This window comes from Notolabrus celidotus, chromosome 14, assembly GCF_009762535.1.
Source record: "Notolabrus celidotus isolate fNotCel1 chromosome 14, fNotCel1.pri, whole genome shotgun sequence".
NCBI lineage: Eukaryota > Metazoa > Chordata > Actinopteri > Labriformes > Labridae > Notolabrus > Notolabrus celidotus.
In genome coordinates, this window is record NC_048285.1 from 14651371 (window position 1) to 14721579 (window position 70209).

General features: G+C 40.3%; 1 protein-coding gene and 34 non-coding genes across 35 annotated transcripts; all 35 read right to left on the reverse strand.

Annotated features, from left to right (window-relative positions):
- Nucleotides 1–12529: 12529 nt before the first annotated feature.
- trnaf-gaa lies at nucleotides 12530–12602 on the reverse strand. Its single transcript has one exon. It is a non-coding gene; the product is annotated as a tRNA-Phe (tRNA).
- A 387-nt stretch (nucleotides 12603–12989) lies between these two features.
- Nucleotides 12990–13062, reverse strand: trnaf-gaa. The gene has a single exon. It is a non-coding gene; the product is annotated as a tRNA-Phe (tRNA).
- A 387-nt stretch (nucleotides 13063–13449) lies between these two features.
- On the reverse strand, nucleotides 13450–13522 carry trnaf-gaa. Its single transcript has one exon. It is a non-coding gene; the product is annotated as a tRNA-Phe (tRNA).
- Nucleotides 13523–13907: 385 nt separating this feature from the next.
- trnaf-gaa lies at nucleotides 13908–13980 on the reverse strand. The gene has a single exon. It is a non-coding gene; the product is annotated as a tRNA-Phe (tRNA).
- A 388-nt stretch (nucleotides 13981–14368) lies between these two features.
- Nucleotides 14369–14441, reverse strand: trnaf-gaa. The gene has a single exon. It is a non-coding gene; the product is annotated as a tRNA-Phe (tRNA).
- Nucleotides 14442–14828: 387 nt separating this feature from the next.
- Nucleotides 14829–14901, reverse strand: trnaf-gaa. Its single transcript has one exon. It is a non-coding gene; the product is annotated as a tRNA-Phe (tRNA).
- Nucleotides 14902–15288: 387 nt separating this feature from the next.
- On the reverse strand, nucleotides 15289–15361 carry trnaf-gaa. Its single transcript has one exon. It is a non-coding gene; the product is annotated as a tRNA-Phe (tRNA).
- A 385-nt stretch (nucleotides 15362–15746) lies between these two features.
- trnaf-gaa lies at nucleotides 15747–15819 on the reverse strand. Its single transcript has one exon. It is a non-coding gene; the product is annotated as a tRNA-Phe (tRNA).
- A 388-nt stretch (nucleotides 15820–16207) lies between these two features.
- trnaf-gaa lies at nucleotides 16208–16280 on the reverse strand. Its single transcript has one exon. It is a non-coding gene; the product is annotated as a tRNA-Phe (tRNA).
- Nucleotides 16281–16667: 387 nt separating this feature from the next.
- Nucleotides 16668–16740, reverse strand: trnaf-gaa. Its single transcript has one exon. It is a non-coding gene; the product is annotated as a tRNA-Phe (tRNA).
- A 388-nt stretch (nucleotides 16741–17128) lies between these two features.
- trnaf-gaa lies at nucleotides 17129–17201 on the reverse strand. The gene has a single exon. It is a non-coding gene; the product is annotated as a tRNA-Phe (tRNA).
- A 395-nt stretch (nucleotides 17202–17596) lies between these two features.
- Nucleotides 17597–17669, reverse strand: trnaf-gaa. The gene has a single exon. It is a non-coding gene; the product is annotated as a tRNA-Phe (tRNA).
- A 374-nt stretch (nucleotides 17670–18043) lies between these two features.
- Nucleotides 18044–18116, reverse strand: trnaf-gaa. Its single transcript has one exon. It is a non-coding gene; the product is annotated as a tRNA-Phe (tRNA).
- A 389-nt stretch (nucleotides 18117–18505) lies between these two features.
- trnaf-gaa lies at nucleotides 18506–18578 on the reverse strand. Its single transcript has one exon. It is a non-coding gene; the product is annotated as a tRNA-Phe (tRNA).
- Nucleotides 18579–18954: 376 nt separating this feature from the next.
- On the reverse strand, nucleotides 18955–19027 carry trnaf-gaa. Its single transcript has one exon. It is a non-coding gene; the product is annotated as a tRNA-Phe (tRNA).
- Nucleotides 19028–19415: 388 nt separating this feature from the next.
- trnaf-gaa lies at nucleotides 19416–19488 on the reverse strand. The gene has a single exon. It is a non-coding gene; the product is annotated as a tRNA-Phe (tRNA).
- Nucleotides 19489–19883: 395 nt separating this feature from the next.
- On the reverse strand, nucleotides 19884–19956 carry trnaf-gaa. Its single transcript has one exon. It is a non-coding gene; the product is annotated as a tRNA-Phe (tRNA).
- A 388-nt stretch (nucleotides 19957–20344) lies between these two features.
- trnaf-gaa lies at nucleotides 20345–20417 on the reverse strand. Its single transcript has one exon. It is a non-coding gene; the product is annotated as a tRNA-Phe (tRNA).
- A 388-nt stretch (nucleotides 20418–20805) lies between these two features.
- Nucleotides 20806–20878, reverse strand: trnaf-gaa. Its single transcript has one exon. It is a non-coding gene; the product is annotated as a tRNA-Phe (tRNA).
- Nucleotides 20879–21261: 383 nt separating this feature from the next.
- Nucleotides 21262–21334, reverse strand: trnaf-gaa. Its single transcript has one exon. It is a non-coding gene; the product is annotated as a tRNA-Phe (tRNA).
- Nucleotides 21335–21722: 388 nt separating this feature from the next.
- Nucleotides 21723–21795, reverse strand: trnaf-gaa. The gene has a single exon. It is a non-coding gene; the product is annotated as a tRNA-Phe (tRNA).
- Nucleotides 21796–22183: 388 nt separating this feature from the next.
- Nucleotides 22184–22256, reverse strand: trnaf-gaa. Its single transcript has one exon. It is a non-coding gene; the product is annotated as a tRNA-Phe (tRNA).
- Nucleotides 22257–22924: 668 nt separating this feature from the next.
- On the reverse strand, nucleotides 22925–30856 carry LOC117824931. The gene is made up of 12 exons (XM_034700439.1): nucleotides 30531–30856; nucleotides 29639–29782; nucleotides 29379–29459; nucleotides 29105–29260; nucleotides 28891–28968; nucleotides 28513–28809; nucleotides 27936–28414; nucleotides 27744–27843; nucleotides 27115–27342; nucleotides 25901–26702; nucleotides 25258–25467; nucleotides 22925–25139 (listed from the first exon to the last, which is right to left on the reverse strand). Exons 2-12 carry the CDS (start codon nucleotides 29780–29782, stop codon nucleotides 23014–23016), a joined length of 4701 nt encoding a protein of 1566 aa, XP_034556330.1. The 5' UTR covers nucleotides 30531–30856; the 3' UTR covers nucleotides 22925–23013.
- Nucleotides 30857–31259: 403 nt separating this feature from the next.
- trnaf-gaa lies at nucleotides 31260–31332 on the reverse strand. Its single transcript has one exon. It is a non-coding gene; the product is annotated as a tRNA-Phe (tRNA).
- A 378-nt stretch (nucleotides 31333–31710) lies between these two features.
- trnaf-gaa lies at nucleotides 31711–31783 on the reverse strand. The gene has a single exon. It is a non-coding gene; the product is annotated as a tRNA-Phe (tRNA).
- A 388-nt stretch (nucleotides 31784–32171) lies between these two features.
- Nucleotides 32172–32244, reverse strand: trnaf-gaa. Its single transcript has one exon. It is a non-coding gene; the product is annotated as a tRNA-Phe (tRNA).
- A 388-nt stretch (nucleotides 32245–32632) lies between these two features.
- Nucleotides 32633–32705, reverse strand: trnaf-gaa. Its single transcript has one exon. It is a non-coding gene; the product is annotated as a tRNA-Phe (tRNA).
- A 384-nt stretch (nucleotides 32706–33089) lies between these two features.
- On the reverse strand, nucleotides 33090–33162 carry trnaf-gaa. Its single transcript has one exon. It is a non-coding gene; the product is annotated as a tRNA-Phe (tRNA).
- Nucleotides 33163–33549: 387 nt separating this feature from the next.
- trnaf-gaa lies at nucleotides 33550–33622 on the reverse strand. The gene has a single exon. It is a non-coding gene; the product is annotated as a tRNA-Phe (tRNA).
- Nucleotides 33623–34017: 395 nt separating this feature from the next.
- trnaf-gaa lies at nucleotides 34018–34090 on the reverse strand. The gene has a single exon. It is a non-coding gene; the product is annotated as a tRNA-Phe (tRNA).
- Nucleotides 34091–34473: 383 nt separating this feature from the next.
- trnaf-gaa lies at nucleotides 34474–34546 on the reverse strand. Its single transcript has one exon. It is a non-coding gene; the product is annotated as a tRNA-Phe (tRNA).
- Nucleotides 34547–34920: 374 nt separating this feature from the next.
- On the reverse strand, nucleotides 34921–34993 carry trnaf-gaa. Its single transcript has one exon. It is a non-coding gene; the product is annotated as a tRNA-Phe (tRNA).
- A 393-nt stretch (nucleotides 34994–35386) lies between these two features.
- trnaf-gaa lies at nucleotides 35387–35459 on the reverse strand. The gene has a single exon. It is a non-coding gene; the product is annotated as a tRNA-Phe (tRNA).
- A 374-nt stretch (nucleotides 35460–35833) lies between these two features.
- On the reverse strand, nucleotides 35834–35906 carry trnaf-gaa. Its single transcript has one exon. It is a non-coding gene; the product is annotated as a tRNA-Phe (tRNA).
- A 395-nt stretch (nucleotides 35907–36301) lies between these two features.
- Nucleotides 36302–36374, reverse strand: trnaf-gaa. Its single transcript has one exon. It is a non-coding gene; the product is annotated as a tRNA-Phe (tRNA).
- Nucleotides 36375–70209: the final 33835 nt, after the last annotated feature.

Genomic DNA, 70209 nt, shown 5'->3' on the forward strand with positions numbered 1-70209 from the left:
GCCAAGACAAAATTAAACAGCAGACAGCTAATGAAAAATGAAGAATTCACAGGGACCTTGGCGGGTGCAGGGCACACAAACACACATCTGAACACACACATAAATATATGCACACACTCCCACAGCTCTTGACTAGTTTGGAAGGCTTTTTAGATGAATTCTCAGAGAGGGGTCTTTTAGCAATGATGTTATTTTGCTGCAGTAAATGATTTAGTTAAACAGCAAAGCCAGCATGCAAACAGGCAGCCACTAAGCTCCCATTTGGTAAGTTCTTACAGGGGAACAATCTGAGCACATCCAGTAGTATCCAAGTATTGGTGTCACGTGCATGTACAGGTGTATAAAACATGGCATCAATTGCATGAGCCACCCTCGCATATTCACCACAAGAAGAGTAACCACTCTTGCTATTATAAATCAAAACTACCAAGTAAGGGATGCCAAACACATATTACTCTCAGTGCTTAATACTTTTTAGTCAACTGGGTGTGCATGAATTTCACAATAGTCCAAAGCTACAATAGCCCAGAGCAACAATCTTATTATGTTTACCACTTGTTTCATAGACTGTTTATACCTTACATTAATATGTGTTTTTTAGCAATTAGATTTAAGTACGAGTGTCCACACTTTGCATCAACTCCACTGATCACTTGTGATCCGATCTTACTTGGCATGAGAAGCAGAATTTGCCAAACACCAAAACAGGCTGAGAGATTAACTTCCTAATCGGTTGTCACTTGTTGACATTATGCACAAATACAGCATTCATTTTCAGAGCTGTGTTGATACACTTGTGTGCCAATTCAACTAAGTGACCCCTTTAATTATTAACAAATGTCAAGTGTGTCTTTACTTGGATAGCCAATTACTAGTTTACTTATAAAGGGAGTCATGTCATGAGTGTCCTAGTCACATCGTAACATGAACTCAAGATTGCTTAAAACCACCTATAAGTATTGCTGGGATTAAACTATTTTATGTCTTTCATTTTCAAAGGGTCCTTTTAATGATATTTTGACATCACGAAACTAAAGCCACAGAACAATAATAATAATGATAAAACTATTTTTAATCCACCCTTTACCTAGCTCCAAAAAAGCCTCTTCTCCCACCGTCATCACTGTGCAATCTTTCCCAAGTAGTTTTAGAAAGGTTGCCATTTGAGATAAAACTTATTGGTACAGCCTAGTGTAGAGTAGGATTTTCCTTCATGTCGAAAGATGTATGAGATATTTGATCCATAATTTGATGGAGATGTTTCCTTCCATTTTAACTGAAGTTGTTCAGCACAGAGATTAGCAAGAGCCATCATATTATTTTCCTAGTATCGGATTGGTGTTTCTGGTGGAGCTTCTCCAAACAGCACAGAGGTAGCTATAGGGTATAGGTAGTCTGAGAATGTTTTAAAAACTGATAGCCAGTCATGATGGGAAGTTCAGCTCTTTTCAGAGAGACGGCTCTTTTGACTCAGCTCCCAAAGAATAGCCGGCTCTTTCGACTCCCAAACAGCTCTTAATTTAGGATCTTTTGTAGCTGTATATTTTACCTTAACTTTGCAAAAAATAATGGTTTGTATGTTGAAAACCCTTTTACGTACAGTGTTTTTATGAGAAGCCTTATAATTGCCCAATTTTGTGCATTTATTCTGTTACAAAACCATTCTTCCTTTTGTTTAGTATCTTTATAAAACTTTTTTATTGCACAAATTAACAAAAAAACATATCTACAGAACAGAACCAGAACCAAACTCAAGCAAACAGAACCCGAACCAAACTCAAGCAACCAGAACCAGAACCAAACTCAAGCAAACAGAACTAGAACCAAACTGGAGCAAACATCATTAATGTCCTCAGTGCAGGTTGGCATTGAGAAAAATCAGATGCCTCAGCTTGGATCGGCTGATCCGATTTCTCCTCTCAGTGAGTATTTGCCCTGTCTTAAAGAAGATTCTCTCAGAAGGAACAGATGTAGCCACGATACACAGCCTCCCCTCCAACACCTTCACCAGACGTGGAAAGACTGAGGCCTTGGCCTGCCACCAGCTCAAAAAAGTGGGAGCCGACTCTCTCTCGATGCGAGCTGGCTCTTCTAATTCACTACAAAGCATCGGCTCTCAGAGCTGCAGCTTTTGATCCTGACACATCACTAATAGCCAGTAATGTAGTGGACATAACCAGAACATTCATGAAAGGGTGGTTTGTTCTTGCATACACCGGTCGCACACAGGCTCAATACTAGTAGAGACCTTAGCTGGTTTGACTTATAACCAACGGAGAGGATGGACAACCTCAGATTGACTAATATTGTGTTGTAAACGATACACCCTTGTATCCTTTCCAACAAATCTTGTCAGTGAGTTGTTCTGAAGTAACTTATGATTGTCACGTCCTGTTGCTTCATAGTTACTTTAAAACATAAAATACGTTTTTTTGGACACTTTTCTAACTGTTTATTAGTTTTAGGAATTAACTAGAGTTAAATTCAGGGTGAACTAAGGCCAAAGCAACAAACAAACATTTCCAGCTAAGGTAAAGCAACTAACCTGAGAAATCAAATAGCCAGTGGCCAGTTGGGAGAAGAGGGAGTTGGGATTCCTGTGCTGCTGCTGTGACATCAAGTCTCAGCTGATAAAGGGAGAAGACTTCCAACCAAGTTGATCACCTGCCAAGCTGAAGTCATACCAATCACCACCCCGAAATCCAGCGCACCTGTTAGGAGTGAGATAGAGGCAACAACATGCAGGCACATTTCCAACATCAACTTTAATAAATAACTATTTTAAAAAACCCACATTATGAACACAGTGGTAAAATAACACATCACCCAATAATAACAAAACACTTAGGAGAAGAGTGTGCCGCGGCGTCCCCTACCTCACACTCTCGGTGTATGCAGGGGTGGGGCTCACACTGACGGACAGCTATCTTTCTCATGCTCATATTGGTTTGGAGCAGTCTAGTGCTTTAAGAAAAAGTGAAAAATGAGTTGCAACTTCTTGTTGTAAGCCATGATGATCCATCAATCAGCAGTCCAAACTTGGGGGTTGGTTTGAACATATCATGGAACCAGACGTGATCAGTTGCATTGGTTGCTAACCTTGTCCGTCTACTGTTAGTGGCTGAACAGAAAGTGTGCAGTTAATCATAGGGTTAGGAGCCTTTCTCACAGAAAGCAGATGCCAAGAACAACACTGTAGGAGCGCTGAGACTTAAGCCAAGAAGTCAACTCCCTTTAAAGCTGAGTAGAAATGCATATTCAATATTCATATTATCCTGTTCATATTTTGTTTGAAATGTCTTCAAACTGTAATATAAACTTGTAAGTATACAGTGCTACAAGGCTGCCATCCAAATAAAGTTAATTTAAATGCCTTCAGAAAAGCTTGAAGTAGTTGCCAGAGTCATGCTGTTCTTCCAAGGTTTGAAGACTCATCATATACCTCTCTCCCTTTCTGTGCAGTCTTTTGTCTTCCTTATTCTTTTTTACCCTGTCCACCCGGAATATAATCTTTCTCTCTCTCCCTTCTTTCTATCTCACTTGTTTTCATTTGGTCTCAAATTGTCGGGTTTGCTAAATGAGATTTAATACTGGAGCTGTCGAGCAGGCAACTGATACCGATCAATCTCCAGAAACCCAGGGAGCATGACGAGAAAGAGGCTGGTAACCGCAGAGAGCCATCTGAAATGTTTATCCAGCGCATTGAAAGTGGATCACGCTGCAAACAGAAACCCAAATCCATGTGATACACTTGAGGAAAGTAATCTCTACAGGCTTGCCAAGGATTAGGTGGTTCATGAAAAATCTGATTTTTGATAATATTACAACCATTGGTAGACCCTTAAAACTGGGATGCTATATTGCAATGGCCTTTCAAGGAATTGGTTAGATAAATCCAATAAAGACTCAAGTAGAGTATGAATGTAAGAGGACACACAATATCAATATCATTGTCATGTCATCTCAGTGATGAATGGTATAATTTTCCCACAGTGCTCACTTTCATAAAGTGATAAATAAACAAAGTCTACATTACTGAATGAGATCACCAGGCATAGATCACTTGGCTTATTGTGTGTATGTAATGTTTAAATGTCATTATAATGCTCAGCAGTGTGATTAATGTCATCACTTGAGAGCCAAATTCACCTCACTACTTAAGCCCTGCGTAGTGCTGATTATGATAAACCGAGGATGAAAATGAAGAGATGAAAAAGAGACCAATTTTGTGTACTCACTGATTCGCCAGTATGCTAATGTTGACATAAAAGTTAAGCTGTTCCCCAGGAGATACAAATAATGTAATTTTCTCTTTAAAGTAAATTCTGAAAGGATTTACCTGTTTTCACTTTAGGTTTAATATGATCTTAAAGGAATAGTTTGGGCTTTTGAAGTATATTTAAATAAGACACAACCCAACAGTGAGTGTGCCACGTACAGTTGATAACAATAAAGAAGCCAATTGCAGTTCCTACATTTCACTTTAAGTGTGCACTGTTTTTAAATAATATATTTTCACCTCTTGACCTCGATATATCAGAGAGCCCTTCCCATTGCCATGTTTTGTTTACCCCTGCAACAGTTGTATATACCTACACATGCAGGGGAATGTATTATGCTCTATGTCAGCTAAAATCAAACCCAAGGACTTTTCAAGCAAAGTGAGCCCTGGTCATCTTATGAATTAAACTGTGTTGAATAATAATAGCCTCAGACAGCTGTGGCTGATGGCTCCACTGAATGTTAACACTGAATGTCTGTACTGATGTACCAAAACACCCTGGAATGCTTGCCAATACTAAACATACAACCACAGAAGCTCTCCTAAGTGCCTCTGACAGTCAGTCTCATCAGTGAGTTATTCATCTGTGTTCTCTCATAGATGTATTGACTTGTCTCCACAATGTACAGCACTTTGTCCTTGTCATAATATTATTGTGAGGATCCCATCACCTGCCCTTTCTTTAACGCTGTTTCCCTTTCTCTCTGTGTTTAGTGTCTTGTTTATCTTCTGTGTTCACCTGGAGCCGGGCTTAACCTAAACTTACCTTGTTACCAATTAAGTCTTCCTCACATGCTACTCATCTGCAATGACGCCACCTACACACTCTGCAGTATAAAAGCATGGCTCAGTCCTTTACTCATTGCCAGATCGTCCATTTATGCTGCATGATGTACTTCAGTTTTTTTAGTATTTTTTATGTTTTTTGAAATCTAATGCAACCAACTAACCCTGTCTATATGTATGCCCAGATCTCTGTCATTCACCTTCTCAGGCTTCAGGACTTCAACATACATTACCAATTCTCAGTTCAATCAGCACTGAAAACTCTGGACACTCAAACCCATATGAAAACTTGGAAAATGAGACCCTGCAGCAAGATTCATTCAGAATCATTTTTAAATTAACAAATAAATACTGTTTTCACCCTCTATCCTTCAATCTTTTTGCATCGGTACTGTGGGTCCCAATCTGTGTTCTTTGGAACAATGATGTTTTATCTTACTTGTCATCTCTTCTCATAAGTGCTGGCCCAAATAGCAGGTCAGTTAGCCTGGAATATTCTGTACGATTATTGTGGAGCTGTTGTGGTAGATAGTGAACTCTCTCTGTGAATAAATCATTTACAACACACAACTGAAGCTCACAGTGTATGTACCTACATGTAGGGGTTAGATAGAGCACTGACTGTGGTCAATTAAGTTTACTTTGAAACTCTCACACACAGAATTTGAAGTCAGAGAATATGACTTGGATCATAGATATAAAGGTCAATCCCCAACTTGCTGATATGACATTAAAAGCTGATAATGTTGAAGCTTCATTAAAGTTGAATTTATGGTACAGCTGTTGTTGTATTGGTTAGGGCTGATATCCCACCCAACTTCAAAATCAGTCATGCCACTCAAAAATTAGGACAGAAACGGCCTCTATTCACAGATGCCTCTGTATGCCTGGCCTCACAGTGTGCTGTGTGCCTATAACTACAGAGGTGTAATGTGATTTTATTAGTAATGATATTAAAAAAAAGAGGCCAATCTGGAGCCCATGTAAAGTAGTGAAAAAAAATGTTGTTGCTGTTTTTGAATGCAAAACTTTGGTAAGTGGCTAAATGACGCGTTTCTTGTGACCCCATCCACAACTGTGTGCACAGCTTGGCTTCCATGCTATTACTCATGTTCCAGACAAAGGCCATGCTTATTATTTACTGTACATAACTGATACTGACATATACCCAATGCAGTCCCACTTCAAAAACAAGTGGACAAAACCCCTTTAAAAATGTCTTTGTAAAGTACAAAACAAAACTGAATGTCTGTGTATTGAGGTCGTGGTAGAAAGTCTTACAATAAATACCTATAGCCTATTCACCTTGCTTATTCAGTGTATAACTTTTAGCAATAGAGCTCCTAGTGAGATAGCACCCAGCACTTATTAGTCATGTTACATTGGTTTCTACAAGTTTTGTTCTGAAAGCTCAGATAGACTAAGAATACTTGAAAGATCAACTACACAAACACACCTACTGTACACACCCATGTTTCTGATGTACCTTTTGCTGGTAATGTTTTCAAGTATTTTTTCCCCAACACATGAAATACATTGTGAAATAATCAAACATTAATGGAAGGAGATGCCTTTGCAGTGTGACTACATATACCAACACCTTGTTCCCTGGTTGCAGGGATAGGTGAGCAGGTGATGGTGACAACGTTACAAGTTGTGTATAACATGACTGGGATGACATGGCGCTGTAAAGGGAATGCAGTTCATGGCAACACGATGGGACATTTTCAAAGCAGCGGTGAAATATAAACTATGTCAGGAAATTATACTAGTGAAATGAAAAAAGGTAGCGAAACAAAGTTAGAGGACCAATAATTGAACCTTGTGGAGCACAATGGGAAAGAAGAGCAGCGGCAGAGTTACTAATCTTTGGCAAGCATGTTTATTTGTGAAGTGAATGGAGTCCGAATGAAAATAAATCATTCGAATCAGACACTGTCCTGACACCAAGATGGTTTTGTCTGCTTTTGTGGGTCTTATAAAAGCCTTATTTTTCATTACAGTCAATTTTATAACCAATTTAATATTCCACAGTAGTTTTAATACAGATAATTTAAATAGATTCAGCACTCTCTGTACCTCAATACCTTTACTGTTTCTTGCTTTACACTATTTTTATTCTACAGATTTATTGCTTTATCTTCTCTTATTTTCTCTCTCATTCCTTTGACAAAGGAGAGACAGCAGTAATATGTAGAGTTACAACAGAGACAAACACTGTCGGTTGCAGCAAGTAATCTTTACTTTCCACAACTAACAATAGTGCTGGGCCATTATTGGTTCATGTGCTATTGATCTCTAAACAGAGAGAAACTGTAATAAAAAAAGAAAATAGGGGAATGGATGCTGCAGACAATTTTGAACTGGTAGTCTATTGATTTAAATTAAAGCTTGTGGAGAATTGATGTACAGAGAAAGGTCAAACAAGGGGCCAAAGAAAAGGTAGACGACAAGAGGTTTAAGAAAAAAGGAAATAATTTAACAATATAACGGAGTAATTTAAGTTTAGGGCAGAAATATCTAAAATCCTTAAAGTGGTGACAACATGCTTTACTTATCTTAAGTACATCAACCACTCAGAAAATAGCAGGGCCTCTTTGGCAGCTTGATTTGCTGCACCGGTCTCTAACCACTTTTTACTGAGGTGTTCCCTATTTAATGTTGAGCTGGTAGTACGTTTGAGACTGTAAATTTGAAGGGTCATTCAAGGCATTTTGAAATCCCATTGAGTGGAATCAAAACAAGAAAATAAAGACCTGTGATTTTGCACTCCCCTGATTTTTTAAGAAGTCAATAATTCTGGTCATAAATGAAACAAACCAAAAATCTTGGAATAAAAATTGACACACAAGACTCAGTTCCACTTTTGCAATACACATAATTATTTTGTGTACCTTAATAGACACTGATACATGATTCTGAATAACAAACATGAGGGTGACATGCCACCCAGTCTAATTATAAAGAGTCACTCGTGCAAACTGGATATTGATTGTCCATTAGTTAAGTAAACTAATGTTTATCTGAAGGTGACAGTCTAATCTTTAATGTATACATCATGCATAGATTATCTGTTCTTTACACTGACAAAGTCTGGCATGAACCCCAGAGGAGCAGCTTCTCCGTTCTCACTCCTCTCTTCCAGTATGTTGGCATGCAAAGAGACTTTTCGGTAGCATTGCCGTCCAATGACAGTTGCATGTAATCAGTGAGATTAATTAGAAAGTGGGACATTTTAATATCTCATTAATGGTAACACTTCAATCTTTTTCCCTCTCTCAGCCAGCGTGTCTGCATGAGAGAGGGAGAGAGTGAGGGATAGAGAAGGAGAGAGCAGACCCACCAAGGGCATTTGTTCTTATTAAAATGATTTCAGAGCAGCAATTAACCACACTGGCGACACTATCACCATTCCCAACCGATCAAACAGCCACTATTCCTGGCCAATAAAATAATCTTTATTCATGGTTACACAAGAGGGAGTTATTAAGCAGGCTGGGAAATAATTACTGAGGATTCTGGGTAATTATGGCCGGAATATGGTCTAAGCATCCACATTCATTAAAGTCACTATAAGTCACATTTCGATTGCATAAATTAAAGGGATGTTCACATGTACTATTAAAGTTATACTTGCTCACAATTTTGAATATATTAGTTTGAGAATATTTTCTTCTGTGAATTGTAGTGTCAACATACCTTCGGTGTTTAAAAAAGTATATGTAGAGTACACCAGCAGTTATTCTGGGGAGATGAGATGAATAAATATATTGTTTGAAAAGGGTAATATTAGTCTTGCCTTTAATCTTATTTTCCAACCAAATACACTGTAATCGGTGAACCGATTTTATTTTGATTGTGTTTTTTGAGAGCAGAAATATAATATCCATGTGAGATGCTTGTTCAACAGCCAGTAAATGTATGGTTCTTCATGATCTCTCACCTGCCTTGCTGCTATATCTTAGCAGGTATTTACAAGTAAATGTACTAGCAATAATGGATAGCGGTCAGCTTTGCCCCATCATTGAGAAACTTCTGGGAGAAACAGCATGCAAGCAAGGCTACTGTTATCTGCACACGAGTCACATCTACCTCGTAATTTAGCTAGTTTTGAGAGACTGTAATCCAAGCACTCATCTTGGTTTAGGTGTAAAGTCTATTGAGCCTTTTTTGAGCACTCCACTTTGCCATCAGAAAGCCCATTGGTTTTGGCAGTATATGCAGACTCAACACGTGTGTTCTTCCACCTACAGTGCTATCAGCTAACCATGCACATCACTGATATATTGTGAATTTTGATATTGTTGGGTCTTATATTAACATCATTTTAAGCACAAAATGCCCAAGATTATCATACGGACTATAATGTCAGTAGACTTTTTTATTTCAGCTCAGTCGTCCCCTTCAGCAGCAAATTCAGTGTAGTTTGATAAGGTAAACATATTGTATGGATTAATCAACTGCACCACCAGGTAACTTGAGATCTCTTCTACTTCCTAGTTAGAATATACATTTCTCACCTTCTTCCTGCGGTGCACTGAGTTGTCTTTTCCTCTGTAAACTTGTAAACATAAATGTGTCAAGGTGTGAAAGCAGTAAACCGCATGTTGTCATTGCTGTCAGAATTAGTCATTATATAGTTTGGTTGAAATGTTGTCTTTAAAGCCCACAGACTCAATCAGCTGATCGGTGCACTGAATGCACAAAAACACATCAGAATCAGAATCAGAATCAGAATCAGCTTTATTCGCCAAGTATGCTTGAACACACAAGGAATTTGACTTTGGTAAACTGTGCTCTCTTTGTACAAGGCATAAGAATAGGAATAAGAATAAGAACTACAATAAAAAAATAAAATGAAAATATAATAACAATAACCTTAGCTATAAATACAAAGAAACAACAAATAGCTTGACTAATATGTACAGGCTAAAATAATATGATAAAGTGCAGTGGTGAGTTGCAGAGGTAGTTTTACATTATAAAATAGAAGTTAAATAATACAAAAAAATGAAATATGGAATTCTGCTTGAGAATTGTTGCATTGTATATCTACATGTATATTTACAGAGAGTATTTATCTGACAGGTATGACACTGTTATGGTTTAGTGTTCATCAGAGTGACAGCCTGGGGGAAGAAACTGTTCTTATGACGGGTTGTTTTGGCGCACAGTGATCTGTAGCGCCTGCCGGAGGGGAGGAGTTTGAAGAATTTGTGTCCAGGGTGTGAGGGGTCAGCGGTAATGCTCCCTGCCCGTTTCCTGGCCCGGGACCGGTACAAGTCCTGGATGGGGGGCAGGTCGACACCGATGATTTTCTCTGCAGTCCTTATAGTCCGCTGCAGTCTGTGTTTGTCTAGTTTGGTTGCAGAGCCAAACCAGACAGTGATGGAGGTACACAGAACCTTGCATCACAGAACCTTGCATCAACAAATATGGCAAAAACAAGAACTTTCTGATGGCAAGTGAAGTGCTTAAAAATTCCCCAGTAGAACGTACAATTGAAATGAGATTTGGGCTTAATTGGAGTCTCTCAAAACTAGGTAAACTACGTGGCAGACCAAGCCGCGTCTGCAGAAAACAGTAGCCTTGCTTGAGTGTTGCTTTTTAAGGGAAGAAAATGCCTTTGCAGTGTGGCATATTCAATTCAAAAAGTTAGCATGCATGCAAAGTCTAATTGTGGGTATATTCCTGCTTTAAAAAAGCAAATAGCAAAAGTTTGTGTAATACATGGTTTCTGTTGTTCCAAAATATAATATGTCTTGTGCTTTCATTTCCTTGATTATATGAACATTTTGAAAATAAATAAAATGCTCCAACATCTGGGCATCAAACTGAGTCGCTGAAACTGCTATAACAGTGACTATGGAGGTGTTGACTGATCAAGATATATTTTGCTGAGTAGGGTTCAGAAGTTAAGCATCATATTTTGATTAGATCATTTCCCCCTAACAGGTTAATCTTTTTCCATCTGCTCCTCCCTGTTCATTCATCTCTACCTCCTGTGATTTATGTCTTCTGCGCTATCTCTTGCAACCTACTCCTTTTCTCCAGCTCCAACTTTCTATCCATGCTCTTTCTCCCAAGCGTATTATCTACCAGTGCATTGAGGTATAAACTTAACACCCTGATAAGTGCAGTGGCTGAAATTGATGTGACATGTTTGAAATTTTCTCCAGTCCTTCAATACTGTTTCTTCCCTCCTCATCTCCGCCCTCTCTCTTTTCAATATCCCTCTCCCACACTTCTTCTCCTTCTTTTCAGGGAGGTGAGCAGTTCCAAAGCTTGCAAAGTGATTCCATTCTGCAGGTTAGATATTAAATTTGTTTGCAAATATCTGTCCATCTTGCTGCCCACCACTCCTTCCTCAACCTATTCCTCCTCTCATCCATCTCCTTATCCCTCCTCATTGTTTGCCCTCTGGCACAGTCATGACTGTCATCAACATTGACTGAAAGGTAACATAATAATAATAATTTCCCCTATACCATATATACAACACATTATCTGTCAAAATGAGAAAAATGGCATTGGTATGATCAGACTAAGGTTATACCAGATGTTATCAAATTGGCATGTGCCTTTGACATTACACAAGTTTATAAAAAACCTTGCCTTAAAATCTGCACTCTTACAATCTCCAAACTGAGCTACTACTTCAACAAAAAGTAATTTGCATATTTGCATACAGATCAGTTGAAAGGCAATTCAAGCATAATGGCATAGTCTTTTTATTTTTCAGTGCCAGAAAGAGGCGGTGTTTAATAATTTTGGATAAAAAATGTCATAACGTTACTTAAAAGTTATGATTTGGGGAAATTTTGCCTTTAATGACTGGACAGCCGAAAAAGAGACGGGAAATGTGGAGAGTAGAGAGTGGGGGAAGATATGCAGCAAATAGTCCACCGGCCAGGAGTCAAACTGGCAACCTCTGCGACAAGCACTTTTGCCTCTACCCATAACATTACTTTAAAATAAGACTGAAACATGGACCTTTATGGTGCCTTGTTAGAGTCCTAAAGGTCCCTAGTTCGATCCCGCCATTCGGGGAGATCTTCAGTCTGAGGCTCTCACAACTAAGCTACTTCGGCTCAAAACCTGAGGGCAACAGAGTCCTCAATAGATGGTGTCTTGGAAATATGGGCCTCATTTCACATGGTTATGTTTTGAAGAGGTCATACTGACACCAGAAGGACCACCTTTGACAATGGCATAGAGATTGTAATGGGACCTATTTCAGCGACATTTGGCTTAACTTTTCCTCCTATCAAAACAGACTATTAAACCCTTATATCTATAACTAGTACACATTTTTAACTGAGCTGATTGTGAGCCACATGCACTAAGGCATACATTGTATACAACATTATGTATGGTCTTGATTTGAACAGCACACAGGGGCAGTTTAGATGGATTTTCTACCAAACAGAAGTGCCTTGCTTGCTTAATACTTGTGCACACTGCCGAAACCCGGGATCAAACCAGGGACCTTCAGATCTTCAGTCTGACGCTCTCCCAACTGAGCTATTTCGGCACAAAGCTGGCGTATAATAGAGTCCTTTGGACCACTCATGAGATGTTAAACGTGTCATGGAAATAAGGGCCATCTTCACATGGTTATGTTCTGAAGAGGTCATATTCACACCAGAAGGACCCCCTTTAACAATGGCATAGAGATTGTAGTGGGACCTATTTCAAAGAAATATGGCTTAACTTTTCCTCCTGTCAAAACACACTATTAAACCCTTGTATTCTGAACTTTAACACTTTCTTACCTGTGCTGATTGTGAGCCCCATGCACTAAGGCATGTATTGTAGACAACATTATGCAAGGTCTTGATTTGAACAGCACAGAGGGTCAGTGCAGATGGACTCTATACCAAAGAGAAGTGCCTTGTTTTCCTGACAAACGTGTGCACACTGCCGAAACCCGGGATCGAACCAGGGACCTTCAGATCTTCAGTCTGACGCTCTCCCAACTGAGCTATTTCGGCACAAAGCTGGAGAATAATAGAGTCCTTTGGACCACTGTTAAACATGTCAGTGAAATAAGAGCCTCATTTCACGTGGTTATGTTCTGAAGAGGTCGTACTGACACCAGAAGGACCACCTTTGACAATGGCATAGAGATTGTAGTGGGACCTATTTAAACGACATATGGCTTAACTTTTCCTCCTGTCAAAACACACTATTAAACCCTTGTATTCTGAAGTTTAACACTTTTTACCTGAGCTGATTGTGAGCCCTGTGAACTAAGGCATACATTGTAGACAACATTATGCAAGGTCTTGATTTGAACAGAACAGAGGGTCAGTTCAGATGGACTCTATACCAAACTACCAAAGAGAAGTGCCTTGTTTTCCTGATAAACTTGAGCACACTGCCGAAACCCGGGATTGAACCAGGGACCTTCAGATCTTCAGTCTGACGCTCTCCCAACTGAGCTATTTCGGCACAAAGCTGGAGCATAATAGAGTCCTTTGGACCACTCATGAGATGTTAAACGTGTCATGGAAATAAGGGCCATCTTCACATGGTTATGTTCTGAAGAGGTCATATTCACACCAGAAGGACCCCCTTTAACAATGGCATAGAGATTGTAGTGGGACCTATTTAAAAGACATATGGCTTAACTTTTCCTCCTGTCAAAACACACTATTAAACCCTTGTATTCTGAACTTTAACACTTTCTTACCTGTGCTGATTGTGAGCCCCATGCACTAAGGCATGTATTGTAGACAACATTATGCAAGGTCTTGATTTATACAGCACACAGGGGCAGTTTAGATGGATTTTCTACCAAACAGAAGTGCCTTGCTTGCCTAATACTTGTGCACACTGCCGAAACCCGGGATCGAACCAGGGACCTTCAGATCTTCAGTCTGACGCTCTCCCAACTGAGCTATTTCGGCACAAAGCTGGAGAATAATAGAGTCCTTTGGACCACTGTTAAACATGTCAGTGAAATAAGAGCCTCATTTCACGTGGTTATGTTCTGAAGAGGTCATATTCACACCAGAAGGACCACCTTTGACGATGGCATAGAGATTGTAGTGGGACCTATTTAAACGACATATGGCTTAACTTTTCCTCCTGTCAAAACACACTATGAAACCCTTGTATTCTGAACTTTAACACTTTCTTACCTGTGCTGATTGTGAGCCCCATGCACTAAGGCATACTTTGTAGACAACATTATGCAAGGTCTTGATTTGAACAGAACAGAGGGTCAGTTCAGATGGACTCTATACCAAACTACCAAAGAGAAGTGGCTTGTTTTCCTGACAAACTTGTGCACACTGCCGAAACCCGGGATCGAACCAGGGACCTTCAGATCTTCAGTCTGACGCTCTCCCAACTGAGCTATTTCGGCACAAAGCTGGAGAATAATAGAGTCCTTTGGAGCACTCATGAGATGTTAAACGTGTCATGGAAATAAGGGCCATCTTCACATGGTTATGTTCTGAAGAGGTCATATTCACACCAGAAGGACCCCCTTTAACAATGGCATAGAGATTGTAGTGGGACCTATTTCAAAGAAATATGGCTTAACTTTTCCTCCTGTCAAAACACACTATTAAACCCTTGTATTCTGAACTTTAACACTTTCTTACCTGTGCTGATTGTGAGCCCCATGCACTAAGGCATGTATTGTAGACAACATTATGCAAGGTCTTGATTTGAACAGCACAGAGGGTCAGTGCAGATGGACTCTATACCAAAGAGAAGTGGCTTGTTTTCCTGACAAACGTGTGCACACTGCCGAAACCCGGGATCGAACCAGGGACCTTCAGATCTTCAGTCTGACGCTCTCCCAACTGAGCTATTTCGGCACAAAGCTGGAGAATAATAGAGTCCTTTGGACCACTGTTAAACATGTCAGTGAAATAAGAGCCTCATTTCACGTGGTTATGTTCTGAAGAGGTCGTACTGACACCAGAAGGACCACCTTTGACAATGGCATAGAGATTGTAGTGGGACCTATTTAAACGACATATGGCTTAACTTTTCCTCCTGTCAAAACACACTATTAAACCCTTGTATTCTGAAGTTTAACACTTTTTACCTGAGCTGATTGTGAGCCCTGTGAACTAAGGCATACATTGTAGACAACATTATGCAAGGTCTTGATTTGAACAGAACAGAGGGTCAGTTCAGATGGACTCTATACCAAACTACCAAAGAGAAGTGCCTTGTTTTCCTGATAAACTTGAGCACACTGCCGAAACCCGGGATTGAACCAGGGACCTTCAGATCTTCAGTCTGACGCTCTCCCAACTGAGCTATTTCGGCACAAAGCTGGAGCATAATAGAGTCCTTTGGACCACTCATGAGATGTTAAACGTGTCATGGAAATAAGGGCCATCTTCACATGGTTATGTTCTGAAGAGGTCATATTCACACCAGAAGGACCCCCTTTAACAATGGCATAGAGATTGTAGTGGGACCTATTTAAAAGACATATGGCTTAACTTTTCCTCCTGTCAAAACACACTATTAAACCCTTGTATTCTGAACTTTAACACTTTCTTACCTGTGCTGATTGTGAGCCCCATGCACTAAGGCATGTATTGTAGACAACATTATGCAAGGTCTTGATTTATACAGCACACAGGGGCAGTTTAGATGGATTTTCTACCAAACAGAAGTGCCTTGCTTGCCTAATACTTGTGCACACTGCCGAAACCCGGGATCGAACCAGGGACCTTCAGATCTTCAGTCTGACGCTCTCCCAACTGAGCTATTTCAGCACAAAGCTGGAGAATAATAGAGTCCTTTGGACCACTGTTAAACATGTCAGTGAAATAAGAGCCTCATTTCACGTGGTTATGTTCTGAAGAGGTCATATTCACACCAGAAGGACCACCTTTGACGATGGCATAGAGATTGTAGTGGGACCTATTTAAACGACATATGGCTTAACTTTTCCTCCTGTCAAAACACACTATGAAACCCTTGTATTCTGAACTTTAACACTTTCTTACCTGTGCTGATTGTGAGCCCCATGCACTAAGGCATACTTTGTAGACAACATTATGCAAGGTCTTGATTTGAACAGAACAGAGGGTCAGTTCAGATGGACTCTATACCAAACTACCAAAGAGAAGTGGCTTGTTTTCCTGACAAACTTGTGCACACTGCCGAAACCCAGGATCGAACCAGGGACCTTCAGATCTTCAGTCTGACGCTCTCCCAACTGAGCTATTTCGGCACAAAGCTGGAGAATAATAGAGTCCTTTGGAGCACTCATGAGATGTTAAACGTGTCATGGAAATAAGGGCCATCTTCACATGGTTATGTTCTGAAGAGGTCATATTCACACCAGAAGGACCCCGTTTAACAATGGCATAGAGATTGTAGTGGGACCTATTTAAAAGACATATGGCTTAACTTTTCCTCCTGTCAAAACACACTATTAAACCCTTGTATTCTGAACTTTAACACTTTCTTACCTGTGCTGATTGTGAGCCCCATGCACTAAGGCATGTATTGTAGACAACATTATGCAAGGTCTTGATTTGAACAGCACAGAGGGTCAGTGCAGATGGACTCTATACCAAAGAGAAGTGGCTTGTTTTCCTGACAAACGTGTGCACACTGCCGAAACCCGGGAACGAACCAGGGACCTTCAGATCTTCAGTCTGACGCTCTCCCAACTGAGCTATTTCGGCACAAAGCTGGAGAATAATAGAGTCCTTTGGACCACTGTTAAACATGTCAGTGAAATAAGAGCCTCATTTCACGTGGTTATGTTCTGAAGAGGTCATACTGACACCAGAAGGACCACCTTTGACAATGGCATAGAGATTGTAGTGGGACCTATTTAAACGACATATGGCTTAACTTTTCCTCCTGTCAAAACACACTATTAAACCCTTGTATTCTGAACTTTAACACTTTCTTACCTGAGCTGATTGTGAGCCCTGTGAACTAAGGCATACATTGTAGACAACATTATGCAAGGTCTTGATTTGAACAGAACAGAGGGTCAGTTCAGATGGACTCCATACCAAACTACCAAAGAGAAGTGGCTTGTTTTCCTGACAAACTTGAGCACACTGCCGAAACCCGGGATTGAACCAGGGACCTTCAGATCTTCAGTCTGACGCTCTCCCAACTGAGCTATTTCGGCACAAAGCTGGAGCATAATAGAGTCCTTTGGAGCACTCATGAGATGTTAAACGTGTCATGGAAATAAGGGCCATCTTCACATGTTTATGTTCTGAAGAGGTCATATTCACACCAGAAGGACCCCCTTTAACAATGGCATAGAGATTGTAGTGGGACCTATTTAAAAGACATATGGCTTAACTTTTCCTCCTGTCAAAACACACTATTAAACCCTTGTATTCTGAACTTTAACACTTTCTTACCTGAGCTGATTGTGAGCCCCATGCACTAAGGCATGTATTGTAGACAACATTATGCAAGGTCTTGATTTGAACAGCACAGAGGGTCAGTTCAGATGGACTCTATACCAAACTACCAAAGAGAAGTGACTTGTTTTCCTGACAAACTTGTGCACACTGCCGAAACCCGGGATTGAACCAGGGACCTTCAGATCTTCAGTCTGACGCTCTCCCAACTGAGCTATTTCGGCACAAAGCTGGTGAATAATAGAGTCCTTTGGAGCACTCATGAGATGTTAAACGTGTCATGGAAATAAGGGCCATCTTCACATGGTTATGTTCTGAAGAGGTCATATTCACACCAGAAGGACCCCCTTTAACAATGGCATAGAGATTGTAGTGGGACCTATTTAAAAGACATATGGCTTAACTTTTTCTCCTGTCAAAACACACTATTAAACCCTTGTATGTTGAACTTTAACGCTTTCTTAACTGACCCCCATGCACTAAGGCATGCATTGTAGACAACATTATGCAAGGTCTTGGTTTGAACAGCACACAGGGGCAGTTTAGATGGATTTTCTACCAAACAGAAGTGCCTTGCTTGCCTAATACTTGTGCACACTGCCGAAACCCGGGATCGAACCAGGGACCTTCAGATCTTCAGTCTGACGCTCTCCCAACTGAGCTATTTCGGCACAAAGCTGGAGAATAATAGAGTCCTTTGGACCACTGTTAAACATGTCAGTGAAATAAGAGCCTCATTTCACGTGGTTATGTTCTGAAGAGGTCATACTGACACCAGAAGGACCAACTTTTGACAATGGCATAGAGATTGTAGTGGGACCTATTTAAACGACACATGGCTTAACTTTTCCTCCTGTCAAAACACACTATTAAACCCTTGTATTACGAACTTTAACACTTTCTTACCTGAGCTGATTGAGAGCCCCATGCACTAAGGCATGTATTGTAGACAACATTATGCAAGGTCTTGATTTGAACAGCACAGAGGGTTAGTTCAGATGGACTCTATACCAAACTACCAAAGAGAAGTGGCTTGTTTTCCTGACAAACTTGTGCACACTGCCGAAACCCGGGATCGAACCAGGGACCTTCAGATCTTCAGTCTGACGCTCTCCCAACTGAGCTATTTCGGCACAAAGCTGGAGAATGATAGAGTCCTTTGGAGCACTCATGAGATGTTAAACGTGTCATGGAAATAAGGGCCATCTTCACATGGTTATGTTCTGAAGAGGTCATATTCACACCAGAAGGACCCCCTTTAACAATGGCATAGAGATTGTAGTGGGACCTATTTAAAAGACATATGGCTTAACTTTTTCTCCTGTCAAAACACACTATTAAACCCTTGTATGTTGAACTTTAACGCTTTCTTAACTGAGCCCCATGCACTAAGGCATGCATTGTAGACAACATTATGCAAGGTCTTGATTTGAACAGCACACAGGGGCAGTTCAGATGGACTCCATACCAAACAGAACTGACTTGTTTTCCTGACAAACTTGTGCACACTGCCGAAACCCGGGATCGAACCAGGGACCTTCAGATCTTCAGTCTGACGCTCTCCCAACTGAGCTATTTCGGCACAAAGCTGGAGAATAATAGAGTCCTTTGGACCACTGTTAAACATGTCAGTGAAATAAGAGCCTCATGTCACGTGGTTATGTTCTGAAGAGGTCATACTGACACCAGAAGGACCACCTTTGACAATGGCATAGAGATTGTAGTGGGACCTATTTAAACGACATATGGCTTAACTTTTCCTCCTGTCAAAACACACTATGAAACCCTTGTATTCTGAACTTTAACACTTTCTTACCTGAGCTGATTGTGAGCCCCATGCACTAAGGCATACTTTGTAGACAACATTATGCAAGGTCTTGATTTGAACAGAACAGAGGGTCAGTTCAGATGGACTCTATACCAAACTACCAAAGAGAAGTGGCTTGTTTTCCTGACAAACTTGTGCACAGTGCCGAAACCCGGGATCGAACCAGGGACCTTCAGATCTTCAGTCTGACGCTCTCCCAACTGAGCTATTTCAGCACAAAGCTGGAGAATAATAGAGTCCTTTGTAGCACTCATGAGATGTTAAACGTGTCATGGAAATAAGGGCCATCTTCACATGGTTATGTTCTGAAGAGGTCATATTCACACCAGAAGGACCCCCTTTAACAATGGCATAGAGATTGTAGTGGGACCTATTTAAAAGACATATGGCTTAACTTTTCCTCCTGTCAAAACACACTATGAAACCCTTGTATTCTAAACTTTAACACTTTCTTACGTGAGCTGATTGTGAGCCCTGTGAACTAAGGCATACATTGTAGACAACATTATGCAAGGTCTTGATTTGAACAGCACAGAGGGTTAGTTCAGATGGACTCTATACCAAACTACCAAAGAGAAGTGGCTTGTTTTCCTGACAAACTTGTGCACACTGCCGAAACCCGGGATCGAACCAGGGACCTTCAGATCTTCAGTCTGACGCTCTCCCAACTGAGCTATTTCGGCACAAAGTTGGAGAATAATAGAGTCCTTTGGAGCACTGTTAAACATGTCAGTGAAATAAGAGCCTCATTTCACGTGGTTATGTTCTGAAGAGGTCATACTGACACCAGAAGGACCACCTTTGACAATGGCATAGAGATTGTAGTGGGACCTATTTAAACGACATATGGCTTAACTTTTCCTCCTGTCAAAACACACTATGAAACCCTTGTATTCTAAACTTTAACACTTTCTTACGTGAGCTGATTGTGAGCCCTGTGAACTAAGGCATACATTGTAGACAACATTATGCAAGGTCTTGATTTGAACAGCACAGAGGGTTAGTTCAGATGGACTCTATACCAAACTACCAAAGAGAAGTGGCTTGTTTTCCTGACAAACTTGTGCACACTGCCGAAACCCGGGATCGAACCAGGGACCTTCAGATCTTCAGTCTGACGCTCTCCCAACTGAGCTATTTCGGCACAAAGCTGGAGAATAATAGAGTCCTTTGGACCACTGTTAAACATGTCAGTGAAATAAGAGCCTCATTTCACGTGGTTATGTTCTGAAGAGGTCATACTGACACCAGAAGGACCACCTTTGACAATGGCATAGAGATTGTAGTGGGACCTATTTAAACGACATATGGCTTAACTTTTCCTCCTGTCAAAACACACTATGAAACCCTTGTATTCTGAACTTTAACACTTTCTTACCTGAGCTGATTGTGAGCCCCATGCACTAAGGCATACTTTGTAGACAACATTATGCAAGGTCTTGATTTGAACAGAACAGAGGGTCAGTTCAGATGGACTCTATACCAAACTACCAAAGAGAAGTGGCTTGTTTTCCTGACAAACTTGTGCACACTGCCGAAACCCGGGATCGAACCAGGGACCTTCAGATCTTCAGTCTGACGCTCTCCCAACTGAGCTATTTCGGCACAAAGCTGGAGATAATAGAGTCCTTTGGAGCACTCATGAGATGTTAAACGTGTCATGGAAATAAGGGCCATCTTCACATGGTTATGTTCTGAAGAGGTCATATTCACACCAGAAGGACCCCCTTTAACAATGGCATAGAGATTGTAGTGGGACCTATTTAAAAGACATATGGCTTAACTTTTTCTCCTGTCAAAACACACTATTAAACCCTTGTATGTTGAACTTTAACGCTTTCTTAACTGAGCCCCATGCACTAAGGCATGCATTGTAGACAACATTATGCAAGGTCTTGATTTGAACAGCACACAGGGGCAGTTCAGATGGACTCCATACCAAACTACCAAAGAGAACTGACTTGTTTTCCTGACAAACTTGTGCACACTGCCGAAACCCGGGATCGAACCAGGGACCTTCAGATCTTCAGTCTGACGCTCTCCCAACTGAGCTATTTCGGCACAAAGCTGGAGAATAATAGAGTCCTTTGGAGCACTGTTAAACATGTCAGTGAAATAAGAGCCTCATTTCACGTGGTTATGTTCTGAAGAGGTCATACTGACACCAGAAGGACCACCTTTGACAATGGCATAGAGATTGTAGTGGGACCTATTTAAACGACATATGGCTTAACTTTTCCTCCTGTCAAAACACACTATGAAACCCTTGTATTCTGAACTTTAACACTTTCTTACCTGAGCTGATTGTGAGCCCCATGCACTAAGGCATACTTTGTAGACAACATTATGCAAGGTCTTGATTTGAACAGAACAGAGGGTCAGTTCAGATGGACTCTATACCAAACTACCAAAGAGAAGTGGCTTGTTTTCCTGACAAACTTGTGCACACTGCCGAAACCCGGGATCGAACCAGGGACCTTCAGATCTTCAGTCTGACGCTCTCCCAACTGAGCTATTTCGGCACAAAGCTGGAGAATAATAGAGTCCTTTGGAGCACTGTTAAACATGTCAGTGAAATAAGAGCCTCATTTCACGTGGTTATGTTCTGAAGAGGTCATACTGACACCAGAAGGACCACCTTTGACAATGGCATAGAGATTGTAGTGGGACCTATTTAAACGACATATGGCTTAACTTTTCCTCCTGTCAAAACACACTATGAAACCCTTGTATTCTGAACTTTAACACTTTCTTACCTGAGCTGATTGTGAGCCCCAAGGACTAAGGCATACATTGTAGACAACATTATGCAAGGTCTTGATTTGAACAGAACAGAGGGTCAGTTCAGATGGACTCTATACCAAACTACCTAAGAGAAGTGGCTTGTTTTCCTGACAAACTTGTGCACACTGCCGAAACCCGGGATCGAACCAGGGACCTTCAGATCTTCAGTCTGACGCTCTCCCAACTGAGCTAAAGCTGGGGAACAATTGTCTGTATGGCGGGGGGAAGAAGGGGAAGAAGGGGGGAGAAAAGGGAAGAAAAAAATGCAGAAAAAAAGGAAGGATCCGGGTTCGAATCCAGCCATGGGCAAAACTGAATTTGTTGATTGTGTTTTCAATGCAGTTAATTTCTGATCACATCAGTTTAGGCATGTAAATGTTCTGGAATCTGTGCAAAATGATCAATTATCTTTGCAGTGCAAGTTTTGTGTGAAATATATTACTCATATTATTGAGCAGTATAGCAGTATTTATAGATCTTACTTGTTATACTAGAAGATGTTCTATCGGCTTTGGATTTATGTGTACTAAATTTGTATTTATTTTAATGGTGTTACTTTATGCCTTTAGAACCACAATTGATATGCTGACACTCAAATGTAATAAATAACACTGTAAGATTTTGTTTGAGCTTTTAGAACAGTTTTTAATTACTAGGAATGAATAAAACAAAATATGATCACGAACAGGCACACAAATGAAACTCCAAAACAATTAAGAAAAATGCAATCCAAAAAAACACAACAGAAAAATAAATAATAAAATCAGTAATAATATAAATAATGACATAATAAATAAAAATATCAATAAAATTTGAATGATTGAATGGATTTACAATACTAAATTAAACAAACAAATAGGGCTGCACTAATAAAGTATTAACTAACATTAAAAAAAATCTTTAAACAAGCAACATATACATACATACATATATACACATTTAACTCTTTTTTTTTTTTAAAACTTTATGTTAAGGCTTCGCTCAAAAGCTGCCTTCTGCATGGCCTCTAGCCATTCCTCCCTTGTACAAGTTTCTCTTTCGGGGCAGTATATTTTACCCTTGTACTGGCTGTGGCCAGTTTCTTGTGTACGGAAGGAACCGCACTTCTTACACACATTGGATACTGCTGTGCGTGTGTATTTCCTTTTTTTTGTAGTTTGCTGGGGTTTGTCGGCCAAGGAGGTGGATGACCCAGGGGCAGGGCAGGGGGGCAACGGTGGCACAGCAGGTCCAGGTTGAGCTGCGGGAAACAGCTGCCGCTGTGCAGCTATGGGCCTTGGTTGAATGGGCCTGGGCCCCGGTATTAACTGGATGGAGGTGGCTGGAGGATGGCTGGATGTGGATGCAGGAGGCTGGATGCAGGAGGCTGGAGGCTCGATGAAGGCAGCATGAGGCTTAAAGGAGGTGGCTGGAGGCTGGCTGGAGGAAGCTGGAGGCTGAAAGGAGGTGGCTGGAGGCTGGATGCAGGAGGCAAGAGGCTGAAAGGAGGTGGCTGGAGGCTGGGTGGAGGAAGCTGGAGGCTGAAAGGAGGTGGCTGGAGGCTGGATGCAGGAGGCTAGAGGCTGAAAGGAGGTGGCTGGAGGCTGGATGGAGGAAGCTGGATGCTGAAAAGAGGTGGCTGGAGGCTGGATGCAGGGGGCTAGAGGCTGAAAGGAGGTGGCTGGAGGCTGGATGAAAGCAGCATGAGGCTGAAAGGAGGTGGCTGGAGGCTGGATGAAAGCAGCATGAGGCTGAAAGGAGGTGGCTGGAGGCTGGATGAAAGCAGCATGAGGCTGAAAGGAGGTGGCTGGAGGCTGGATGGAGGAAGCTGGAGGCTGAAAGGAGGTGGCTGGAGGCTGGATGAAGGCAGCTGGAGGCTGGACAAAGGTGGCTGGAGCCTGCCGGATCTTCCTCCTGGCTTGACCTGCTGTATTAGCTGGCAACACATATTTATGCAGCTGATCGGGATGGTGATGCTGAACGGGAAACAGGGGCTGCAGTCTGGCAGGCAGTAAAGGTACAGGTGCCAGTGGCCGTGCTTCAGGCAGCTGCACATCCTTCAAAAGAACTCCAACCTCTTGATTTTTCAGCCGTTTATTGTGCCACTGTATCACGGTGTTCTGATTTACCTCAACAGGTTGAAGAGTAGTCTGCTCCATCACCACTCCGTTGCCAAGCAGCAGCTGCCTAATTTTCCTGTAGTCCTGCAGGATAAGAGACCATCTTGACAGGCTTTCCTTCTCCTTCTTTTTGGGGCTTCTATGGATGTCACAAAGCCTGACAAAGATGGTCTCAATGAGTCTGCAGCAGCTTGGCCACTGTGCAGGGGAGCCTTTTGAGCCAATGACACACCTCTTTGTGCTATCCACTCCAGGGGTAAAACCCGACTGCTGTTTTGGGGTTCTGAAGCGACCAGTCAACAGCCTCTCTTGGTGTCGAGCTGCATACACCACCCGCTGCTTATCAAAATCTGTGAGATTCTGCCACAGACTGACGATGGTGTAGGCCTGCTGATTGGTCAGAGTGAGACCTGTCTGATGGCGGAGCTCCACCAGGTACTCAGCAAGAGCATCCACTCTATCCATCCCAGGCAGGCTGTTTGCATCCACAGCTTGGGTAGGGGCATGTGGATCAGGAGCTGGAGGAGCAACAGGAGCTGGAGGAGCTGGAGGAGCAACAGGAGCTGGAGGAGGGACAAGAGCTGGAGGAGAGACAGGAGCTGCAGGAGCAACAGGAGCTGCAGGAGCAACAGGAGCTGGAGGAGGGACAAGAGTTGGAGGAGCAACAGGAGTTGGAGGAGCAACAGGAGCTGGAGGAGAGAGCTCTGCTGGTGGGTGGAGAGGCGCTTTAGGGGACAAGTTGCTGGATGTCAAGGAAGTGCTGGGGGTAGGAGAGGTACTGGGTGGCTGAACCTCCTCGCATACCACCAGTTCTGCCACAGTGGCTTCTTGGCCCACTTCCTCAATGAATCCCTCATCATCTTCCCCTTGCTCTTCCACATCCAGGTCCTCCAGCTGCTCGGAGGTCTCCACGCAACTGCTCTGCATGTTTTGCAGTGGCTCATTGTTTTGCTGCAGCAAATACTGCAAACCAATCAGCTCCCCTGAGAAAATATAAGAAAATTAAAATGAGACCTGCACACACACACATACAGACACTGTAAATATATATATAACCCTAAACACAAGATGTTTTCAATGCAGTAATTACAAAACCCTCACCTGTGTATTTAGCAGGTGGCACAAAGGTAGGATCCAGTTTCCTGCCAAACACTTGCTCGTACTGGCTGTTGAAGCAATGAACCAACTCTCCTGTGTAACTATGCAGCGGAGATGGTTCAGTTGCAATAGCTTCAGCAGCACGGTTCTGGTTCCAGCGGTGCAGGCCATCCAGGAGGTAAATTTGAAAATTCAAAGCATTGGCGCTGTTTCCTAAAAGAAAGACATAGAAAAAGTTTGCAAAATGAGATTATTATGTTGAGCAAAGTTTCATATCAGCCCCCCTACTGAAAAGCTTGTTTTTCTTATTTCAGGAGGTCACAAAGTAAACTTTTAAATGGGAGGAAAAGGTTAACTGTGGTATCATGCAAAAACAAACAACAAATTTTCAAAGCTCAATTTAGTATTTTTTCTATAATATTGCCATTCTGGTGTGTGTGCATTTAATGACCAAGGGCATTAAGAGATCTTTCATCGATTCATTGTGTTGTTCAGGTCTTTGACCAGAAGGTGGCACAATGATAGAAATATATGACAAAATATCATTGAGTGCATACAGATTGTAGCTGCATCTGTAAGATTACTAATACGTTTTTATAAAGACAGGAATATTAAGTCATTAATACCATAAATCATGAACACAAACCTGGAACGAATCGTACGAGGTGGCAATGGAAGGATTCCAGGGATGTGGAGCCCCTCGCACATCTGTATTTTTTTAGTTGGACACCTCCCTTCGACACAGTTCCTGTTTCTGTGTAAAGTGACACATCTTGGGGATCCTGAATGCATGTCACATGCCGCTTCTGGGTTTTCCAGATGTGCTGCATCCTCTGGATGTTAAACAGGGGAACACCGAGTGCATCCTTCCCCTTGTCACTCATGAGCTCCCACAGAAGCTGATCAAGGAGGAGAATAGTTTTTGCCTCTCCTCTGGTCCTCCTCCTACAGTGCAAGGCCAGCTCTGCCTTGGTTATGTGGCGGTCCAGCTCCCTCTCAGAAAGTGCAGGCCAGTTCTGCTGCATCAGCTGCTCCTTCTTGGCCCTTCGTAGCAGAGCCACATCCCCTGCATCCCACTCAAAAATGCATGCTGACATGCGGGCCATAAAAGTGGGATACAGTTGATGGGCGTCTGTGGTGCAGCCTACTGCCAGCCGCCGCATAAAGTGCCAGATATCAAGGCGAACAATGAGATCTGGCCACCCACTGAAGCGCATCTTCAGTTTTGTCTCACCCCCTTCTTTGCAGCAGCCACAGTCCACATACAAAGCAATGGGGGGAGCCACACCTGCCTTCTGATACCTCTGTATCAAGCCTGCAGCCATCTGGTCCAATCCAGGACCTTCATTTGCCGTCAGGACGCTGATGAGGACCTGGCCCACCTCATTTCCCACTGACGTCAGCCATTGTGCCGTGCCTTTAGCAGGCCCTGTCAGCTTCTTAGTGATCTGAAAATAAATAATTAGACACAGAGTTGTTAGAATTTTGTGTTGGTACAGCATGATCTGAATCATGTACTGTTTATCTGGAGGTCTTCGTTGTGTACCTGTTGTATGTGTATGCTATTTGTGTTTAAGTCTACTGTAAGTGTGTAACTGTGCTGCTGCCTATCTTGGCCAGGACTCTCTTGGAAAAGATATTTTTAATCTCAATGAGCATTTCCTGGTTTAATAAAGGTTATAATAATGTACAATTTATCTCCAAGTAAAACGATTTCTCAACATGTGAAATGATTTCAAGGATCGTATGTGTCAAAAATGTGTTACTCTAGTCTAAAGGAGCCTTAGAAGTAAATTACTGTTTCAGAATCAAAGTCCCAACTTTAATTAAGAATGCAGTTATCCAGATATCAATTCAAACCTTTTTAGTTGAGTCCAGCTTCAAAATGGATCCGTATGTGCTGGTGATATGAGCATTGATATCCTCGAGCCTGTTGAGGATATCGTGGCTGTAAACAGTCAGGATCCATTTGTAGCTGGGGATAACTTCTGGCTGTGGGGGCTCCTGGAAATTGTGTGGCAGCAGGCTAGGGTTGGACATGAAGGCAACACACTCAGAGGTGTATCTGCCTACATGCTGGAGCCACTCCTAAAATGACATTAATTTATAGAAGATACATCTTTACTAATACCCAAACAAAAAACACTGGTGCTTTTTAAGTGACGGTGGCTTTATTAAAAGCAGCAGAGTCAGTAGGTCTTTGAAAAAAGTATAGATGACCAAAACATAATTGAGTAATGGTATTTACATAATGGATGGGATAGATGATAATATTTTACATTTTGCTGGAGTTTATCTAGAATGAAGAATAAATGAACAAGTATGGTGAGGTATATTAATCAGTCTAGAAGAGCAAAAATTGACAGGCAGAGGTGATTGTCTCATGTGAATTAGCCACTGTGGAGAAAGAAGTCTGTGGGTGTGGGTGTGTGTTTTATGTGGCATCATAGTCCTTGGTTCATAATGCTGTTGTGAATTTTACAATTTACCTCACTGTGGTTTTCCTTCAGCTGTCTGACGATTCGTGCAGGCCCATTTCCAAGTGTTCGTTCACGCATGAGGCGAATGACACGTATGTCACAGGCGTACCTTAGAAAGAGTGTTCAAATAAATTACTCAAAAAAAAAAAAAAAAACCTTGTAGAAAAAAAAGTTAACAATTCAGTGTATTGTATTACTTACTTGCGTGTAAGGATGACCCTGAACTCGGATCGGTGGGCCAGGTCAAGTTGCTGGAGGATGTTTTGACCAGTAGAGACATAGCTGCTTCTGCACTTGCTGCAGATCAGTGTCTCTGTAGCAAGGACATAGAAGCAGTCTATGTCTAGCACCTTCCTGACTCTCCTGTGCAAGCCACCCCCAGCTAGTGGATGTCTTGTACAGCTAGGGTTGGTACAAACAAACCGCACCTTCCACAGCCTATATGGCATCCACAGGAAGAGACGGTGGGAGAAGAAACGGTCAGGGGTGGGAGCCTGGTGGTACAACAGGGCTGGTGGTGGAGGATTGTACCAAAGCTGTAGGGAGTCACGCAGCTCCAGCTTTCCACTTGCTCCAACCTTAAAAAGAGCTGCAGACACCCACTTGTGATCTTGCACAGGGAGGGTCTCTGGCCACAAGAGTGGGAGTGCCCCAGAAGACTGTGGCTGAAGGGGGTCCTGCTGTGATAAAATAGGAGCATAGTTATGAAGAGAAGCAACATTAAACAGTAATGGATAAAATAGTATGTGTTATGTTAAAGATTTAAAAAGCAACTTACAGGGTCCATCTCAGCCACATGCACTGGCACGGGGAGAACTGGGGCTGGTCTTTTCACAGCTGGTGGTGGAGCTAGGAAAAAGTCAGATGGGGATGGGCACACAGGGGTACGAGGGCGAGGAGATGGGGGATGGTGAGGAGATGGGGAATGGTGAGGAGATGGGGAATGGTGAGGAGATGGGGAATGGTGAGGAGATGGGGAATGGCGAGGTGATGGGGAATGGTGAGGAGATGGAGGGTTGTATGAAGATGGAGATTGGGAAGTGGTGGCAGCAGCAGAGCCAGGGTTACTTTGTGTCTGTGTAGACAGTTGTTATCAGAAATACAAAGCAGCACAACAGGTTTTTGTGAACCTTAAGTCATAGTCCTTAAAACTTACCCGAGGAACGTTTTTTCTCTGGACATTGAGGTTTGGTTTTGGCGTGTGAACGTGGGAGCCAAACCTCGATCTTTCAAACTGAATAAAGCAACAGAAAAATATAACCAATAATTAAAATGTCTATTTCTATGTCACAAAAAATACATATTTCAGAGGCTTGTGTAACAATCTGATAATAACTGTATTGTAGCTTTATAAAGAAGGTTACGTTTACCATGGACAAAACCAGTTTGGTCTTTTTTACAGGACTTGCTCCCGTTGATGGACCAGCTGTGCATGCAGTGGCTGTGGATCCGGTCAGTCCTGCTGTGGACTGACTGGATTGAGGTTGCACACCCCCAGATGATAAAGCCCTAGCATGCTCCCTTGCCTAAAAAAATAAAACAACAGTAATAAGTTTGTTAGTGTACATAATAAGATAAGCAGTCAACATTCAGAGGAATCACTTTAACCCTTTGTAGTTGTATGTTGAATTTAATTAAGGTTACCTTGTGAAAGCCACAAGAACAGCTCTGAGGTCCTTGAACAAGGGTAGCCTGTCCTCTCAACTGGAGAGGGCACTTCTCTATCTGTAACCACAAGGTAAAGCAATATCAGCTGCAAGAACTGCACAATTTAACTGTAAACTAACAAAAGCACTGAAACAGTATGAAATCTTAACTTACCACCATTTACTATGCCAGTTATGTATTAGAAATGACAGTTAAGTGGATTTCCGTATGATGTGTGTGTACTTGTAAAAGTTTACCATTTGATAGTAGCTGTGCCACTTTTTCTGGCGGGGTGCGGGTCTGTTGCCCTCACCGGAAGACCAAACACCGGTGTCTGCAAACTTTTGCAGGCGTTTGTGCCAGTGGGCATCATCCATGGCCTTATGTGACTTTCCAGACATCTAAAATAAAAATTTGAACGGTTGAAAAATATACACTCAAAACACAGATACTATTACTGGCACTATAGAATGATAAAAGAAACCTTTTCCAATTTGGTTTAAGAAGTGGGAGATTTTTCTCAACCCACTTAGAGATACACGTTACACTGAAGAATAACACTGTCTGAAAATGAAATATAGTAAAAAATACAATAAAAACATACACTATCCCAACTCAAGTATAACTGAGTCAAATGTACCTGGGTAGCTTTATACCCCCACTGAACAAATAACATACCATAACCATTAGCATTATATCACGATCTCTGCACGAACTGCGTCTTAGCGCCTTATTGTCCGCGCTTAATAAAATGAATGTACTTATTTACATTCCTCCACCATTCCGCCATTATGTAACAAGCTAGCGAGACACTTAGTAACACAAGCTTTACCGGCGTTTTGAATGAATGAATGAATGAATGAACAATTTGTAACTAAACAGTGTGCCGTACGTGTACACATGTATGTAATACATACCTACATTAAGCTTTCTGACTATTTTAGATCTATCTTGTGTTTTTTCTGCCGTCGACAGCTTTACAAGTGTCAATGTACTTGTTTACGTCGTATGACCGCTTGTTTACTTACACGACCGTTTTTCGCAACAAGGTATTAACCCTCACTGTGAAACAACACAATGAGAACATAGCTTGGACATTTCTACCAATACATAGATAAAAGTATAGAAATTCGTTGAGACATACTGTACCTTGAACTCTTTTCGCCGGTATTTTTCGCCGTTCTTTCGGAGCGTACCTCTTCTTTGACATCTAGCTCCCGGCCCCAGCTTTGCTCCCGAGTAGCCGGCTCATCGAAAGATGGAGAGTGAGCCCTGATTGGCGGCTCACCAAAAGATCGAGAGCGAGCCCTGATTGGCCGGCTCGTCGAAAGATGATCTTCGCTCCGTGATTGTTCGGCGAAAGATGGATACGGGCATTTGATTGAATTACGAAAGATAGACTTGCTCATATGATTGGCAGACGAAAGATGGAGCTGGCGCTGTGATAGGAGTCAGGGATACGGACGAGCGGTCGTCGGGTACCGCGATTTCGGCACAAAGCTGGAGCATAATAGAGTCCTTTGGAGCACTCATGAGATGTTAAACGTGTCATGGAAATAAGGGCCATCTTCACATGGTTATGTTCTGAAGAGGTCATATTCACACCAGAAGGACCCCCTTTAACAATGGCATAGAGATTGTAGTGGGACCTATTTAAAAGACATATGGCTTAATTTTTTCTCCTGTCAAAACACACTATTAAACCCTTGTATGTTGAACTTTAACGCTTTCTTAACTGAGCCCCATGCACTAAGGCATGCATTGTAGACAACATTATGCAAGGTCTTGATTTGAACAGCACAGAGGGTCAGTTCAGATGGACTCTATACCAAACTACCAAAGAGAAGTGACTTGTTTTCCTGACAAACTTGTGCACACTGCCGAAACCCGGGATCGAACCAGGGACCTTCAGATCTTCAGTCTGACGCTCTCCCAACTGAGCTATTTCGGCACAAAGCTGGAGAATAATAGAGTCCTTTGGAGCACTGTTAAACATGTCAGTGAAATAAGAGCCTCATTTCACGTGGTTATGTTCTGAAGAGGTCATACTGACACCAGAAGGACCACCTTTGACAATGGCATAGAGATTGTAGTGGGACCTATTTAAACGACATATGGCTTAACTTTTCCTCCTGTCAAAACACACTATGAAACCCTTGTATTCTGAACTTTAACACTTTCTTACCTGAGCTGATTGTGAGCCCCATGCACTAAGGCATACTTTGTAGACAACATTATGCAAGGTCTTGATTTGAACAGCACACAGGGGCAGTTTAGATGGATTTTCTACCAAACAGAAGTGCCTTGCTTGCCTAATACTTGTGCACACTGCCGAAACCCGGGATCGAACCAGGGACCTTCAGATCTTCAGTCTGACGCTCTCCCAACTGAGCTATTTCGGCACAAAGCTGGAGAATAATAGAGTCCTTTGGAGCACTGTTAAACATGTCAGTGAAATAAGAGCCTCATTTCACGTGGTTATGTTCTGAAGAGGTCATACTGACACCAGAAGGACCACCTTTGACAATGGCATAGAGATTGTAGTGGGACCTATTTAAACGACATATGGCTTAACTTTTCCTCCTGTCAAAACACACTATGAAACCCTTGTATTCTAAACTTTAACACTTTCTTACGTGAGCTGATTGTGAGCCCTGTGAACTAAGGCATACATTGTAGACAACATTATGCAAGGTCTTGATTTGAACAGCACAGAGGGTTAGTTCAGATGGACTCTATACCAAACTACCAAAGAGAAGTGGCTTGTTTTCCTGACAAACTTGTGCACACTGCCGAAACCCGGGATCGAACCAGGGACCTTCAGATCTTCAGTCTGACGCTCTCCCAACTGAGCTATTTCGGCACAAAGCTGGAGAATAATAGAGTCCTTTGGACCACTGTTAAACATGTCAGTGAAATAAGAGCCTCATTTCACGTGGTTATGTTCTGAAGAGGTCATACTGACACCAGAAGGACCACCATTGACAATGGCATAGAGATTGTAGTGGGACCTATTTAAACGACATATGGCTTAACTTTTCCTCCTGTCAAAACACACTATGAAACCCTTGTATTCTGAACTTTAACACTTTCTTACCTGAGCTGATTGTGAGCCCCAAGGACTAAGGCATACATTGTAGACAACATTATGCAAGGTCTTGATTTGAACAGAACAGAGGGTCAGTTCAGATGGACTCTATACCAAACTACCTAAGAGAAGTGACTTGTTTTCCTGACAAACTTGTGCACACTGCCGAAACCCGGGATCGAACCAGGGACCTTCAGATCTTCAGTCTGACGCTCTCCCAACTGAGCTATTTCGGCACAAAGCTGGAGAATAATAGAGTCCTTTGGAGCACTCATGAGATGTTAAACGTGTCATGGAAATAAGGGCCATCTTCACATGGTTATGTTCTGAAGAGGTCATATTCACACCAGAAGGACCCCCTTTAACAATGGCATAGAGATTGTAGTGGGACCTATTTAAAAGACATATGGCTTAACTTTTTCTCCTGTCAAAACACACTATTAAACCCTTGTATGTTGAACTTTAACGCTTTCTTAACTGAGCCCCATGCACTAAGGCATGCATTGTAGACAACATTATGCAAGGTCTTGATTTGAACAGCACAGAGGGTCAGTTCAGATGGACTCTATACCAAACTACCAAAGAGAAGTGACTTGTTTTCCTGACAAACTTGTGCACACTGCCGAAACCCGGGATCGAACCAGGGACCTTCAGATCTTCAGTCTGACGCTCTCCCAACTGAGCTATTTCGGCACAAAGTTGGAGAATAATAGAGTCCTTTGGACCACTGTTAAACATGTCAGTGAAATAAGAGCCTCATTTCACGTGGTTATGTTCTGAAGAGGTCATACTGACACCAGAAGCACCACCTTTGACAATGGCATAGAGATTGTAGTGGGACCTATTTAAACGACATATGGCTTAACTTTTCCTCCTGTCAAACACACTATGAAACCCTTGTATTCTAAACTTTAACACTTTCTTACGTGAGCTGATTGTGAGCCCTGTGAACTAAGGCATACATTGTAGACAACATTATGCAAGGTCTTGATTTGAACAGCACAGAGGGTTAGTTCAGATGGACTCTATACCAAACTACCAAAGAGAAGTGGCTTGTTTTCCTGACAAACTTGTGCACACTGCCGAAACCCGGGATCGAACCAGGGACCTTCAGATCTTCAGTCTGACGCTCTCCCAACTGAGCTATTTCGGCACAAAGCTGGAGAATAATAGAGTCCTTTGGAGCACTCATGAGATGTTAAACGTGTCATGGAAATAAGGGCCATCTTCACATGGTTATGTTCTGAAGAGGTCATATTCGCACCAGAAGGACCCCCTTTAACAATGGCATAGAGATTGTAGTGGGACCTATTTCAAAGACATATGGCTTAACTTTTCCTCCTGTCAAAACACACTATTAAACCCTTGTATTCTGAACTTTAACACTTTCTTACCTGAGCTGATTGTGAGCCCCATGCACTAAGGCATGTATTGTAGACAACATTATGCAAGGTCTTGATTTGAACAGCACAGAGGGTCAATTCAGATGGACTCTATACCAAACTACCAAAGAGAAGTAGCTTGCTTTCCTGACAAACGTGTGCACACTGCCGAATCCCGGGATCGAACCAGGGACCTTCAGATCTTCAGTCTGACGCTCTCCCAACTGAGCTATTTTGGCACAAGCTGGAGAATAATAGAGTCCTTTGGACCACTCATGAGATATTAAACGTGTCATGGAAATAAGGGCCAGCTTCACATGGTTATGTTCTAAAGAGGTCATATTCACACCAGAAGGACCCCCTTTAACAATAGCATAGAGATTGTAGTGAGACCTATTTCAAAGAAATATGGCTTAACTTTTCCTCCTGTCAAAACACACTATTAAACCCTTGTATGTTGAACTTTAACGCTTTCTTAACTGAGCCCCATGCACTAAGGCATGCATTGTAGACAACATTATGCAAGGTCTTGATTTGAACAGCACAGAGGGTCAGTTCAGATGGACTCCATACCAAACTACCAAAGAGAAGTGGCTTGTTTTCCTGACACACTTGTGCACACTGCCGAAACCCGGGATCGAACCAGGGACCTTCAGATCTTCAGTCTGACGCTCTCCCAACTGAGCTATTTCGGCACAAAGTTGGAGAATAATAGAGTCCTTTGGAGCACTCATGAGATGTTAAACGTGTCATGGAAATAAGGGCCATCTTCACATGGTTATGTTCTGAAGAGGTCATATTCGCACCAGAAGGACCCCCTTTAACAATGGCATGAAGATTGTAGTGGGACCTCTTTCAAAGACATATGGCCTAAGTTTTCCTCCTGTCAAAATACACTATTAAACCCTTGTATCTTGAAATCAAACGCTTTCTTAACTGAGCCCCATGCACTAAGGCATGCATTGTAGACAACATTATGCAAGGTCTTGATTTGAACAGCACACAGGGGCAGTTGAGATGGATTTTCTACCAAACATTAGTGCCTTGCTTGCCTAATACTTGAGCACACTGCAGAAACCCGGGATCGAACCAGGGACCTTCAGATCTTCAGTCTGACGCTCTCCCAACTGAGCTATTTCGGCACAAAGCTGGAGAATAATAGAGTCCTTTGGAGCACTCATGAGATGTTAAACGTGTCATGGAAATAAGGGCCATCTTCACATGTTATGTTCTGAAGAGGTCATATTCACACCAGAAGGACCCCCTTTAACAATGGCATAGAGATTGTAGTGAGACCTATTTCAAAGAAATATGGCTTAACTTTTCCTCCTGTCAAAACACACTATTAAACCCTTGTATTCTGAACTTTAACACTTTCTTACTGAGCTGATTGTGAGCCCCATGCACTAAGGCATGTATTGTAGACAACATTATGCAAGGTCTTGATTTGAACAGCACAGAGGGTCAGTTCAGATGGACTCCATACCAAACTACCAAAGAGAAGTGGCTTGTTTTCCTGACACACTTGTGCACACTGCCGAAACCCGGGATCGAACCAGGGACCTTCAGATCTTCAGTCTGACGCTCTCCCAACTGAGCTATTTCGGCACAAAGTTGGAGAATAATAGAGTCCTTTGGAGCACTCATGAGATGTTAAACGTGTCATGGAAATAAGGGCCATCTTCACATGGTTATGTTCTGAAGAGGTCATATTCGCACCAGAAGGACCCCCTTTAACAATGGCATGAAGATTGTAGTGGGACCTCTTTCAAAGACATATGGCCTAAGTTTTCCTCCTGTCAAAATACGCTATTAAACCCTTGTATCTTGAAATCAAACGCTTTCTTAACTGAGCCCCATGCACTAAGGCATGCATTGTAGACAACATTATGCAAGGTCTTGATTTGAACAGCACACAGGGGCAGTTGAGATGGATTTTCTACCAAACATTAGTGCCTTGCTTGCCTAATACTTGAGCACACTGCAGAAACCCGGGATCGAACCAGGGACCTTCAGATCTTCAGTCTGACGCTCTCCCAACTGAGCTATTTCGGCACAAAGCTGGAGAATTATAGAGTCCTTTGGACCACTCATTAGATGTTAAACGTGTCATGGAAATAAGGGCCAGCTTCACATGGTTATGTTCTAAAGAGGTCATATTCACACCAGAAGGACCCCCTTTAACAATAGCATAGAGATTGTAGTGGGACCTATTTAAACGACATATGGCTTAACTTTTCCTCCTGTCAAAACACACTATTAAACCCTTGTATTCTGAACTTTAACACTTTCTTACCTGAGCTGATTGTGAGCCCCATGCACTAAGGCATACATTGTAGACAACCATATGCAAGGTCATGATTTGAACAGCACAGAGGGTCAGTTCAGATGGACTCTATACCAAACTACCAAAGAGAAGTGGCTTGTTTTCCTGACAAACATGTGCACACTGCCGAAACCCGGGATCGAACCAGGGACCTTCAGATCTTCAGTCTGACGCTCTCCCAACTGAGCTATTTCGGCACAAAGCTGGAGAATAATAGAGTCCTTTGGAGCACTGTTAAACATGTCAGTGAAATATGAGCCTCATTTCACATGGTTATGATCTGAAGAGGTCATACTGACACCAGAAGGACCACCTTTGACAATGGCATGAAGATTGTAGTGGGACCTCTTTCAAAGACATATGGCCTAACTTTTCCTCCTGTCAAAATACACTATTAAACCCTTGTATCTTGAACTCAAACGCTTTCTTAACTGAGCCCCATGCACTAAGGCATGCATTGTAGACAACATTATGCAAGGTCTTGATTTGAACAGCACACAGGGGCAGTTGAGATGGATTTTCTACCAAACATAAGTGCCTTGCTTTCCTGGTGGACTTACGTAATAGTGGGACCTATTTAAACGGCATATGGCTTAACTTTTCCTTCTATCAAAAGACACTATTAAACCCTTCTATCTTGAACTTGAAAGCTTTCTTAACTGAGCTGATCGTGAGCCCTGTTAAATAAGGCATACATTTTACACAACATTATGCAAGGTCTTGTTTTGAACAGCTCACAGGGTCAGTTCAGATCGACTTTCTACCAAACAGAAATGCCTTGTTTTCCTGGTGGACTTGTGCACACTGGTGTGAATTTAATTTTCTAATAGAATATTTAGCTTTAAATGGTGGCTTAAATAAAATGTTTAAAAAAAATAACAGAGTAAGGATTTTTGAAAAAAGTTGTAATACCCCCTCCTTGTGTGCCAAACCTGAAAAGTCCCAATACCTTCCCCCTTACGCCCGAACTCTGAAAAAACCCTAACACTAACCCTGAAGCCAACTGGTTGTTTTTTAATGAACATTATTCATTAATCATATCAGTTGGGCTGTAAAAGGAGTCTTGCAGAATCATATGTCATTTCCAAGTTCTCTATTCATGCTTGTGCTTGTGAATGAGCAGCCGCACTTTGCCAAAGCCCACCTCTTCCATCAGCCAGGGCCAAGAAAGTTTACCGTGCTTTAGCAGAGTACTGAACCTTCACAGTCGTCAAACAAACTGGAATTTCAGGTGAATAATGCTGGGGCTCAGCATGGATTGCCAAGTTTGAGTGTGCCCTTAATTTGGCTCTACAGCCAACAAATAAAGCCCTTATTTGATGAAACCACTAAAATGAAATTGCATAATTTTGGGTTACGAAAAAGTACGTGTTAATTAAACAAACGCTGTATGAAAATGAAAGGTGACACCAGAGCTCCATTAAAACTATAAAATAAGCTAGTTTGTCTAGTTTGTAAAGCCTGTACCACAAGTGAGTCTGACTGCAGCCCTGCAGACAGCCCAGCAAGGATGAGAGGAAATTGACAAATAAAAATAAAAAGGGAGCGTGGAGGTAAAGGGGGAGAAGGAGAAGGTGAGATATATGAGAGAGGTGTGCTAAACCACTTTTCTCGCCTCAAATCAAAAGCAGAGTGGTTTTCCTATTTGGCTGTTAGAGGTAAAATATGAGCCAGGCTCTGCACTCTGACAGGGAAATGCACCTGGCAGACACACACACACACACACACACACACACACACTCACACACACGCACACACACACACACACACACACACACACACACACACACACACACACACACACACACACACACACACACACACAATTACTGTACTAACTATGCTTGGCATGTCAGGAGCATGTGACAATTTGACAAGGTGACAACACCTCACCATGACACATAAAGGAAGGTCTTCAGGAAAAAAAACAAACATGCAGAGACATACTTAAACAGCAAAGTGGTGGATTCAAGTGATGACAGTAGAAAGGAAAGTCATTGTCAAGACAAATAATCACATCAATCACCCTATTGTGTTAACTGAGTGAGTGTGCTGTAGAATGAACTGTATGTACATAACAAGACTTGGCAAGTGTGTGTTTGTACAAAGTGTTTGGGTAAATCTATGTATGGATGTTTGGGTTCAGGCCCAAAAGTGTTATCCTTTTGTAGCAGGTGAAAAATCTTCAGCAAGTTTTGATTCATCACCCTGGAGTTTAAAAGAAAGGAAACTGCTGAGTATGATAAAAAAAGACAAGAGGAAGAATAAAAAAAGGTGGAAGAGGTATGATCATGTCATCCACCTATAACTTCATACCTACCCCACACTTTTAAGATTTGCACCGTTTATTCCCCCTTGCTCCTTATCCACTAATCCTCCATTTAAATTCCTTCAAGTGTAATTTTATAAAATGTAATCTAGGTCATAACATTTTTGATACAATTTAAAATAAATAAATGAAAAATCTGAGAATAAATCAATAAAGAAATTAATAAATTATATTAAGTTATTCTAAATGATTCAATAACAGTATTAATGTGTATAGATTTGTCTACCTACCTTTTGTAATATTAAAGTGGCTGAAACTTACCTGATAGTTACCAACATCTGCAATACTAAATAAAAGTGGCAATCCTAATGAAAAAGACAATGATGTATTGGTTGTATCTTAAAATATAGCATATTTTTAAGAGTATACATTCTATTTAATGTGATACTCTGCCTAAGTCAAGTACCTTTCAAGTGTCAACCACACAAAAGATTAGTGTAAACCGTACACTATAAATAATGCACGTAGTATCTGCGACATCATCCATCTGTTCCTAGATGCTTTTTTGAAGCCAATCGTCGGCAGGAGCCATATTGGAACTGGTCAAGTCAACCTAACTGCTGTCGAGCTAGTGTGAGGTAAAGAGGCAGGCTTTGAGCCTCCTAGCCAACAGAAATAGTGTCCCCGCCTGCCAATCAAGTCAGCTGTGCCTCTCATAATGATAAACTTGTAATCTTAACATCTTTGAAATTGCCTCGTTAAGAAAAAAATCACCCCCCATACAGTGTGTGCTGATTGAGGAATGAGCCATCAGGACTAATTTTTTGTACCAGGCTGTACATGTTTATTTCTGCTGTTAAGGTCGGCTTTTTTGAATTGGTGTGTATGTGGTTTCCCGTACTTCTAGAGCCAGCCTCAAGTGGACACTGCAGTTTTTAACACTTCCAAATTAGCTTCAATTCTCGCAGCCGGAGGTTGCCGCTTAGTTTAAACCTGATAAACAGAACATAATTCTGTCTGAATACAAGACAAAGATATCTTGACCTAGAAAAGTCCCAGAAAAAAATCAACAACAATAAAACCAAACAGCTGTAGCATGACATATTTTCTGGATAATACTTTGTAATATTAAAAATAATTATTTTGCATGAATTCATTAATGATTCATGTTATGTCCTTTTTTACCAAAACAATTACACCATGGCATAACAACATCTAAATGTCTAATGTGTGAGTAAGTGAGTGAGTAAGTGAGTGAGTGAGTGAGTGAGCTACCTCTTTAACTCAGCCTGTGTTCATTTTAGATTAAAGAAAATGTGATGTCTGAGAAGCAAGTTAATGTGTGGAGAACATTGCATAATGAAATGTAAATAAAAAACATGTACTCCAAAAGTCTCCAACCTATTTAAATGGAAGCATGTTTAAGATTGTGTGTATAGATAACTTGTGCTTATAGTTAAATTCCTGTTAAACTAAGGACCACAAACAATGGTTCTTCCACAACTCAAGAGCTCAATTCTGTGTTATACTAAATGTGGTGCATGTTCGGCATCTCACAGGAGTTACATTCTGTAAAAGTTGGCGCTGTTCGCTTGATATTAAATTTCATATGTTTCATATAAATAATAAAATCTATGAGCATTTATTGTTTATATTATATATCACACAAAATGCCTACAGGAACCAAATTGGATTGTTTTAAAGAAATGATCGATTTGTGTTGGAGTGTGTAGTGATGTATAGCCATTTGAGAAGTGTATATGACCTGTGGGCTTGTCTATTACTATTAAATCCTACTTTATAGTTCAAGCCGGAACAGGCTTCTCTGCATCCCAAAAACCTGTGGATGTGTGTTCATCCCATGTATTTGCAGACTATTCCACAGTTAATACTCAATCCATCTGATTGACCTGAGAGAAGGTCCCATATGCAGCAATGTAAACAGTGTCTCTGTCTCTGCATACTGAAATAAAGAAATAAGTATTCTACATTGTTGTGTTCAGTTATATGTAGTTACTACTGTATACCACAAGGTGGCTATTCTGTGAAGCTGGACTTGGTGGGATCGATATTGTACAGAGTAGATGAAGAATCCAAGATGGTGACTTAGGGTGCGTCTCAAAGCTCTTAACGTCCATCATCACTTGCGTCGTTCACTCGCATCGTTCACTCGCATCTTTCACTCACTAGTGTCTTAGGATGCGTCTTAAAGCTCTTAACGTCCATCGTTCACTCGCGTCGTTCACTCGCGTCTTAGTCCCACCCACCAGAGATGCGAGGAAATTAAACGAGAGGAGAGAGGAAACGAGGAGATTTGTATTAAGAGAAATGAGATGTCCTTTCCTCCGGGGTGTCACATGAAGTGATGTCGGTTTGTGATGACGGCTTTAACAGCTGTTTGTGTCTGCACACATGTTCACTGTAATAACTCTAATTCATATAAACAGTAACAGAGCTCTGTCTCTGTGCTTTACCTGTTGAACACTCACCTTCACATGAAGAGAATCTGCTCTCTGTTTATTCTGTCCTGAAGCATTAAGGATCGATTCATCAGTAAAAATGCCTCATTATTAAATTATTTATTACTTTAAGGGAAAATAGAAACCAAATGCTGGAAGTAGAGAGTGGGGAGGACATGCAGTAAATAGTTGAGGCTGGAATCGAACCTGCGACCTCTGCGACCGGGGGTTATAGCCTCTGTATATGGGGCACACTTAGGGCCTGATCTACTAAGATCCCAAATAACGAGCGCTAATTTGCGTGTGCAAATAATAATTTTGCACGCGCTATTTCTGGGCGTGTTGCGGGTGATCTACTAAGACTGTGCGCACAAATGATAACGAGTGCAAAAGTGGTGCGGACCGCCCTATTTTAATGAGGATTTTGCATGTGCTATCGGCTGTCACCATGTAGAGTTTGAGAGAACAGAGTGGTCTTAAGCGATAAATGAAGTTTGAAGACATGGAGTTGGAGGTTTTAGTGGAGGAGGGAAATAAACACATCGGTGAACTCCAGCAGAGACATCTCAGCGTTAGAAACGCGATTTGGGAGGCCATCTGTGAAAAGGTGAATGATTTGAGAAAAAACAGAAGATCTGCCAATGAAATAAACGCATCTACTCTTCTCCAAAACGCAATCAGTGTTTTGATGGAGTTTAGAGAGCGATTTGATGAGGCTTAGTCTGCCACACTTGCTCTAGAAAAGTTAGGCGTCACTTGGATGAAAACAGTCGCCCCACTGTTCCAGGAAGCAACTTTCGGGTGAACGTTTTTAATGCCTGATATCATCATCCAGCAACTGTCCCAAAGATTCAACAGCTTAAATGGAACTGGGAACATGTTTGAGTCAATTCACCCTAACACATTGCTGCAAGCACGAGATGAGGAGTTACGCAGAGCTGCCTGGCGCAGCTCAGTGAGCAATCATTCTCCAAGTTAAAACTAACTAAAAACCCCTTGATGAGCACGATGGGACAGAATAGACTGAGTGGACATGTCATGTTATTTATTGAGAATGACAGATCAAAGAAAATGGACATACAGTGCATCGTGGACAAGTCCGCTGAGCTTAAGGCTCGTCCAAACAGTGGTGAGTATATAGGCCGAGTACTTCATATTGATTTTTTGTTTGTATGTGAACATGTGGGCCGCTTTGCCAATTTTACTAAACTTTATAGCTGTTGATACAGTGACCTACTGGGCTCTCATTAGTTGAAAAAGTTAAAGTGGGTGTCAGAATGATGCGGTCGCTATACGTGGTGCTGAACTGCTTTGAATTTGTGTTGTTTTATTATTATTATTTTGTTATCTTGGTTTGATTGGCTAAAACATTTAGTAATGCTTGTAAGCCCAGCTTTTGCGGGCATGTTGTAAAGCGATGTTATGATGAGCTTTACAGTGACCGCAGCCAAGTGTGCATAACGCTGTGCCAGTTTGCACCTGCCTTTCAAACGTGCTAAATATAGACGCAAATACAGCGCGCGCTATCTGCTTCAGGTTTGATAGATCACATTGCGTGTGCTAAATGTTTACATTTGCATCTCCTCCTCCCAGTATTTTGCGCGTTCTGATGATCTACATGTATTCTGCATATTCATGAAGGCAAACACGCTAAATGATTTGCGAGTGCTATTTTGCTCATTTGAAAGACGCAATCCTCGGTGCTCCCGGTTAGTACGTCAGCTTTGCGCGCGCTATCAAGTTTGCACGTGTTTTTATACACGCAAACCTTTAGTAGATCGGGCCCTTAGACCGCTTAGCCAACAGCGCCCTGAAATGTTGCTTTTTATCATACAGCAATGATTACAGGGAAGAGTAGAGAGGAGACGTCGGAGGAGATGAAATACACGGTGGATGTGCGGGATCCAAGAAGTGCTGTTTGCAGGAAATACAATGCTGATGAGCAGACCAATCACAGGGCTTGGGGTTATATTTGGGAGGAGGTGCGCATCGACTACTTGCATAGGCCTTTGTGTGGGAACGGGAGCTACACGCGTAGGCTACGCCGTCGATTCGACACCAAAGTATAAACCAGGCTTAACCCATTCATATCCATAATATCATCATCAAATTTGTTTGAAAATACTACCTACTTCAAAGATATTTTAATTTCCAGAGATCAACAGCATGGCATAAACATGTTTGTGGCTGTATTTGTTAAGTGAGCAAACAAAGATGGTTAAAAAACTAATTTCAGTTGTGTTGCCAAACCACCCAAATTAAATTGTCATGAACAGATTGGGGACAAACTTGACAATGGGGATACAAGTCATTTTTAGAATGCTTATCATGGAAGTACTGAATAACAACCATAGTTAGTGTTTAGTTAGAAAGACTGGCTGGGCCAAGCTATGTACCCTACTTAATGAGGTATGGTTCCTCATTTTTTGTGTTCCATTTTTAGAGCATTGTTGCACAAATGAAGGAGGGGGAGGGGGGCAAAGTACAACTCTGCATCCAATTAGTCCGTAGGGAAAGTGTGGTCTTGTCACTTTCCACTGCCAGCAAACAGCATAAGTATGCTAGCAAACTTACATAAAGAAACTCAAAAGGACACAGGGCTGAACTTTTAGCTTCATCTCTGTCATCATCATGATTTTTAAAAAGCCTTCATTTTTGCTTCACCATTCCATCAAGAGGATTTTCCTTTTTTCAGTCCAACATTGTAGAATAATTTGTAAATAACTTGCTTGCATAAATACAACATTCTCCCTCCATGGCTTGACTCAATCTTTAGAGCGTGACATTCTCTTTAAGGTTCACAAAGAGGTTGAGGAGCTACGTAAGCATATTAGTTTTGTACAAACAGATACGGCTCAAACTGTCTTTTCTCAAGAATTTTAATTTGTTCTTGGTTTAAAGGCAAAAAAAAAAGTTTCATTTCAAACTGAAAAAGCATCATATACAAAAAAGAGAAGACTCCCACCCTTTCAAAGGGATTCATGGTCTAGACACTAGGAGACACCCTATGGTGCAGAATGTGGTTTTTTTCAATGAAAATTGATATATTGTTTTGAAATGGAACCCTTTATACAGACTTACAGAGGGACAAACGGAAATTATGCCACTGGCACATTCTGTCAAGGTGAAGATTACACAGTCAAATGTACTGTGAAACAGAGCGTCATAGCTGTCAAAAGGTGTGTGCCCTGAAGATGAGGTGAAAGGAGCAACTGGGTTCAATATGAATTCAGCTTGAATTGCGGATGTGTCCGTCAGTGTCTTTCCATCTATATTCCATGTTTCAGCAAACACAGGCTCATGTATTGATTGCATTTACTTCAGGGTTTCTTTTTTTGAATTCCTTTATTTAAGCATGCATGTTATGACCGTGTGTTTTCTTTTATTAAAACAGCTCTGGATCCTTCCATCTCTGTGGTCTGAGGCCCAAAAGAAGCAGAGCTGCAATTATTGATGGGGTTCACTTATCAATAATTCAGCCATACATCTGATTAGCCAATAGGATTGATGATGGGTCTCTGCACTGAATCCTCAAACATAAATCCTCCACTTGGCCATGGGCTGTTGTTATCTCACCCTCCCATGTCTTTCTTCATCTTCTGTCTGTGTCTATGTCATTCTGTCGGTCGCCTTTCCTTTTCTCTTTTCTTGCTTTGTTATTCTCTCTTTTTTTTCCTTTTCCTTAATGCTATCCTCAACACTCTCCTCTCACTTGATCCAACCTCTTCTCCTACAGGATACATCCAATCACTTAACATCACAGATTGTCTGTTGTCTCACTTTGTCTTTGTGACTCCTTGGTACAGGTGTCACTGGCTTCCACTTTGTCCTCAGGGTGTCCAACTGACATTAACAGGTGGCAAATGTCAGGCGAAAAAGTGAGAACAACAGAAGAGGAGTGTAGATGAGACTGCAGGGGTGAGGTGTGCTCAGCGTGTTTGTGACACTGGAGAGTTAGGCGAGACTGAAGGACAGGCAGAGTGAGAGAGACTGAGTCAGTGTGTATTCAGATGGAACAGAGAGCCTTTTTCAGGACAGTGGGAATCGATACCTACGCTGTCTGTTCTCACAACCCCCACGAGTACAGCAAAGGCCCAAGAAGTAAAGTGTGTGTAAATTTGTCCATTGGCAAACCCCCCATCTCCACTCCCCAGTAGTCCCTACCCCCTTTGTCTCTCTTGCAGTCTGTGTTTTGTGTGTGTTTGAGGTTGTGTGAGAAAGTGTCTGTGTTGCTGTCTGCAGGGCGGTGCAGAGAGGCTGAGCAGGGGAGAAAGGAGGGAAGAGAACTTGCCAGCAAAGAGCCAAAGTGTTAATTACTTATCGATCCAATTTGGCAGATGACTCCCTCAAAATGCACAGGGCAGCTCAGTGAGCAGCTCAAACAGAGAGAGAGGAGACAATCTACTGTTCAAAAGTCCCTCGGACTCCCATCTCTGCCTCACTAAATGTTTACTACCAATTCCTGGCCTCGGAGCTATGCTTGGCTGCACCGCTTACTGCCTCCTTATCACTTCCCAGTTATCCGTCTCCACTCTTCTCTCTGTTTTACTCTTGTTCCACATTGCCTGCTTTCATTCCATCTTTCACATTTCATCTGTGTCCACTCACCTCTCACTTTTTCTCTCTGCCAGGCATTCCCCACTCTCCTGAAAAACCTTACTCAAGCAGTTTGTTCCTCAGTTTTACCTGTGTTGTAACATTCTATCCAACATCACTCTTTTGGACAGCATTCGTTCTCTTTCCCTATCCCTTTCTCCATCACCCCTCTGTTTTGTTTTCCAGTCTTGTTCCCTCTCTTCCACCAGCTGTGCTGTTCATTTACTACCCCAACACTCTCTTAACTAAATCCTCTGCCTGCAAGAAATGGCTTTTCATTGTAAAGGTTGGATGAAGCAGCAGCCTGCTGTGAAGTGTTTGAATGTCATCTCACTATTCCAGACTTCTGCCCCACAGCTGAAGCTGTATTTCGAGGAACACTGCATGAACTATGGTACTATAGAATTATACCCAAGTACAAACTGGGTCCTTAATACTCACTTTATAATGTTATTTATCTTTAATTAGTGTATTTGAAAACAAAGCTGTTTTGTTAAAAAAATACTTTTATAGTTATGTTTTTCGATCCTTTTCGATGACTGCTTTATGATGGCATTTGGTTCAAATTTGTAGAAGATGATGTTGCAAAAACATACTCAATTTCAAGTAAAAAAAACAAGGTACAGAACAACTCTTACAGCATGCAAATTGGATTCTTACCCTTAGGTAGCAACTCACTTACTCAGCAAAAGTACAAAGTAGAACAAAAAATACCCAAAAAGGTTGTTATTATTATGCTTTTTCAAACAAACAAACAAACAACCCCACAACAGACAACAGAACAAAAACAAATAAAAAATTCTGTATACATTTTGGATTTAAAATATTATGAATCCAAAAGGACTGAATTAATAAAATATTGTAAACAAATGTAAAAAAAAAACAGGACAGTATACCTTGGCTAAATAACTTTATTACATGTCAAGGGTGACAACAGAGCGCCAGCAGAGAGTATGTACTTCACTATAACACCTTGTACATGTTATGTTGGTGTGTTAAATGTACGTTTTTAGTTAAATTACACACATATATAACATATATACATATACATATACATATATATATATACATATATATATATGGCAAGCCGTTCAGGAAATTAATATATATGGAATGAAGTCTGAATATATGGATTGAAAGTCTGAATATATTGAATGAAACTTGATATATATGGAATGAAACTCGATATATATGGAATGAAGTCTGAATATATTGAATGAAACTTGATATATATGGAATGAAACTTGATATATGGAATGAAGTCTGAATATATGGAATGAAACTTGATATATATGGAATGAAACTTGATATATATGGAATGAAACTCGATATATATGGAATGAAGTCTGAATATATTGAATGAAACTTGATATATATGGAATGAAACTTGATATATATGGAATGAAGTCTGAATATATTGATTGAAACTTGATATATATGGAATGAAGTCTGAATATATTGAATGAAACTCGATATATATGGAATGAAGTCTGAATATATTGAATGAAACTCGATATATATGGAATGAAGTCTGAATATATTGAATGAAACTTGATATATATGGAATGAAACTCGATATATATGGAATGAAGTCTGAATATATTGAATGAAACTCGATATATATGGAATGAAGTCTGAATATATTGAATGAAACTTGATATATATGGAATGAAACTCAATATATATGGAATGAAACTCGATATATATGGAATGAAGTCTGAATATATTGAATGAAACTTGATATATATGGAATGAAACTCGATATATATGGAATGAAACTCGGAATATATGGAATGAAAAATCACGTCATGTATGGCCTGCGCCATCTTGTCTTTCTGGGGTGTGATCATAGGGGTGTGATTTTGTTTTCCGGTTAGACGTAGCTTTTAGTAATGCAACCATGAGGGAGGCACGAGATGTTTTCACTGCAATCTTAGTTAATGAAGGGGTTATCAACCCCTTGGGTAATGCATGTGCTGTTAAGTCAATCCGTATAGGAAAAAGGAACCCACCCCTTCTCTCTATTAAGTTGGTTTCATCCAAAAGTGATGATCGGACCGTCTGCACAGAGAGACGAGAGGAACACGAAGCAGTGGGCTGCAGAAGCATTTAAGAGGGTAGTAAACAAGTGAAAATACGAAAATATTAAATATCACAGGTTATACACACTTCTACAAAGGCTAAAGATATTGCCCCTTCTTTATTCAGGTGGTTCAGTCCTCTAGCTCGCTAGCTAACTTTTGTTATGACTTGTGATAATGTAGCATCCTGTTCAATGTTAACAGGTGGAGCTCATACCTGTGTGCATCATCTGACAGTGAGTGAGTGTAATGAAAAAGTACGACCAAATTACCACAGGTTACAGAGGTAGAGGAAAATGTGTCCCCTCACTAAAAAAAAACACTAAAAAGAAGTGCAAAAGGTTATTTTCAGAGAGACATTAATAAAAGATGAGTCTCTTTGATGACAATAAAACAATACGATTAGAAGTGGTGTTCAGAGTACTTATTTAAGCTTTCATTCAATATTTTGAGACTTCATTCCATATATATCGAGTTTCATTCCATATATTCAGACTTTCATTCCATATATATCAAGTTTCATTCCATATATTCAGACTTTCATTCCATATATATCAAGTTTCATTCCATATATTCAGACTTTCATTCCATATATATCAAGTTTCATTCCATATATTCAGACTTTCATTCCATATATCAAGTTTCATTCCATATATTCAGACTTTCATTCCATATATATCAAGTTTCATTCCATATATTCAGACTTTCATTCCATATATATCGAGTTTCATTCCATATATTCAGACTTTCATTCCATATATATCGAGTTTCATTCCATATATTCAGACTTTCATTCCATATATATCGAGTTTCATTCCATATATTCAGACTTTCATTCCATATATATCGAGTTTCATTCCATATATATCGAGTTTCATTCAATATATTATTTCCTGAACGGCTTGCCATATATATATATATATATATATATATATATATATATATATATATATATATATACATATATACATATATACATATATATTGTTGTGTGGGTTGGCTTGAGCTGCTGTGGTGAGGCCCAATGTGTTATCTTTTCATTGGGCCCAGAATTCAGAGCGACACCTCTGATGGTACTTCAAAAGTGAATTTTTATCACAATCTATGACACAGTTGTTGAGATTTTCACGCTGACTGACATTTCTGTTTCTAGTGATTTGCTGCAAGGCTGTATTTAAATGAATCACCCCTTGACTTGGATCTTCTTTTGTAACACATTTTCACCCTCCGACATCAGGCTTTGCCCTGAGAGTTAAAATACTCAGTCTCCTAAAACACTGCCTAATGTGGCCATTTAGCCCTAGTGATATCGATGCTTGAGAACAATTATTTTCACAGAAAATTATACACCGATGTAATGGGCACTAGTTTTCTTGTTCTGCTGTCAGAAATAATTATAACCATAATTTTCTTTTCTTTGAATACCCACATGTGATGTCCAAGAGCCTCCCAGTGTCTCAAAGTGCTCTAATAATACTATTTGTAAAACAAAATGTGCTTGAATAAATGCCCAGAAAGGCAAATGAAATAATTACATGGTAGAGACTTTATTGTTTACTGTTAACAAGCTGTACTAAATATAAACACTGAGCTTTCTGGAGAAAAGAAAAGCACAGAAAGTGTAAATGTTAGGCACTGTATAATGACCCGTGTCCTGCTGCAAAATCAAGTGTTGGGAGAAACATGTATTAGGTTTTTATGTTTCTTAATGTTTTTTTTAAATAACAACAAAGTGCAGGTAAAGCCTTTTTCTTATTTGCTCTTTTTTCTTAACTATCATTAATTCAATGGCCTGATTATGATAAGTGTCAATCTCACCTGAAAGAGTGCCATACAAATGAACTCTTCGCTCTCAGTTCAGATCTGTTTCAACACTTTTTTTAGTCTTTTTCAGCCTTTAATCTTCTCCCACTGTTTCTTACCATGCCCCTCTCTCTGGCTTAAACACTTCACTGTTGAAAAGGTCTAACCTGCTCAAAACACTGCAGGCCAAATCCTAATGAGGACTGATCAATTACATGACATAATTCCAGCCAGGGTCTTTCTTTACTGGTTTATCATTCATCCCAGTGCTGCTTTGAGAGTGCTCTTCCTTTTGACTGAGATATTACATGGTCCAGCTCTATCACACTCAATGAACCTTGTGAACCCTCTTTTTTTCTTTTCCTTCACAGGCTCTTAAACCTCAGAAGGTTTTCCTTATCCTAGAACTGAGACAATATCCTAAGGAATCACAGCCTTGTTCTACTGTGTCTTTCTTTTTCTTTGGAATTAGCTCCCAGCTGAGCTGAGAATCTCACTTTTCTGTGGTCTTTGAATGCAAACTTAAAACACATGACCTTCAGACCTTATTGCCATTTTGGGACAGACAGAGTGCAATGAAACGCAATGGGCATAATCAACATTTTTGACTGCTCCCGATTCTTTATCAAGAACAAGGCTTTTATCCTATGCTCATCGTACAGGGCAAAGACTACTTTCTGACCTTTATTTCCCCAAGTTAGCCCTGCTGAAAAGATGGGCAGAGAAGAGTCCGCTGCAATATACACTGTCATTCATTGAGGATTCACTTGTCTGGTATCAGAAATACTGAGCTTCTTTTTAACCTTGCAATGGGGAAAGATTACAGCGATATTGGATACAGGGTCGATAAAATGGCAATCAGATGCCATCAATCACTTCAGCTTGAGGCTATTGTGACACTTTTCAGTTAGTTATAAATGTTGTGAAATATGAGGTCATATTGAGAGTTACCCCTGCATTCCTCTTTCACTTTTATTTTCTGCTGCAATAGATGTACTTCCCAGATGGATAGGCCTACTAAAATGAAAACAGCTTTGATAAGGGCAAAACATATGTGTACAACTTTTGAGAGATTATTAAATGAAGCTGCTTTTTCACAGGGATGACGTGAAAGTCTGAACTAAAGCTTTAAAAAATATTGAATTATGACATAAAGCTGTAGCAGTTCAAAAAGGTTTACAGCCCTAAAAGTTGTAAAACCAACTCTGAAAATGCTGGTTAGATATGAAGGCATGGTTAAAATTGTCACAGTAACTAAGATGTGTCTCTGCCTGCCATCATCTTGAAAGTATGGTGGCATGGGCATGGATGTGGGCGTTTTCATATTGGATCGGGTTGAAGCCAAGAGTTTTACAGCATCCCCTGCTGACTGGCTGCAGTATAGGTCACAAACACCGCCTCCTCCATTATTCTAGATGGAACATCAGCTAATTCATAAAATGTAAACACACGTGAAATGCATTTTCTCAAACACGGTTTCTCTATCGGCACACACTGTACGGATGGGTGAATTTTTTTTCTAACCTGACGGTTCAGAAGATATTAAGATTCCAAGTTTTAGCCCAAATAAGGACATGACTGACTTGACTGACAGGCGGGAACACATAATTGTTGGCTAGAGGAGGCTCAAACCTCGCCTCTTTACCCCACACTCTTTTGGTTGAGTTCAGCATTTCCAATATGGCTACCACCGATGATTGCCTTCAAAACAGCGCTTAGGACCAGATGGGTGACGACTCGGATACTACGTCCATTATTTATACAGTCTATGCTCCGGACGCGTACACCGGTTTGATAAATGAGGGCCATTGAGAGAAAACATAACAAACACTACCACAAGAGTCCTTGAACTTTCCAAAGCCATAAGTGTCAGCTTCAAATCACCATAATAATCTTTTTGCTGAGGTCTATACCCACCTGAAAGATCTTAGTCTTACGTCTGATTGGTAGGTTTAATTAGTGTTTTGATTAACGTAGGGATCATTACGCATTCTAGCCAGGCCATTTGTTCACATGCCTCGGCTCCAACAGTGCAAATGATAACACCCGAGAAGGCTATCTTCTGGTTCAAAATGGGCGGTGATGAAGTGATGCTGTTCATTCTATATACAGTCAATTATGTGCACCCAATTAAACCTGCACCCAAACACATTATTGGAGCAGTTTGAAGAGCCAAGGTTATGCTCAAAAGAACCTTGCAGTGATTTTTACCTCAAAAGCCCCTTTATCTTTACATGGACTCCAACCCTCTTTCATCCATTCCTTTCTTTCGAGAGTGTCAGACCTTTCAATGAATAACAGGGATAACCACAGTGACAGCTTATTATGGACTAACAGGAGCAGCAACTTTATTTGTGGAGATCCAAATATAGCAAATACATTGAACAATAAGCCTATGACATGTAGATGTCTTTGCTTGGTATGGACTGATATGTTTGAGAATGTGACAGCTTTTATCTGATGCAAAAAAAACCCGAAAGAATGAAAATTATTCAGCATCCATTGTCTTATTAATATAGGAAAGCCACCTTTGTATTGACTACCTGGCTTAAACTTTTCAGAGGTGATATTTCTACTTAATGTTCCCACCTTGAAAAGAAAATCTGCCAAATGTTCTACTAGGTGATGTAGACCATATGTTTCTGAGACGATGAGTGAATACTGATGCTGAAAGTGGCCTGACAATGTAAATACTGATGGAGATGAGGCAGATGTAGAGTCAGGTGTAATAGAAAGTAAAAGCCAGCCACATGGATAGTAATAGACTACTTCATAGATGAGACACATGTACAATAAATGTAATATATACTTAAGCTGAAAGGGAAAAAATCAACACAGATGAACTAACAGAGAATTATTACTTGAACCTGCAGTTCCCCTCAGCTGTATTACTGTAAAGTATTAAGCATCCCTCACCCTGTTGTTTTTTGTTTTCTTTCCCACAATTTTTGCTATTTTGGTTCTAACTGCTCTCATCAGCCCACTTTCCCAATGCAGCAAAGAACAGTTTTTCAAATGAAACAGCAATAATAAGTCCACAGAGTCCAACCTTTCTTGGACCAAATAACAGTCAGACAGAGTTAGAGAGAAGTTGGTGGTCATAGTAGCGCTTTTAGAAGCTAAAGAGTCCAATATTTTTCCCAGGAGTTTGTGCACATGAGAAATCAAATAAAAGGAACTGATCATTTGCCTTACACCCATCAGGAGACCAGACACACAAATCGGAACACAATGGGTGATCTATTTAAGAGTTGGTTTTTTTAACTTGTTCCACTGGACAAATAAAGGTTATTTTTCAAATGTAATGTGTTCTTCAAGCCCTCCTTGACTTTGCTGTTTAATTATTTGCTAGTTTTTATGCTTTTTGGCTCTCCGAAGACACCAAACATCAGCACAGTAACAAACACAGCACATACTGTAAATACAAGGCCTTAACCATCCATACATTTGTACATTACCTCAAGATGCTTTTACAAACATAGCAGGTCTAGACCATACTTTATGTTTAATTATCAACAGACACCCAACACCAAAACAGGATAAGACTCAGCCTTATCTCATCTTAATCCACCATGAGCATTGCACCTTGCAGTATTTAGCAAGTTACAGCGGCGAGGTAAAACTTCCTTTTAACAGGCAGAAACCTTTAGCAGAACCAGACTCATGTTAGACAGCCATCTGCCTCAACCGAGTTGGGGTTGAAAAGAGGGATAGAGGAGAATAATAGAGAGAGAGAGAGAGAGAGAGAGAGAGAGAGAGAGAGAGAGAGAGAGAGAGATGATGACAATGTATTTTGGATGGATATTGTATCTGTTGAGAAATCAGTTAAACTCCCCAAAAACTCCATTGGAATTGACCGACTCCCTTTTCAGTATTGACTTTTCTTGACTGAGTTCTGTGACTCCGGCTTAACTTTCTGACCCCCAACTAAAACCTCCATATCCCGGACTTCTGAATCTTACATTCAATGACTCTCATTTCTTTTTCTCCCTCACCCTCTCTCTTCTGGCTCTGTCGCTCTCTGTCTCTCTGTCTGTCTCTCTCTCTCTCTCTGTAACTCTCTTTACTTCACACTCTTTTTCTCTCCAGATGGAAGTTGAAATGATTCTAAATTAATGAATATCATTACAGCCTCTTAAATAGCTGTGCTGTATTACTAACCCTTCTCAGCTTTATCTCCCTCCGCACATGGGTCCCAGACAACCAAACCTTTCTGGAAGATACAGATAGAAAAGGGCTAACTACTGTTTAAGTTTTTTTCCCTCTCCAATTGGAAGGAAATGCTCACTCTTTCTTTCAGCAGGGGAGCGAGGCATGCCGTAATGAGTTTTGTGCTTAACGAGGGCAGTCTAATGCCTGCCGACATGTTTTTACTGCCGATATCAGTGTCCTACAGTCTGTTCACTTTTAGGCTACATGAGCAGCCCAATGAATAACATTTTATATTGTTTAAAAAATGAGCTTGATATTGTATTTGAGTGTTTTCCTGTTTTCTTTTTTCCCTGTGGGGACAGTTAAATTATGAATGAAATGTCCTTTCATTGAAGATTTATTGGCCACTTATTTATTGTGGAGTATCAAGGAGCTGTGTGCTATTCTTCTGAGCCTTCAAAATTCACCTTCTAAATGAGTTCAATTATTGGAAACATGAAAAAATGGAGCCAAGAGAATCTTCCAGAAAGTGAATTAGTGGCTAACTACACCATTTTTTTTAGGATACAGAAATAAGTCATGTCCATTTTGGAATCAAAATTGAGACATTTAGACAGAGCTTGCTTTGGCACATAATTTTCTTCTATTTCCTCCCTTTTATTTTTGCAATCAGGGGAAAGCAACAAAAGTGTTGCAAATATGTTTTAAGAGCCATCTCACATCTGCTTATCTTAGACTTTAATGACATCATTCTATATTTGATAGTGTCTTTCAGTAGGGTCTTGCTTTATGTGCAGCAGTAATATACCAAGATGGCAAGCTGTGACCTTCCTCATATTCCAAATACTGTACTTCAAACAGATACAAGCCTCTGTCTTTCAGGCACCCCTGGAGCTTATGAAAACACAAACATTTTTTGGGGAAACATAAACTGCTATTTGGTTTATTGTTGTGTTTTGTTTTGTTTTCCACTGCATTCTTACTTCATACGTTTAGGATTTTATCTCCAGTGCTCTGTAACATGAGTTTAAAAAATGTAAATAATGTTTTTCTAAATAGACATAACATAGCAGAATGTCCCACCCATGTAATCTTGACTGCACTTGAGCATTGTAAAAGTAAAATGTTTTGAGATGTATTAATTTATTAAGTAGATTGAATATTTTTTTTTTTTCTTAACTTTTTCACTTTGATTTAATTAATAATTAGACCGAGCAACTTTCAATTGTAATCTTTGACCTGGAGTATATTTACTTTGAACCCAAGTAATACAGCTGTGTACTTTTTCCACGACTTGTAAGCACACCATTTTTGGATAACAATATATTCTGGTGATAAACAGTTGAGGTGTGTGGTGGAAATCTGAAAATGAAAGATTCAGAGAACAACAGTTTGTCTTTGTGAGATTCATTTAGTCCCTCAGTGAGCTTTGCAAAGCAGTCAGCCGGCAGAGTGACCTGACCATCAGAACAGAGTCTGAACAACTGACCCAGTGTGAAGGTTCAGCATGGTATTTATTGTCTTCACAGAATTTAAGTTGACCACATTGTTAAACAAACCCAATGAGCAGTGAAGCAAACCAGAGAGCTTTTAACAACCTTCGCCATTCCTGGTCACCTTCTTGACCTTGTACTCCCCAGTTTCCTCCTCAGTTTTGTGCACAGACAACAGAATACAACTCACAGAAGATCTGTGTGTGTGTAACTTATTAAATACTAGTCAGCACAGGAATAACAATATAATGTATTTGTATTTTTCTAATTACAATTGTAAGTGTTTTTATCTTTTACAGCCTGGTGTAACTGTTTCATTAAAATCAGAGTAATTAGAAAAGTAAATATACATTTAGAATTTGAAAATATTTGAAGTAAAACCCACCATTAAAATGTGATTGAGTATGAGTTCAAACAACAAAAAAATTTAATGTAATATTAATAATACATACACATACAAACACACAACGGCATAAATCGGCATTCTATTATTTATGCCTGCCTCTGCTCCTATCGGTGTCCCTGCTGTAGGGTCAGGACCCTGTAACACATCAAAAATCCCACTTCTCTAACGTGTTTCTTATAGTATCTAGTTTCATTGGCACTATAATGTTATTGAGTGACATAGCAGACACAAGCCGTATGAACTTTTTTTCTCTTCTCTCTATTTTTTTTAAAAGGCATGAATAATTGGACGTGTGAAGTGTATGTGTGAGTGCAGTTGTCTGTGGGTTTTTTCCCCCCCTTGCTCCTGATCAATGGCCCCTTCCTGTGCTTGTAATTACACCACTGTCTGCAACGTCCTAGTGTTTAAAAGATCAAATGCTGTCTCAATCCCCACACAGGGCAAAGATCTAAGAAGAGTCAGTCGCTACAAAAGGTCACTTGCTGTGATTGGTGATTGGACGCCATACAATAGTTTTTTTTTTTTCATTGCTCCCTGTGTGTTTCTTCAATCTGATCTATGTCTTACTTTCATGTGTGGGAAATGAGCCAGTATAATGTCACTGGCACTCAGAAGTGATTATTGAGCAGAGGACAGCAGGAGGGATAGGTCGAAGACATGAGACGAGCATGTGAGCAAGCAGACAATAAAGGAAAGGTTAGAATGAAAGAGTGACATCAAGGAAAGAAAAAAAGAGTATATACAAGCAAATGAAGGACGACAGGGACAAGTTATCTGGTTGTCAAAAAGATTGATATATGATTAGTTTTGTTGCCCATTGGCCATCACTTCCTCTTTATTTACCACTTTCATTTGGGTTGAGTTGATTAATGTGTTAGTGCCTGTATATGCGTGCGGGTGTGTGTGTTTGCGTTCAAAAATGTGTTCTGACAGTCTATACAATCTTATCTTTGTTATTCAGGTGTGTTGTTCAAGGTGCCAAAGTTATTCTTTAATGCAGCAGTTTAAAAGGTGGAGTAACAGCATATGGCTGTTACATAAGTTGTGTGTTGACACAGATGGTAATGATACAATGCATGAAAGAAATTTGTTGTGAAAACTCCATTTAATTAAAAAAAGGAAGAAAATCAGGTTCAGTCTAGTGCAGAAGCTTTTAAGTTTGCTTTCTGTCTAGTAATGAGTTTGTTTTGTTAATTTTTCAGCTGCCTCTCTTTATCCAGTTAATACTTGTTTGCTGTTTGCTGCACAGGCAGACTTTCAGACAATCATCAGACATATGGCCAAATCAACTGTTATGTAACTGTGTCATGATCTCTTGACCACAGAAAGCAAAAAACAATACAAAACATCACTTTGGATCGTGTCTGGATGCACAGTACAACACACACATTCAAACACAAACACACACCACACACACACACTCAAACTGCAACTTCTCCCTTTCCCACTCTCATGAATCCCACTTCTTCCCACATGGAAACCAAATGTTGCAAAATAAATTACACAAGTTACACGAACAAACACAATATCGTGTCCAACCACAACATGACTTAATACTACATTGATTTGTTCTCATAGCTTTGGTCTATGAATAAGACTCCTCTGCTGTTTTGTAGTTACATAATTCCAAGGAAGCAGCACAATAAGGGAGTGACTAACTGTGAACAAGGTTCTTGATCTCATTTTGGATGAGGATGAGAGTATTGAACAAAAAAAGAAGGGACATAGGACAAAACCCAATATGATTATGTTGAGTGATATAGTTGAATAAATACACTGAACTGAACTGCTGTAAATTAACAGTGGATTGCCAATCAGGGAACAATGTTTGACACTGATGTCAGATGGAAACAAACACAGACAGTGGTGGCCTCTGTTAAGTTCTGATGTTTTCTGAACCTGTCTCTTCACTCCTTTAGCTTTATCCTCTAATCCAGTCATTATTACTCCTATGTTGCAACACTGGATAACATATCTGATTCTGTTTGCTTTTCTTAAGATAATGATAGTGCAGCAACTTCTGCACAGTTTCTTTGTGAAACTTTAATCCCGAATGGATCCACATAGACTTGCACCTGAAGAACAAGGTGTTATCATGTTCTGTGACATGCATTTATATTAGCTCAATTAAAGAAGTTTAGGACTTAAATCTAACTCCGATTCGGACTTGCGAACTTCTTGAAATTACCAGGATGAGCTGCATGTGTGAACACAACAACTGAATTTTTCCCCCCAACTTTATATGCAATTTTTCCTGCCAGTACTCTTGTATTATTTGGGCTAATGGTGAGCTCATGTGAGAACGCAGAGGGGATTCACTGCTAGCCAGCGGGTGGGACAGGTGATGACATTTAACTCATATAGCCAGTATACTGTCTAGTTTTGCTACCTGGTTGAAAATATCTACTGTAGCTCGAAACGATAGCAGCGGCCACAAGTCTGCACTATTTATTAATGTTATGTCACAAACAGGGGTAAGTGTACTGTGAGAATAAGACAAGCATGTTATGATACTCTATTATTAAACTTTAATTTAAGATATCAGGGAAAGTGTTTCTCACAACACCAATATCCCTTATCAAATAATGCTCCCAGTACAGAATCACTTTATATCACACCACTACTCTCTCCATTTGCATTGTCAGAGTAAGAGCATCATGTTTTGATGCTAAATTACTGATGCGTACCTCATAGAATGATATCCTCTGTGTAATAATGCTCTCAGTGGTGATAAACTCATCAAGATTCTGTATCTACACATGAACGGAGCTTCCTTGTGGGACATATATCGATTGGAAGCGCTATTCAGTAGAACACCAGCGTGAACCCAGAAGAGCTACATATGGGATAAAAACTACATCCTGATGTAGTGAGACAGCCATATAGTGTCTTCTGCCCTCCAGTGGGTTCTACGTATTAGTTGATACTTTGGCTCTGTTAAATTACTTGCTGCATCAATATTAAGGTAAAACCATTGTCAACACATACAACTCTGTCTCTGCTTGGGAATTCAAAAATGTTATTTTCTTAAAATATTCCACAGTGCATGTCTGAAAGCAAAAAGAAATGGTTTTTTTTTTAACAAGACACAGCACAACACTTTCACATGCTGCAATTCCAAGCACATGAACATCAAACCCTCCAACCACAAACTTGTACAAGCTATCATAGGTAAATGAAGATGTGGATTCAAATTCACAGGTATGTGTACCATAGAGTCAAGTATATAAACTGTAGAACAAGAGTGCATAACAGGCCTTGATAACCTTCAGTTATCAGGCCCTTCTCATTTGGAATCATCTACCAGTCCGGGTCAAGGAGGCAGACACCCTCTCTACTTTTGAGATTAGGCTTAAAAGGTTTCTTTTTGATATAGCTTATAGTTAGAGCTGGCTCAAGCTTTGACCAGCTCTGAGTTATGCTGCTATAGGCTTAGACTGCCAGGGGGAACTGACACAGAGGGATCATATCTCACCCTAATCTGTTACTTTAACTCTCCTTGTCCCATTAATGTTACTAACCATAGACCTTTCTGGAGTCCCTGAGCTCCATTGCCACTACTACTACTACTACTACTACTACTACTACTACTACTACTACTACTACTACTACTACTATCTGTCTCATCACTATAATTTCTCTCTCTCTCTCTCTCTCTCTCTCTCTCTCTCTCTCTCTCTCTCTCAATTCAATTTCAATTTCAATTCAATTCAAAGGGCTTTATTAGCATGGAAAACATGTTATCATTGCTAAAGCTTAAAATGAAATAAAACACAAAATTACAAACAATTAGAGAATAATAAGATTAAATGTTAAACTAACGGAGCTATATTTAAGAAAGAAAATATATGAATAATAAAGATAATAATGATAATAAAAATAAAAATAACAATAATAATACTAACAAAAAAAATAATAATACTAACAACAACAAAAATAATAATTACAACAATAATAATAATAACAACAATCATAATAATAATCATAATTTCATTTATCTTTTACAGATGACTATAGATTATTTACAGAAATGTAAAATTAAAATATAAAGATTTAAAGAGGAAAGATGTACAGCTCTGTGATGTGTGTATGTACAGCTCTGTGATGTGTGTATGTACAGGTCTGTGATGTGTGTATGTATAAATCTGTGGTGTGTATGTACAGTTCTGTGGTGTGTATTTACAGGTCTGTGGTGTGTGTATGTACAGGTCTGTGATGTGTGTATGTATAAATCTGTGGTGTGTGTATGTACAGTTCTGTGGTGTGTATTTACAGGTCTGTGGTGTGTGTATGTACAGGTCTGTGGTGTGTGTATGTACAGGTCTGTGGTGTGTGTATGTACAGGTCTAATTAGATGGTGGTGCAGGGATGTTCACGGGGGTTTGGAGCTGTTGGACGCTCTCTTCCGCTCACAGCAGCTGATATAGCGTGCTGTAGTGTTTGCACATTGTGGTACCTCACCCAGCAGGTACATCAGTTTTTATTTGTTGTCAAGTGAATGAAATTCTTTGTGTGTGTTTGTGATCAGTGGGAAGAATGTGTCTCTGATGTCCTGATATAGAGGACAAGTGGTTAAAAAGTGGAGCTCTGTCTCCACTTCATGCTGGGTGCAGATTCTGTCCTCTTTGGCGAGCCAGGTCTGTCGGTGGCGTCCTCTCTCAATGGTGAGGTCGTGTTCACTGAGTCTGTACATGGTCAAAGATCTCTCTCTCTCTCTCATTCTCCTCCCCTGTCCCCCTTTACAACCCCAACTCGGTCAAGGCACATGGCCGTCTAACATGAGTCTAGTTCTGCTCGAGGTTTCTGCCTACTTAAAGGAAGTTTTTCCTTGCCGCTGTAACTAGTTAAATACTGCGAGGTGCTCATGGTGGATTGAGATGAGATAAGATCGAGTGCTGTCAGTAAGAGGGGATCTTGAGGTAACATTTGTTGTGATTTAGCGCTATACAAATAAAGATTGATTGACTGATTGATAAGAGGCCATATTTGTTTTGAATAAATACTGGAATAAGTGGTCACTCAAGTGTGGCTCTGAATGTTATTAAATTGGGGTTTATGTTATATTGTTATACAATGGGTTCGTACCCCTGATAAACGTTTTCTCTTGTGTTAGTTCAACCTAATTTGACAATATGGTGTTCTGCTATAACCAATAATACCTTTCATGCAGACTGATATTCAGATTAACTCTTTTTTTTTTTTAACAGTGGCGTAATATACCATATCACTAACTTTTGAAAGAAAGGTTTTGCTACTAAAAGTGTTACATAAAAGTGATAGTTTCTTTAAAAAGAGTCACTTTGATTTTGGTCTTCCTTAAATGTGTACAGTGGACATGCAGCCAACCTACCATTGCCAATGTTGTTTTGATTTCAGATAATGCACTCAGTTCTGCTGAAAACATACGGATGTAGGCAGAGTTTGTGCTCTCATTACCTCACAGCTATCTCTGACAAAACTCTTCAAAAAATCAATCTTCCAATCTCGGTATATTTGGATTTTGGCAGCCAGCCTTGTTCATGTCAGATTGTCTATTTTTTGAATTTCCTTTATTCACTTCTCCACACACACCCTGTCTTATCTATCTCACTCCTGTTATTTCGGTGCACTCCTTTTCCTGTTCCTTCCTCAGTCAATAATAAGTGAAGCAGAAATTTGGTTAGTGGCATGAGGCTGGATGTAATCCAATAACTGAAAACACCCACATAAGCCTCAGACTATGTGAGGTTCGTTCACACACACACACACACACACACACACACACACACACACACACACACACACACACACACACACACACACACACGCATACACACACACATACACACACTCACACATATACCAGGACACCCCTCTGACTTCATAAGGGCTCGGAGGCAGTTCAGTTAAATTATATTGGCACCCAAACATCAATTTCCCTGCTATTGCATTTATAATTTCTTCTCTAAATACTGGATTGTTGTCAGAACACCTTTCCTTGAGTCAGACATTCACACATTTACACACATAATTCAGAAATATCAGTTTGCCATTTTACGGTATACAAATGTTTGAAAGTCAGCAGTTATTTAGTGAAACACACTCAATAACACATCATTTCAAGAATGCATCCAAAACAGACTTCACGTGTGTGACTATCTTTGAATCACTTTAAAATGTGACACAACTGTAGTGAAAGCCAACAGTTTTGTCTCAGTAGGAGAAGCGATTTCAGTGACAGCAAGCCTCTCTTAATCTTAAGAAGTGATCTCCTTTTTTCAATTTATTGTTTCATCATACTTCTGAAGCATGTGTTTGCCTTTTGCAAAACATTTTGTGACTCTGAGAGCACCCCTCTGTTGAATCCACAATACAGGGCAAACACTCAAAGGACGCTCCATTACTGCATGACCCACACAGAAACATGAGTCATGTGGAGGACAACTGAGCAGCAATGAATTGAGATCAGAGCAAGCTGTTCACTCATACTGTAGGATTATTTTCCTGCAGAGTCATTCATCACTCTAGATCCTCTGCTATGATCTGTTTATGAAGAACATCTGCTCAGCTGAATATTTTTAGGGAGACACGCATGATACAGCATGAAACACAGGAAGTCTGGCTGTGCCTTAACAAAAATAGTTAACATCCAGTGATTCTATCTGCACCATTTTAGTTACAACAGCTGTTCCAGCAAATGGTGTAACAAGGTTATGCCACTTGTAGAAAACCCTTGTAAAATCAAATATTTATTTCCATGAATATTACTCATAGGTGAAGCTGGTATGACTTTGTATTTATTTATTTGTTTATGAAAAATACTGATTAGTTTATAGAACATACTCCAAACCAATAGTTTTTAGCTTGTGTCTGAGCCATAGACTGTATAAAGCATGGACATAGTGTCTGTGACATCACCCACTGGTTTCTAAAGACGCATTTTGAAGCATAGAGATGGCAGTTGCCATATTGGAAACCCTTTATCTAACTTTTGATCAACTTACAGGCCAAAAGCTTGAGCTTAGACAGGCACCACAATGCAGCCACCTGTCAGTCAACTTAGCTTCTCCCTAATTATGCAAATTAATGTACTGTATCCCTAGTTCAATGTGTATGAATAAAAACAGGAGCTTCATGTACCAAAAGCATTTTTTGAACCAGCTTTCTGAATGTATGCTGTTTTAACATGTGATATACAGGGAGTCATTTGCTTTTGCAGCCAGCCTCAAGTGGACACTCAAGGAACTGCAATTCATCTTTAAACACCAGAGATTGGTGCTTGGTCACAACCATTTCAACCATAACCTGAGGCACATTATTATATAGTATGTTATATTTGATGTGGCAACTTCTGATTCAGGTAAGCATATTTATGCACACAAGTACAATCCATTCCATGCTTTGCTGGCATTCAGATTTTGGAGCAGTATTCGGATTGAAATTATATTTTTGTCAATTTTTTTAGTAAAGAAGTACCAAATAAGACTAGACTAGAATTGTTTTGTTACATTTAACCATACAGCTAAAGAGATGCATAGATTTTGCAGCCCACAAAACATTCCTATGTGATGACTGTGCAGCGCTGACTGTATATTTACATAGCACCATGCATTTGATGAGATGCATGTCTTTGCATTAAAACTGTTTTTCAAAATCCCTTATGGTCTCACTTTTTCACAAACACACATATCACATACAGTATATTGCATACGGTGCAGTATTAACAGGATCATGAAGCAGCACTTGTTTCTCAGTGCTGGCTTACCTCTGCTTAGGCTGAGAAATAACTGTGAGAACACAGAGGTAAGAACCAAGGCAATGTGTCAGAGAAAAACAATGGCATAACGTAGCAAGAGAGAGGGACATGAGGACAGATGAGAGACAGAAGGCAAGGAGAGAGGACACCAGGATGAGAGAGACAAGTGGAAGTAGCAGTGAGAGCAGAAGAAAGAAATACAGAGGGCCAGGGGGAGAGGGTAAGCGGGAAACCCAATCTGTGAGCTGATGGGGCTCCTCAGCACAGCGGCAAAATCAATTTGACTGGTGCTGCTTCTGCTCTGAATGAGAGGCAGGGATGACGGAGTGAGAGAGGAAAGAAAGGAGAGGAGATGGAGAGCAGGGCGGCTGGATAAGGATGGAGCTGTGGAGTCAATAAGAGTGTGGCGGTAAAGAGAGAGAAAATGGATGGAGGGAAAGAGAAGGAGGAGAGTAGAAGGAGGTCAGAGTAGGGACAGCAACCAGACAGAATGTAAGGGTGACGGATAGGCAATATAATACAAGCAGCCACCTGATGTTTACCTGTGGATTGGAATAGAGGGCGACTTTGAGATATACAGTCAATAAAACAAAGGGGAAAATGTTGATGGAGAAAATACACATAAAACAGATTTAAAGTGAAAGTTTAGCCATGATGGAAATATTTGCCTCTCAGAATATATACACTAGCTCAATAAATTGCTTTTGGGGCAATGTCGGACTGATAATCAGTATATGTGTTTTTTTAGAAAGCAAAGCTGTTGATGGCTCTGTGTTGCCAAAACAGAGCAAGGCTGATCACCAGACTGCTTTGTATATTAGTCTAAACTGTGTCATGAAAAGTCACATTAAGCTGCTGGCTGCTGTTAATAGACTACATGAACTACCATGCTACCATGAGAGAAGTAGAAATGAATGCCCTGCAAGAGCCATGATGAAGAAAGACAGCTTGTTTTTACACCTTATTGATGGCAGTAAACAAATGCATTGCTGGTTTAACTGACCACTGTTATACCTTTTACCCTCTGACTTGAACACAATAGATTTACTGGAGTTGCACTTGAGCTAATTAGCTGCTTAGCTTATTAGCTAATTGCCAGGAGAGGGACAATGATGCTCCTCATTTTGCTATCAACAGGTAGCAGTGCGGCTGGCATCCAGCCACTCCGTGCAGACCGGCTTTTGCAGAGCTTAATTAGAACTGTAATCATGGAGATTTTTTGTTTTTTGCACAGGAACTAGAATGCAAAACCAACACAAATGATTGCACAGGGGTGGGATGGGGGTCTGATCTCTTGGTCTCTGGAGGAGCTATATGTCATGCATGTGTTTTTACCAGACCATTTCACAGGACTTTCTTTCATACATATCGAATACATGCAGCACAAAACAGAATTCAAATCCAAGTTATCACATGGACCAGACCACAGGAGCACACTACACACAGTATGATGAGCCCATCATGGCAGATACAACAAAGAGAGAAGCAAGGGCTTGAGGATATCCGGCTATCATTAAGGTCTCCTGTTTGGGAACATTTCAGTTTCCCAGTGAAGTACAAAGGACAAAGACAAGTGGATGTGGTGAAAGTAGTGTGCATTGTTCAGTAGTATACTTCTGGCAACATGCACCCTTGGTCACGATAACACACAAACATGAATATCACTTCAATGAGGAAAAAAAACATGGTAGTGCAAACACAGCTCCCTTTGGCATTTAAGCAGCCTTTTGCAGATAACTCTGAGTGGGCCAAAGGGATAGCAAATGTAATGAGTGTTTCTATAGCAGCAGATCCAGGACCATGCGCATTTGTTAAGAAAACATAATTTAAGCATAATAGAGCCATGATGTGAAATACCTTCTTATTTGCCCTTCATGAGGACCTACAACTGACATGAACATCCAGAGCTACAAATGTGTTTCTTATGGTTGGTTCTGTGCTCTAAGGGTGTTAAAAAAGGTGTTAGCTCAGTAAACCCAAAGGTGCCTGTCTCAACCCTTTTGAAAGGAAAGCTCTGTATTTTAAATATAAATATTGTGTAATTTATTTTAGAATCTTTTATTTGGACACATTTTGGTTGCAGGTTGCAGAATGATCCTTTTAAATAAATCTGAGCAGGACTACAAGCATGAACTGTCAATGCTGCACTTTAGACATTGTCTAATAGGTAAGTTAGTAAGGTTCCTAATACATGAAAAACGATTATGTGTTGCGTTTGTTTACAGAACTAAAATGGAAATGTATTGAACCATGACTTCAAAACAGAGGTACCTATCAAACCGTTACTTTTTGTGTACCGCAACACCCCTATTATAAAGTGTGTACATGTCTCTATGAAATTAACAGGATAAAGTGATAACAGTCAGAATAAGGATTTTGAGAAAGACCCAAACGATTTTGAATGTTATCACCCAGGGAACACTGTTAGAGCAAATCCTCTCTCTAAACATAAAATATCAAGCTGGCAGATCTGACAATAGCTAATACTTTGAAAGCTCTTTAGCAGAGCAGTAACTATGAGAAACCAGAGGCTCCTAACTCAGCTCATAACTCTTTGTTTCTATTATTGTGTTGTTTCTTTGCACACAATCTCTCTCTCTCTCTCTCTCTCTCTCTCTCTCTCTCTCTCTCTCTCTCTCTCTCTCTCTCTCCAGAATAATACAGATTTCACTTGAAACAGGATCACAGTTCCAGATTGGAATAATTTTCTTAATGTGACAGAATAAGCGCTAGATGGCTAATGAGAGGGTGTGGCTTGGCTATATCGCTGCTTAATATCTACACACCATGAAGATGGGTTCCCATTGTTTCTTGTAATCGTGTTAAAGCATTCAGCATAATTAAAGCCTTTGCAGAAAAAGCTCTATGCCTTTTCATTAGCCCAGTGTTTCTGAAACAATGCACCAAGGAAAAAGAAATGTGTAAAATACCATTGTGAATAATATTCTGATAATTAATTTAGTCAGTTTTGTTCATATGTATCAACTAGCCTTTGCTTTAGAGACTATAGCAGCATCTGTTAAGCGTAATTGTGTGTGTGTGTGTGTGTGTGTGTGTGTGTGTGTGTGTGTGTGTGTGTGTGTGTTCCCTGAGCCACCCCATCCTTATTGTATCATAAAGGCTGCTATACCTCCAGAATGGAACTCCTCATTTTCTCATTGCTGCTGCTATTTTTAAAAAGGAGTGGGTGACTGTGCAAGTTAATAAACGAGCACACACACACACACACACACACACACACACACACACACACATATATATATACACACACATTCTCAAAAACAGACACATGCAAGCAAACTCAATTTGCATAAAATCTGATATTTATGCTCACCTGAAGTCAGTCTTACAACAAGAGGCACGTTCACAAAAGCACCTTTGACATCTGTATGTTCGCACACCTTCTCGCAACAAAGAGCCACCCACATATCAGCACACACACACACACACACACACACACACACACACACACACACACACACACACACACACACACACACTGCTTTGGGAAACTGCCTTTCGGTTTGCCTTTATTGAGCTTTTCCCTCAGATTGAATGACTGATCTCCTTTGTTTAAAGCTGTCTATGAATAGTGCCACCATCTGACACCAGTGTGCAGCTAGAAATCATTCCTGATCTAATGTAGCGGAAGATGTTACCAGATCTGTTCTTGCACATTCAGAGATGGAAAGGCAGACAGAAAGACAAGGGAGGAGAAAAAGAGGCAGGAAAGGGTTGAGAGACTGCAGAGTTTTGAGTGTATAACTCAAACATCCCTCTTCTTTCAAGCATTCTCATGTTTTTCTTTTCTTTTTTCCTACATCTCATACTTGTCTAATTGTCCCTTCTCTTAGACTTTTCTTGCTTTCATCTCCGTGTTTATTCGTAGTTCCTCATGTCATGATTGCATACCCTCTATCTCTCTTATCTTTTCTTCAGCCACCGTGTTTGATAAGACTGTCTCTCCTTAGAAGTGGCCTATATAGTGCAAAAACCCCTAAAAACTCCATCCCAGTCAAGTAGAAGCTTAAACTTGTAGAATCTCTCACTCTCTCTCTTTTTCTTGCCCCTCTTGTTTTTTTGTTCTTTTCAACCCACACTTATCATGATCTTCTCACTGAAAGAAACTGGAGCTAAAGATTATCTATTGAGATAATGTTGATGCCTAATTAGAGTATCCTGCTGACACCAGTCTAACATATGGCTACTGACTATAGGGTCAAATACATTAGCCATTGTGTTACAAAATCACGCCTCCAAAAAACACAGCAATTAGGAAGCTTAAGTCAGCAGATGTGATAATAAAAATATGCATTACAAATGAATGACATGAAGCACTGATGTCCAAATGCAGAGAATTGTGCAATAATTATATAAAATAAATATAAACGGCAACCATCTAGAGTGAGAAGAGAAGCCAACATAGTGGCTGAAGAAGTCATGCCCTGTGATTGATGACAGAAGGTTACAAATGCAAATAACCGATATTGAACCACAGAGGCAAATAAAAATCCTAGAAATCTACCAGAGGGGAGCAGATTTAACCGGGACTTCCACAAGTCTGTCTCTGATCCATTGTGGTCCGGCTTAGTGCTCTCTCATCCGTCAACCGTGACCATGTCGCCAAGGTTTGTGACCAATGTTTTCCTGCGGCAATTACTGCATTAATGAATAGGCATTAGGAAAAGGTCATAGATATACATAGGTGCCTTACCAATCATGGCTTTTTAAGTTAAAACGAAGACCAGAGAATTAATCATGAATTTGATGTAGAGAAATAATACGGGTGAAATGTGGAGTTCCTCTACTGGACCATAGTCAACAATGTTGTAGGACTTATTGAGGCAGGTGAAAGGGGAATTGCAATAACTGAACTGGGATAAAACGATATCATGAATAAGCATCTGTAACTGGACTTGTGAGACAAAAAATTTTAATTGGCTGACATTTCTTCAGTGAAAGAAACACGAACAGCCAAATGATTTGATGTGTCAAAAACAAATGTGTCAAAAAGCATGACTCATCAAATCAGTATTCCAAGATCCTGAGATTTGTTCATAACAAAGAAGAAAGGTATCCAATACACTTAGCAACCTTGACAATAATGCTATTAGAGGCAGTGATAATTATCTCAGTCTACTTCAGTCTTATCAGTGTGCAACTGAAGGAAGTTATTGTTTATCCAATCCTCAATGGCAGTGAGACAGATGCCCAAATTAGTGAGAGAGAACACACAAGACCAGATGGTTGGTTTGATATATTTCATGTTGTTATGTATGGGGGGGGGGGGGGGGGGGGGGGGCGGAGATGGAGAAAGAAGTTGTACTGCCCACTCTTTCCATCATTAAACAACATATACCCAAGTTATGTTAATTCTGGCATTTTGATTTTTTTCTTCCTTTTTTTTCAAATCATGTAAAAAACTCAACTGGTTTGTCCATATTAGGGATGTACATTTTAAGTATTTTCCGTGATCGATTTTTGGAAATGTTAAGTATCAATTATCGATTAATTGATTAAAAAAAACATTGTTATTATTATGTCAAAAACAAGGCCAAATACGTTGTTTTCCCCCTAAATTGTATTTTCTACAGCAACAAAATGCATATAACTGACGGGATTGAATACTGGCACGTTTGAAACATGCTTTAAACTAAAAACACCTCCCTGATAGCTGAGTGTAATATGAGACCACAGGATGTTTGTTCCACGTGACGGAAAATTGATAACAAAAATGCGTGTTTCGAGTAATGTCTTAACAATCAATTAATCGATAATCGATTAATTGTGGTCATCCCTAGTCCATATACAAAGATTTGACATGATTTTTTCAAATTTCTACCTCTAATTGAAGAGCTTTAACTTAAAAAACATGTCTCTAATAACTGTGCTGATTAAATTAAATGACAACTTCACTGGCAAAGCATATAGACACGCTTCACAAAAAGGTCTTTCTGTGTATGCTCCTGTACATTTTCAGTTATTGATTTGTTTCGCATACGAGCCTTGAAAGTAATTGCATTTCTTTTCTCACTTGTTGTTGTTAAAATGACAATGGAATTAATCAATTTTGTATCAGCTGTGTCCTGAAATCATTTTTGTTCTCTAAAACATCAGCACTTGACGCAGTCTGGCTATAACTCAAACTGTGTGACATTGAGCCACAATGTGTGGGTCATGTGTAATATGGTGTATAGCATCATGTCTACCTCACCGCTCTCTTTGTTGGACTGACATTGAAACAGGCTGCTTATCCCTTGATCACGGCCAGCTTCATTTGTCTCAATTAGCTAAGACAGCTTTTGCTTTTCTCATGTCTACTTCAATTAGCTGGTTTTGCAACATTGCTCTTGTGCCCGCGTGTCAAAGAAAGAGTGTGTGCCTCTGTCTTTGTGTGTGTACGTCAGCACGTCAGCATGTGTATGTGGCTCAAAAACAGCAGAGCAAAGGGAAAGAAAGCAGTTTTTGATATTTCCTTTTTCTTCACTAACAGCTCTGTACACTGACTGAAACATAGACACAGAATCCTGAACACAGAAACACACAAGACAGTTACATCCAAAGAAAAGGCACGGTGAAAGGTTAACAAGAGGCAACAGGGGCTAAACACTCAGACAGACTCCCATCTGCTTGTGAGCTTCTCAAGTGTGAAAGTTTATAACTGGAAATTTTAGAAAGAAGGGAAAAAATGATTAACGCCTTTTCTTATGTCACCAACAGGTTGAGTCGGACCTAAACACACCATATGCTCTCTCCAACAACAGCATCATCCTGTTTTCACACCTCTCCAAATGTGATTTCTTTTCCAGGGAAGATGCTCTTTCAAAGGTGTTACGTAAGAGTGTAACTGGCTCTCTTTGCTGTAAACAACCAAAAGACATATTTTTACTTGTCCTGTTTTGGTTAACACATTTTTAAAAGTGCAAAATAAAGAAATGAATGAATAAATAATAGGAAATAAAAAGAAGGAAGGTGCCGTTGAGAGTACTTTTCTGAATCTTGAAATGTTTAACTCGAGATGTCTCTAAACAGGTCCTG

What these genes read in the sequence shown, in the direction of transcription:
- LOC117824931 (XM_034700439.1), bottom strand. Translation starts at nt 29,782, where the DNA reads ATGTCTGGAAAGTCACATAAGGCCATGGATGATGCCCACTGGCACAAA. An exon ending in ATGTGGCTGAGATGGACCCT is followed by an intron (nt 28,415 to 28,512) that starts GTAAGTTGCTTT and finishes ATTTTATCACAG; the next exon opens with CAGGACCCCCTTCAGCCACA. An exon ending in AGGGTCATCCTTACACGCAA is followed by an intron (nt 27,844 to 27,935) that starts GTAAGTAATACA and finishes ACTCTTTCTAAG; the next exon opens with GTACGCCTGTGACATACGTG.